A 65,205-nucleotide genomic window follows, 5' to 3' on the forward strand; every position below is an offset into this window, starting at 1 on the left:
TCTTATATGCCCTGGCATGCAATGACCCAGCACACACTACTTCCATCACTGTTCACTGAGCCATTCTTTTCTCCATGCTGTGCCCTTTACAAACTCTGCATCATTTCACCTACAACCCGCGAGGTAGGTATTCCTTTTCTCATATATAAAATGAGCAAACAGGCCAGAGAGACCAAGTGGATTCCTCAAGGTCACACAGCCAGCAAGGGTAGGGCAGGGCTGTCTAGCTGAGGGACAGACAGATCAAAGACCCTGCCCCGGTCAGGAACGACTTTGGCTGCATGTAACAGAAAACTGAACCAAGAGAGGCTTAAACCAATAAGGGTTTAATATTCTTACACAACCAGATGTTGGAAGGGGCAGCTGTGGATGATTGTCTTGGCCTTTCCTTCATGGTAGCAAGGTGGCTGCCCTAGACCCAGACATCACACCCACATTCACAGCAGGAAGATGGGGTCTGGGGCTGCAAAACCTTCCCCAGAAGCCTCTCTATTGGCTTTGCTTTATTTGCACTAACAGACAGAGCTCTGGCTCTGGCCAGAGCTGAGTCATATAGTAGCTCCTAACAGAAAGGGAAGCTGGGAAAGTGAGCAAAAGGATCATCGTGATTGGCTAGGACCCATTCTGATTCATCATCTGGGTCTGGACATGCAGATGCTCCAGACAGAATCGGGTGGGGAGCAGGGACCGGAGACTGGTCAGCAATAACAGTGTCTGCCGCAGACCCTGGATTCTGCCCTTCTTCCACCTGCGTCCCCTCGGTGGTTGGGGATCCAGCCGAGGAAGCCAGGAGTGGGTGGCCCAGCGCTTGACCCCGGGAGAGTAACTGAGGGACCAGAGGTGGGGGCTCTGACCACACCAAGGGACCCATGTAATTCTCTGGAGAGTTAGGACTCCTGAGCCCGAGCAGCTCAAGGACCCCTACCCTTGTTCAGTTCAGCCACCCAAGGCCCATGAAGTCCAGCCCCTGAGGCCTCTCTGGCCCTCACACGGTGCACCTGGTCCTGGGCTGTCCAGCCCACCTCCCAGGGGCTTGGGATGCCTTTACCGCCAGCCACCATCCAATCCTGGGCCTGCCCACCACAGAGGCCCTGCCAGGGACTGCTGCCCACACAGGAACTGCCACGGGCCCTCAAGGCTGCCTGGGAGGCTAAGGGCAACCAAAGGCTTCAGCTCAACCTTTGCCCGGAGGTTCAGGGTTCATCGGGCCACCAGCTGTGGGCACCAGGGAGTATCCGGGTAGAGTAGACAATGGAGGGAGCGAAACCTGTGGAGAGACCAGAAATGGACAAGATGGGTCACTCCCACGGGTTCCTGGGGAGCACGTCACAGAGATGCTCTGGGGCACGGGTTTTCCACCTCAGCACGATGAACATTGGGGGCCAGATAATTCTGTTGTGCGGCTGTCCCGTACATCGTAGGAAACTTAGCAGCGTCCCTGGACTCCACCCACCAGATGCCAGCAAGCATCCTCTGAGTCTTGACAATCAAAAATGCCCCCACACGCTGCCGATTGTCCCTTAGTGGGGGGCGTGGGGGGGAGTTGCAAAATGGTCCCTGGTTGAGAACGGCTGGTTTATAGAGACTTCAAAAGCCAGAGAAACCATGAAGAGGCCTCAGCTGAGGCCACACCCTCTGACCGCACATATCTGAGTCCCCAGCTGGCTCCAGCCCATTAGGTAGCAGCCTTTAGATTCTAAATCTTCAGGCTTTGAGAGAATTTAACACGAATTCTTAAACGCCTTGGCAGTATAGCCATAGCTTGCACACCTCCACTGATGGGGAGTTCACTCTATTAGAAGGCAGCTCCTTTCCTCTTAGAAATTGAGCCAAACTCTGTCTCCTTGGAATGCCCAACTTGTTCAACACAGCCCCGGTCCCGGCAGCCTTGGGATAGCTGTGAGTCCTCTGCCCCCAGCCAGACAGCTCTGCAGAATTTCAGGGGCAGGAGTGCTGGCTCCCCTAAGGATTACCCTAAAGATAAATCCGAAGTCCAGACAGAGCCCACAGGGCCTTCGGGGGCATGGGGGAGGGTGTTCCCCGCCACCTCCCCAACTGAATCTGTCTCCACTCTCCTCTCTCCTCCCACATTCCAGCCACACTGGCTTCTTTTACTTCCTTAAGCAGGTCTTGCTCCCCTGACACAGTGTGTCACTGGCTGTGCTCTGAGCTGCCCTACAGCCATCGGGGCTGGGGGTGGGACGGAGGGGGCTGGGCTGAGCAGCCCTAATCCCCCCAGGGAGTCTTTGGGGACAGAACTGGAAGGTGCCTAAGTGGCATTCTAGCCCCCATTCCAACCCTCTATCCATCAAAAAGTATCATCAAAGAAACAAAGAGCCTAAGAAAGATTTTCTTTTCATTTCCCCATGACTGCCTGGAACTCCTCCATTAGAGCATCTCCTTTGCTCAGTGAAGAGAGCTCAGTCTTTCACAGTCTCCCAGAGGATCAGGCCTGGGAGAGCCCTTCAGATCCACATAGCTCAGCCTCCTTGTGTTACAAATGGGGCAACTAAGGTCCAGAGAGGGCAAGGCACCTGCCCAAGGTCACACAGCAAGCCAGTGACACAGCGGAGACTGAAATCCACTCCCTCCACTCCCAGCTCTGCGCTGTCAGTCACTGGCCTCTCTCACTTCCCTCCCTCCTGGCTCTCCCATCTTTGGATGCCTGGACGCAGGCCCCACTCCTCCCATCCTACAGTCTCAGCCTCCAGACCCACCTGGAGGAGTCCTCCTCAGGGGAGAAGGGGCCATGGAGCTTAATGACGTTGAGTTTCCCCTCAAAGACGCCATAGCTGAGGGTGACCTGCGCAGAGAGACACAGAGAAGAGAGTGAAGGGTGCAGGGCGTCCCACTGGCGACCCCACAAGGGGGCAGCATTTGGGCAGAAACAGAGAAGGCACAGAAGGCATTTTGAGGGGCACAAAAAGCATTCCTCTGCACCTGAAATTCCACCGTCAGTAATGGGTGTTCCGCTGAGGGCCCCACCCCACTCCCCTTTGACCATAATCCCATTTGTGCCGCCAACGGTCCAGTTTACTAGGGAGGCTGGAAGGATTCCCTCATCTACAGATTGGGAAACTGAGGCCCAAGGCGGGAAAGCACCTTTCCAGAAAGTTGCATGCCTGAACGGAGGTTTCCTGAGACCCACTCTAGGGCCTGGGCAATCCGTCTCCACCCGGAGCCTAAGGTCACTCCACGAGAAATGAGGATACAGGATGATGACACCCGTCAAGAGGTAGCCAAGCACAGTGGTTAAAGACTGTGGGCTTAGGGGCCGCCCAAGCAGGGTTCAAATCCCTCTCTGTCCTCTACTAGCTGTGTGCCACAGTTAGTTCCACTCTCTGGGCCTCAGTTTCTCCATCTGTAGAATGGGAATAATGTTAGGACTCACCCCCACGTGGATGCTGTGGGGAAGCAGAGAGTTAAAGAAGTTAAGGCCCCAGTGTGCTGCCTGGCACAGCGGGGGATCTGAAAACCCCACCTTTAGGGTGCCCTGGTTTTGGCCGTCCAAAATCTGCCCCTCTTTCCTGGCTGTGATCCTAATGGGACCAATCTGCATCCCCGTTCTAGGTCTGGCCAATCAACTCTAACTCTAGGCACTGGTAGGAGACAGGTCATGAGACCCAAGTGGGCCATGTGACCAATGAGCACCAGTCCTGAGATCTGGTGGAAGGAGGAGCTCTCTTCCCATGGGTGGGGTGGAAACCAGGGGCTGCCACCTTGCCAGCATGAGGGTTGAGCCTGCCTGAGAATGAGGCCCACGTGGGGGAGGGCACATGAGAGAGGGGACAGGGTCTGAGCACCCAGACCCTGCCAGATCTAGCAAGTCAGGCCAAGCCCTCAGCTTCTCAGGTACGTGAATTAAACAGACCTTTTCTGTTTAATTAGTCTGTTGCCTCTCTGTCACTTGCAGCCAAAAGGGCTCTGACTCACTCACACCATGAGGCAGAAGATCCCAGGGCCCTCCCAGCCAGGACCCTCTACGGGGCTGGAAACCCATGAGTTGGAGGGCGTGTCTGCAAGGCAGAGCCAGTTGGACCTCAGCAGAGTCATTCCTTGCCAGGTAGTGGGACGGGTCCCTCCCCCTCCCCCAGCCTGACATTACACTTGGATGTCCCTACTGAAGACCTGGTCCTTCCCAGTGACACCTGTAAGCTCTGGTGAAGGAGGGGGCTGCCGATAGGCACGTGAAAAGGACTGGCCCCTTCAGAGGGTGCGGGGAGCATGGGAGGTTGAAGAGAGGAGAGAGGGAAGGAGGTAGCATGTGGCGAGCTGGGTGGTCTGAACCTCAAGACGAGCTTCATCTCATGTGTGCAGGTCCCTCCAGCTGGCATTTGGGAACCAGATCAAATAATTTTAGCATCATAAATGCAGACCCTTGAGGGTTAGAGGTGGAGAGAGCTGAATCACTGCATGCCCTCAAGGGGATCCTTTACCATCCTGGGCCTCAGTTTCTCCATCAGTAGGGGAGAGCCCCCACAAACACCTTCCCCAGTGCCACCTGCCCCAAGGCTGGCTCACCTGCTTTGGGAGCTGGGCAGCCCCCAGCAGCTGCAGGGTCTCCAGGTGGGAGTGGAAGAGAGGGCTGGGCTGCAGGTGGCCGCCCAGCTTGCACTCGACGATGTAGCCCACAGTGCAGTCGTCAGGCAGCCGGATGAGGGCAGATGTGTCCACGAAGCGGGGGCCACTGAGGGACACAGTCATGCTGCAGCCACTGGCCTAAGGCCCTTGACACCTAAAGCCCTCCCTGCCTCCCTGAAGACCCTGCCTCCGCCCAGGCCAGCTGGGAAAACGGAGCTTGGCTCTAGCATCTGCCTCTTGCATACTGTGTAGCCTTGTGCAAGTCATAAGCCTCGGGGAGCCTCAGTTTCCTCTTCTGTAAAATGGGCATGATAATGGCCCTGCCCTCACAAGGCTGTTGTGAGGATTAAGTGGAGGAAAGGTGAAATGCAGCCCTTTTTAAAAATGTATCCTTTCTTTCTCTCTCTTTCTTTTCATTCATTCACTCACTCATTCATTCATTCTTGAGTTTGAGCATCTACCTGCTGCCAGCCACCATGACACAGAGGCTGAGGACAAAGAGATGAGAAAGAAATGCTTCCTGCCCTCAACAGCAGCCCCGATTCTGGAGGGAGACAGATAGATGAGCAGGTCATTTCAGAGGACTGGTACTAAGTCAGAGGGAAGCACGAGGCGTGGGGACACAGGGAGGACAACGTGGATTCCCAGAGGATGTGGCAGTCTTTTGTTTTGCTCTTTACTTAATCATGGCGGTAGCAGTTTTTAAACAGAGTCTTACAGGATGAGCTGGAGTCAGCCAGGTGCCCAGCAGGGGAGGAGCGGTGTTCCAGGCAAGGGCGTCACCTGACTGCGTACCCCATGAACGCCGCGGGGGTGCCAGGCGGGGCAGCTTGCCCCGCTGTGCAGGATGCCTGACCGAGTGGGTGCAGAAACCCAGCCGTTGCCCCCCTCCCCAGGCTGCACCTGCCCAGAGTGGGTACATTTTTCTAATTCACACAAATGTACCATAGAGGTGGACAGAAGCCTAGATGGGGGCAGCCCAGGCACAGGGATGACCCCTGGTTGTGTGTACATGCCTGCTGTCGACAGATGCTAGGACAGCACTCCTGCTCCCAGCCAGGGCACAAACTGGCCCCGGAGGACCCCTCCCGTCCAGGGTAGGGCACGGCAGGCTGGTGTAGTGACAGAGCACGCAGGCCTTAGAGCCAAACCCAGCAGCTGAGCGACCTTGAACCAATTACTTTGCTTAGCCTCTCAGCACCTCAGTTTCCTCAGCCCAGTAGAAATAAGGCCAACACCCCTTCCTCCCCGGGGGCTGTAATACTCTTAGCAAAGCACAGGCCTGGCTCAGAGTCAACCCTCAATTCAAGGTAGCGACACTGATGTGGCTGTTAACAACAGCCTGCTCGGCAGACCTCAAGAGGCTAGACCTCGGCCACGTCCTCTCTAGAATATCAGCACCCCCACCAGGTACTGAGGGCTTCCACTACTCCCAGGATCCCCCTCAGTCTGAGCCCTCTAGGACCATCCCAGCTCAAATTTCACCTCTTCCAGGAAGCCTTCCCTCCTTTCCCCAAGCAGAAGGCCCTACTCCCTCCTCTGAGTGCCCCTCCAGTTGGCCTTCACCTCCCCTGTGACAGTGACCAGTCAGAAGAGGGCTGAAAACGGGACCTAAAGTTTGCCGGGCTCCTGCCAGGTGCCAGCCCAGACACTTTTTCATTTAACCCTTACAACAACCACTGGCCATTGTATTATCAGGTCCACTTTACAGATGCGGGCACTGAGGCTCCTGGAGATTACACAACTTGCCTGTGTGTGGCCGAGTGCACTAGGCGGTGTACCCCCAAGGGCATGGTGCCAGGTGGCTTGCTCACCACTAACTGTGTAACTGTGATGCAGCGGGAATGAGAGGTAGTTTCTCCTGAGCTCGCTCTCAAGCCCTTCCTGCTGCAAAGGCCCCACCCACACACCAGCCAACACCCCCTCTCTGCACCCCCCCACCTCTTCCACCAGTCTCTAGGTCTCTGCTTACCTGGCCCATGGGGCCATCTTCAAAGCCAGTTTGCGGTTGATGCAGAAGCCGGCGCCCCCGGTGGCAAACCAGAACTGTACCAGCCTCTGCGGGGAGAGATGGGGAGGGCCAAAACGTAGGGTGAGCCTGGGGTGGGGGCAACAGCCAGGGCCCCCCTTACCCCCAACAAGCATGGCTCAAAACTTTTCATTTCACATCTCACTAGAGTCTTCCTACAGCCTGACATTATTATGCCCATTTTATAGATAAGGAAACCGAGACCCAAAGTCACATAGCTATTTAAGAATGATGGGGACAACAATTAGACCCCAATCTGGCTGGATTTCAGTTAAACAGGACACATATCGTATTTTTCCACCCAGAGCACCTTATCCCTATCCTCAGAGAAACATCCCCATGTGGTTCAGGAGGGACTGCCCAACACAGCACCTGCTCCCATAGGTCACATATACAGGCAGGTGCCCCAGGAATGATGGATCACAAGACCACACCTTTGACCCAGTGACTGGCTCAGCAACAGGCTCGTGACTCAGCCAGCCAATCAGAGTCCTCGCCTGAGTTCCATATGCTGTGAGGGAGAGATGCTTTGACAGGGTCACCAGTAAAGGTAATCCTGATGCCATTTACACCGGGCCATGAACACTGGCCTCGCCACTCCCAACTCCTGGGACCAAGAAAGCTTTTCTGCAAAAGGAGAGAATGAGGTCTCATGGAGGAAAGAGAGAAGGGCAGGCAGGCCTGTGAGCCCCTAAGGCCAGCAAACCCCTTGGCATTTCAATCTCAGCAACCAATACCACCCCTTTGGGGTGTAAACCACTTTCTGCCCTCACCCAGCATCACCATGGCCCAAGGCCTCTTCTACCTCCTCTGTGAGGACCTGTGAATTCACCCATGAATTTCTTTAAGGCTTTTGAGAAACACTGAACCTCTTCAGCTGTATCATCTCTTGGTCAAACAAGTGCCCTAAAGTTACCTTCTCCCAAGTACAGAGTTGGTGCTTCACTGATGCGTGTTGCATTGGGTTGGGTCACCTCCCATGATGCAGCAGTGAGAAGAGCCGTGGGCAGGGAGCTGGAAAGTGGAGGGGCCCCCGCCTCCTCCACTGCACAGCTGTGTAACCTTGAGAAAGTTCCTGCCCCTCTCTGTACCTCAGATTTGTCACCTGTGAGTACAACATTGGCTCCAGTTCTGAAATCCGGTGGTTCTCCTGGCCCAGAGGTGTCCTCCTCCTAAAGACCTCTACGAGCTTACTTCTGGAAACTCTGCCCTCTTAGAGAGAGGTCAGGCCTCAACCAGGCAGAATGAATGGTTTCTTGAGGACCTGACACACAGGAGGTGCCCAATAAATGCTTGTTTAATGAATTGATGAGGGCAGGGCTTCCACTCCCAGAGAACTGTAGCAACGTCAGCAGCGACCATGCAAGTGCCTAACCCTGAGCACTGACTATGCAGAGCCCTGTGCTGTAGGTGAGGTGACCCAGGTGCACAGAACTGAGGTCCCAGAGCTGGGACTGACTCCAAGCCCGAGCCCTTGCCCCCTTTGCTGTCCCACCCTGGGGGATGCCAGGGTCTTAACAGACCAGGACACTTTGGAGCAGAGTCCTGGGATCCCGCTGGTGGGGTGTCTGACAAGGAGGGCATTCATGCACGTTGTGAGGTCGGGGACTGGGTGTCCCCAGGTCGGGGACTGGGTGTGTCCTGAACCAGCACGGGAAGAACACAGCTCAGAGATGAGGCTGTGCTGAGTCGGGTGCTGATTGATAACACTCTCTAGTGTCCACCACGTGGCAGATCCCGTTCCAAGCCCTTGGATAGATGACCGCATTTAATTCTTTTTTTGCTCACAACAGCCCTATGAGGTAGTGACTGTTTTCACTGATTTTACAGATAAGGAAACCAAGGCACAGAGAGGTGAGGTGACTTCATTCAAGGTCACAAAGCCAGGAGGTAGCAGGGCTGGTGTGTGAACCCTGGGAGTCAGGTTCCAGAGCGGAGCTCTCAAACCCTTAGGTCAGGGGTGAGGAGGTGTGGGAGTCTGGAAGACCCCGCGGCTCACCTGGCATCAGCTCGCTCACACACGCTCCCCCAAGGCCCAGGAAGATTTAATTAGGGCTCAGAGGCTGATTAGCTGCAGATAATTAAGGTTCTGTGCTCCCTGCTCTTGGTTTCCCTAGTGAAACAGATGGTGACCCTGGGAGGGAGAAAACCCCACAACTGGCCCAGCTCCCGCTCCAGGCACCACGTCTAGAGAGGGGGACCCATGGCCTGACTCTTCACAGGGGCCAAGGAAGCCCTAGGGGCAAAATCTGGTGACCTAAACCTGTCCATTCAGGTCTGGAGCTGAAGCCGGTGCCGGGAACCCTGTTGTACCAGGTGTCAACTCAGTTGCTGGTTAGTGAAATCTGGAAAGACGAGGGGTGTCTAGAGGAGAGGAGGGGAGGGGAGGGTTCAGGGGCTCCCGGCAGCCACAATTTACTACCCGGCCCAGCGGATTCAGCATTTTAACAATCTGTACAACTACATGGTGATGCCAGGTGGCTAGGAGCCCCGCCGTGGAGTCAGGAAGCCTCAACTCACCCCCCCCCCCATGCTCACTGTGTGACCAGGACGAACCACTGCTCCTCCGTGGCCGAGGCCCTACTAAGCGCCAGTCTCTGTGCCTTACCTGCATTATCTCAAGCTCCCCATTTCATAAAGGACGAGACTGAGGATCACAGGCGAAGCCACCAGCCCAGACACACCCGATTGCAGCCAAATCTGAAACCCAGAAAACCCACCGGACCCCTCCACAGCCCCGCCCCCGCATGGCCCCGCCCCGCATGGCCCCGCCCCCGGGGCCAGCGGCCAATGCACAAAGGAGGCAGCGAGGGAACCGACCGTGCGGTTGTTCGGCTGCGGCTCAGAAGCGTGGATAGGCCGGTTCAGGCTGGGCCGGCCGATGTAGACGTCGCGGGTCCACGGGAAGGTTTTTAGCAGCTTCAGCAGCGCCCTCGGGTTCAGATAGTTGTCGTCATCCACATGACAGAACCACCTGTGGGGATGGAACGCGGGACAGTGAACTTGGAGGGGGTTCCCAAGGGCTGCCAGCCAGCCAGACTCCGCCCTGCGCCCTCATAATAAGTCAACAGACTTATGGGGTGGGGGAGGCTAACACTGAAGGCACTGGTGTGTGCTGTGCCAGGCAGCGTCTGGTGTAAGCTCATGAGGAAGTTGTGCCCACTTCACAGGTGGGAACCAAGACTCAGGAAGGTTAAGACACTTGCCCAAGGTCACACAGCCAGTGAACAGCAGAATTGGAATCCCATCTGTCTGTCCAGAGACAGATCCCAGCAGGCCCTACATGTGATTAAATTCACAGGGCCCGGACAACCTTACTTTTTTGACAAGACACCTCATTTAGGAACTGGCCCGAGGCAAAGGTCACGCCTGCCCCCAAAGACCAAGGTGAACCCACCTCAGTCCGCTGGCCAAGAAGGCATCAAACTCAGCAGCCATCTTGCAGGACAGGGCAGGGTGGCTGTGCTCCGCAGAGCAGTTGGTGACCACGAGGTGGGGCCCTGAAGAAGGGAGGACAGGTCAGGGGCCCCTGCCCAGCTCCTCCCAACAGCCCTACACAGCGTGAGAATGCAGAGGAAGGCGGGGCCTCAGAAAGCCTGGAGCAGTGCCTCCAGTCCCATTTTACATATGGGGAAGCTGAGGTGGGGGGGGGGGCTGAGCTGCCAAGGACCCTGGAGCTAATGGACAGTAGGCCGGGCTGGGACCCAGGTGTCCAGGGTCTTGTCTCGCACAGTCCCTCCCCACACCCATACCCGTTTCCAGGGAAGGAGCCTGCTCCCGTCCTGGGCAAAAGGGGAATCCCCCTGTGACAAGGGTGGGTAGCCGTGTTTCCTGGGGAACCCCAGGCCAGGGGACAGCCACCCCAGCTTTCCCTGGCAACAGCCGAGGGGCCCCCAACCCACCCAGAGTTACCCAGTCTCTCCTGGAGGCCTTCATCCAGGCTGTCGGTGAAGATGAACGTCTAGGAAGGAGAAAGGAATCAGGACTGGGGTTGGCCAAGGAGAGTCCCCGGCAGCCCACAGCCCACCACAGCCAAGTCCAGGTGGATACACACATGGCAGACCTCTGTCCTCCTTCAGTGATGGACACACACCCCTCTCACAGTCACACGCTCCTTTAGGACAACATGACTTTCTCAACTACCCAACCCACCCCCCCATACAACACACACAACCCAGCTTTTGTACAACTTCGCGGTATACACCAGCCCATCAGGCTCACACTCAGCCCCCTTACAGACCAGCACCCACAGGGTCCCTACCAGAGTCACACACCCTTAGCAGAATCACACCTTCATCAACCACACACACACACACACACACACACACATCACACATCACACACACATCACATCACACACACATCACACACACACACATCACAACACACACACATCACATAACACACATCACATCAACACACACATCACACACACACATCACTCACACACACACATACACACATCACATAACACACACATCACACATCACACACACATCACACACACACAAACACATCACATAACACACACATCACATCACACACACATCACACACACATCACAACACACACACATCACATAACACACATCACATCAACACACACACCACACATCACATCACACACACATCACTCACACACACACATCACACATCACATCACATACACATCACACATCACATCACACACACACATCACACAAACACATCACATCACACATCACATCACACACACATCACAACACACACACATCACATAACACACATCACATCAACACACACATCACACATCACATCACACACACATCACTCACACACACACACATCACACACACATCACATCACACATCACACACAAACACATCACACATCACATCACACACATCACACATCACATCACACACACATCACATCACACACACATCACATAACACACACATCACATCGCACACACATCACATCGCACACACATCACAGTCCTGCTTGGCCCCTCCACATATACAGAACCCTAAACACTTGTTCAGTAGACAGACCCACACACTAGGACACCAAACTACTTAGAGAGACGGTCACGACTTTCACAGCCACGCAAACTCCCTGTGCAAGTGTCGGGGCCCCTACACATCTGCCAGGTAGCAGAGGTGACCCACCACAGCATTCATACACCTGGTCCCCCATGACCTCACTAAACCCCCAGACAGGTGTTATGATCTGTCCGCTTCGCAGATGGCAAAACGGAAGCTAAGTGATGGAGCAAGGCGGTGCGGTTGGCAGGAGGAGAGCTAGGATTTGAACCTAGCCTGGACCTCTCCCCGCCCTCAACTCCCACTACAGCCAGACTTTTCCCTGGGGGTCTAGCAGGCACCTCAGACTGAGGGCGACAACACGGAGCACCCAAGCACCCCCGGACCTGGGCTCCTCTCACTCTTCCCCATCTTGCTGGAACCCAACCCCTTGGGGTCACCGTGCCTCCTCTCTTTCTGTCACACCCACATCCAGTCTGTCAACAAATTCTGTCCACCCAACTTTCAAACTGCCCAGGGTGCACCCTCTCCCTCCAGCCTCCACGGCCAGCCCTCGGTCCAGCCCACCCTCGTCACCTCCTGCCCGTTTCGCTGGTCACCTTTTCCCTGCTCTCCCTGCTCCGTCCTGCCTTACCCCAAGTCTGTTTTCAACACAGCCCCCGGGGGAGCCTGACCTTTCTTGCCCTGCTCCCTGGCAAACTTTGCCACCAAACAGTCACCCAGATAGCGGAACTCTCTCAAGTCTGGAGCGTGGGCCAAATGGGCCAGGGAATGCCTGTGAATGAATCGGTGGGGGGAGGCGGAAGGGAGGGGTCCCCGCAGCAGGGCCCGGGGGCTGAGCAGGGTGCATGAGGCTGGTGTTTCGGTCCCTGGGAATCCTGAGGTTGGCACAGAGCGGCGGGCAGTTTCCTCCGAGCTGAAGGTTGCATGGGATTTGTTCAAGGAGGGACTCTGACAATGGTTAAAACCTCGCGGGAGAACAAAGGGACAGACAGCCTGCTGGGGTCAGGGGAGGGGTGGCCGGGGGCCATCTGCTGCAGAGGAGGGGAGATGTGGGGCCATTGTTCCTCCCCCATCCCCCACCCGCCCTCCTCGAGGACTGTGGGGAAGAGGAAGACCCCCCCCTGAATCACAAAACGTGCCTTCCCCGAGCCCACCCCCTTTGCCTGGGACAAAGGCCCCACACGAGCCCCAGCTCGCTGCCACAAAGGCCCACCTGCCACCCGGCTGCCTTAACCAGCTGGGGCGGGTGCCCAGCCCTGGAGTTAACCAGCTCAGGACCGCTGCTGATAGCAGAGCTGAAAGAGGTTCCGAGACCCTCCTGCCCTGTGTGGCTGGGGAAGCTGAGGCTGAACAGTGGAAGGCCTTGGCCAAGGTCACAGGAAGAGATGAGCCAAAGGGTGGAAACGAAGGGGGCCCAGATGCAGTGGGTGTCTCTGTCTCCTCTCCTCTTCCTCTGAGTATCTTTCCTTTTTTCAACCCTGCCTTAAAGGACAAGATTTCTAGACTCTGCCCCTTGTGCTAGGGGCAGGGGTGGGGGGGGTGGGAGTGTCCAACTGGGTGAATTCATCTCCTACCTCTGCTTAACCTTGCTCAGTTTCCTCACCTGTAAACTGAGAATGTCAACACCCACCACTCGGGTTATTGTGAAGGTTCCACAGAGCGATGCACCCGACATGCTGTCACTTAGATGCTGAGCAGCCGGTTAGCATCTGGGACTGAGCTCGGGGCACAGCGGGGGGCTGCTTGCCTCTCCTCTGCCGGCCTGGTCCTGCCAGGCCCAGACACCCAGGCTGGAGGCCCAAGTGACTAGGCAGCTCTGGGATCCCGGGTCTCAGCAGAGAAGGAGGGGCCCCAGCGGGAGACGGCAGCTGGCTCCTACTGGGCTCTGCCCCCTCAGGCCTTCGGGGCAAGCACTTCCTCCTCTCTGGCCTCAGTTTCCTCATCCGGAGCAAGCACACCACCATAGTGATCAAGACGAGACAGGAAAGGGCCTCTGACCACGTGAGGCCACGCTCCCGGGTACACACAGACACAGCACCATAAACAGGAAGGTCTGCGGGGAGGGCCAGGCTTGGCGACTTCCGCCAGTGGAACCAGAATCTGCCCAAGACGAGAAGCTGTGCAGAGCCCCAGGGAGGAGCCTGGGGTGCTGGGGGTACAGCAAGGAAAGGGTTAATCCAGGTGCTAGGAAATCAGGGCAGGGGTGCCCCCTCCCCAGGGGGCCCTGGCCTCTTCCAGGCACCACCTCCCCGCTCCTTGGTCTCCAGGAGCCCCCAACCCCCTCCGAAGGCTCGTCACTTCCACTGAGCCGAAGTGGGGACAGTGTGTGCGTGTGTGTGTGTGTGTGTGTGTGTGCGCGCGTGAGAATCTCCCTCCCCCAGGGATGACTCCCAGCACCCCCGAATCACTGACTTTGCTTGAGGAGGGCACTGGATGTGAGGAGGGCAAGAGCCAGAAGGGACTCGGCGTGTCACAGCCACCTCCCCAGAACGACAGCAGCCACGCAGCCCTGCGGCACACACGCCTCTTGTCACGGCACATCTAACACTGACACTGGCTCCGTGCAGGTGAGCATGCACGCGGGTGTACACACACACACACAATCCCACACGCCAGGCAGACCTCTGCCCTGACCTCTCGCCCACCACTACCTCAGCCGCCACCATCACAGCACACGCCCCACCTCCCTCGCTTGGAAAGTGCCCCACAGGAAATGGAGCACAGGAGGTGAGGTGCACCGCCCTGGGCACACCCTGGGCCGCAGAGGCGTGGGGGCAGGGACTCTCAGGAGTTCTGAGAGGATGCCCCCCTGCCGCTCTCCCCGAACAGCCCCCCCGCCCCAGGCTGTCCCCTCTTCAGCGGCTCAGTCCCTGTGCTCCACGCTCACAGCCAGGGCAGAAGGACAGCACCCAGGGCCTGGACAGGGGGCGGCCTGGCCTGGGCGCATGTCAGAGTCAGGACCTCTCGGGGGCCTCTGTCGCAGCTGCCCAACAGCCCCCATTGCCATGCCAGGCTGGGCCAGAGTGGGCAGGAACGAAACCTGTGCCAGGACAACCAGGGAATAGAGAGACCACCCCCCAGAAGGGACCCAGGAGCCCGGGGTAGGGGCCCAGCCTGGCCCCAAAAGAAACGAAGCAGTGGGCCTGAGAAGCGCCTGGCTCCGGGGCCAGCAAGGGACACAGTCAGGGCCACAGGAGCCCCCGATCCTCCCAGGAAGGAGCGAGAAGACAGCCCAGGTGGGGCAGGTGGGTGAGCAGCTTCTCCCTCGAGGCCGCCAGGGACCCCAGCTCGGTAGAAAGTCCTCTGTGAGTCCCTCAGACCAGAGGCCACTCCTGCGGCCCGCAGTCACCCGCTTGTCACCTGTTCCCTGGTCCTGGAGACCCACGTGTCGAGCAGCAGCTCCAGGCGGGAGCGGTGGAAGGCCCGGGTTGTCTTGACTGCGATGAAGACATCGTGCAGCTGCAGCTCCGGCGGCCGAGGGCTTGGCGGGCTCAGCCCGGGGGTCTCCGGCACGCCCTGCGGGGATGGGCTTGAGTAGTACCGTAGGGAGAGGAGCCCCATGCACAGAAGGGTGAGGAGGACTCCAGCCAGGCCCCGGAGGAGCCGGCACTGCATTGGCCCTGGGACCCCAGACGGCTCAGCCCCCAAATCCCAACCAGACGGGGAGGGGAGGCTGGTCAGGCGGGAGCCCCGGCAAAGGCAAAGGTCTGCCAGGCATGGGGGGCAGGCCAGGAGGGGAGAGGTGGCAGTCGGTGCTCAGGACCCGGAGGCCGAGCCATGGCAGCCCCGCTGCCGCTGCCGCCAGCCCTCCACCTGCTCCCGGGCCCGCCCTCGCACTGCCGGCTCTGGGGCGCCTGGCCCCGCCCCTGCCTCCAGGGCAGCCCAGGGGCGGGGCCGGCCCAGGAGAGCCCAGAGGTGGCTGAAAAAGTGTCCCCGGCAGAAGGGACAGCCCGGCCCTGCCCGCTGCTGCAGGAGGGGTGGGGGCAACAACAACCCTCCAGGCCGTGGACATATATACACTACCAAACGTAAGGTAGACAGCTAGTGGGAAGCAGCCGCATAGCATAGGGAGATCGGCTTGGTGCTTTGTGACCGCCTGGAGGGGTGGGATAGGGAGGGTGGGAGGGAGGGAGACGCAAGAGGGAAGAGATATGGGAACATATGTATATGTATAACTGATTCATTTTGTTGTAAAGCAGAAACCAACACACCATTGTAAGGCAATTATACTCCAATAAAGATGTTAAAATAAATAAATAAAAATTTAAAAATTTAAAAATAAAAAAAAGCAACCCCTCCATGCCAGATGGAAGGGAGGGGCCCTCCAGCCTTCCCACTCCCCAGAGACCCCCGGCTAAGCTCACTCAATACCCAGTATCTTCTGGTGTCCAGCCTCCCAGCTTTTGCTCACGCTGTCCCTCGCCCTGGATGCTCTTCGCCAGCCCCCACCATCCTCACCCACGTTCCTTCCACCAGGCTTAATTCTATTTGGACTTCAAGGCTCAGCTCAAGGGTTCCCTCCTCCAGGAAGCCTCCCAGCCTCTGGGGCTCCCACAGTAGTTAGCTCAGTTCCTCTGGTCTTCACAACAGTGTTAGAATTATTTCCAGTTCATAGCTGGGCACATAAGGCTGAGAATGATCTAAGATGATCCAGCAGCTCAGCCACAGGGCCAGGTAGAACCCAGGTCGCTGGCCCTCGTCTGGCCCACCAGAGGCCCCTGAGGGTGCCTGTCCTGCTGTGGCCCACTGCAGCCCATCTTGCTCAGCAGTCTTTATTGCTGCCTCTCTCCCAGCCAGGCCAGTGGACAGAGGACCTTCTGCAGCTACCACCTCCGTCTTGTTTTGTACAAGGTCACTCATATCTTGTCCTCCCTCCGCTAGAACCCTGATGGCTCCCATCTCCCTCAGAACAAAAGTCAAAGATCAGACACCAGCCTACAGGCCCCGTGTAAGGGGGACCCTGTTACCTCCAAACCCATATCCTACCATCTTCCCCTTGCTTCCTCACTCCAGACCCAGTGGGCTTCTGGCCAGTTCAGGGACACACCCACCTCAGGACCTTTGCACATGCTGTTCCTGCCTGGGTCTCTCCCTAGAGATCCATACACCTCACCCTCACCTCTTTCAAGTTTACACAAAAATGTCTTCTATGTGAAGCCTTCCCAGACCACTTTATTTAAGTTGGAATCCCTTCTCCCCCGTCCTTCGCAGCAGGCCCCTTTTCTGCTGTGTTTTCTCCATAGCACTTTTCATCTTCCAACATCCTGTACATTTTATTTATTGTCTGTCTTCCTCATGAGAATATCAGGGCAGGGATTTCTGTTTATTCACTGAATCCCCAGTGCCTAGAACAGTGCCCGGCACATGGTAGGAGCTCAATCAATATTTGTTAATTAAACACAAGAAAGTACCAGATGGCTGGTGAATTGCATTAGCCCCACAAAGGAAGAGGAAAGGAAAAGCAACCCTTTTGAGTCACCCTTCTATGGGCCAGCCCCGTGCCAGGCCCCTTCACAGTCTGTCTTCTCAGAATGGCATCACCAAGGGATGAGCCCCTGCTTCATGCCACACAAACCAGGGTTCAAATCCTGATTGGGGCTCTCCCTAGCTGTGTGACTCTGGGCAAGTTACTTCACCTCTCTGAACTTTACTTTCATTTGTCAGATGGGGACAAAAATAAGACTTGGTGACGATTAAAGAATTGGTGGGCTTCTCCACCCCCATAGAAAGGGCACCTAAGATGGGACCAGCTGCTGGCCTCCTGCATCTTCACCCAGACTCATATGTCCATAGACCAAGCACTAGGCCAGGCACACAGCAAGGAAGTAGAGAGGTCTGTTTACCCAAATGAGCGTGACCCAGTCTCCATGGCCAGGGAGCCCAGAGCCACCCACAGAGACCCACCACCCTGCCACAAAGCAGAGCATGGCATGGCCCAGGAGAATTCCCAAGGGCTGGGAGAATCAGGCAGGCTTTGCGGAGTTGGTGTCTGAGCCTGGCCTCCAATTTAAGCAGCCCCCGACCCCTGGACTTGGACTTCTCAGCCTCATTTCCCACCACTCCCCAGGTGGCCAATCTCAACCCATTTTCTGCCTCTGAGCCTTTGCTCTTGAGGTTCCCTCCAACTAGTACACCCACTCCCCCAAAACCTCCTAGGAGCCTGCCCAAATTCATCACTGCGACTGAGGACAGTCACAGGAGGACCAAGAACATATAGGCATAGAAGTCCAATAGGTGCTTCCTGAAGAAAGGAATCCCACAACGCAAGCACAAGCAGCACCTCCTGCAGTGAGGCCACCTAGATTTCTCCCATTGGAGGTGATCATCCTGTCCAGTGAAGCAGTTTCAGGGACCTGGTAATACACTGAGGGTTTGCCCTTAGTCAGCAGCTGGGCCCCTTAGCCTAAGACCACACCCTGCTGGCTTGGCATCCCCACTCCAGGGGACACTCCTTAGATGATCAGACACGAGCAGAGCTGAGCGCAGGGGTGGCCCATCTGTGGGGCCCTCCTTCAGTCACTCCGGGGCAGGTAAGGTGATGCCAGCACAGATGGCAGGCAGCTCCGGGATGAGTCAGGAGTGAAATCTGACCCTCCCCACGGGAGAGCGGGAACCTGAAAGGTGGTATCAACCTGAGCTCGTGGTGGCAACAAGTGCGGGGGATGGAAAGGGGGCCCCGGGCCAGGGATGCAAGCAAGCAAAACGCCACCAGCTTCTATGACAAACTGTTTAATGCTCCATGATGTGCAGCTTCTAAGTGAAAAAGGCCCGTTAAAAATCTACGAGCTGTACATTCTGGTAACGGGGCAGCCGGCCCCCTCCCCGGCCGTCCCTCCAGGAGGCAGGGCCGGGTACAGGCGCCGTGAGAACATGGTCCTGGGCGTGCTCACCAGGAACACACGCGGGTCAGTGCCCAAGGGTCACGGGGGTGGGGGCATGATATTTACACAGGGGAGAACCACAGACACACGTGTGACAGGAAGACACGAGGGGCACAGGTGACAGTGGACCCGGGAAGCCACAACGCCCCCGTGGAGGTATACGCAAGAGATGTGAGCTGGACGGGTGGGCACCACGCATGACGGGCTCAGGGCTCCTGTGAGCAGAAGAGGCTGTGGAGCCCGGAGACCTCGTGTGCCAGGGGGAGGGGCAGACGCGAGCCGGCCCCATGGGAACTTGGGTGTGCAAACCCGTGCACAGGGGTGAGAACGCAGATGCTCCAAGGTGAGCGACGAGGGAGAGGACACAGACGTGTGCGTGAGACCCATGAGATGGGTCCGTGGAGACACGGGGCCACGGGAAGGCCCAGAGCAGCAAGTACAGGGATGGGAGGGAGCTCTGTCCCGGGGGCTCCTCCGGGTGAGAGAGCCCGGAGCCCAGAGCCAAGGGCCCCACGCCGAGTGTCTCAGGGTCTAGGAAGGCTCAGGATGGGGAGGACCCAGCTCCACTGCACACACCAGGGTCCCCGCCGGGGGCCGTTTCTGAAGTGCGTGAGGAACGCACAGGCGTCGGAGGGGACTCCTCAGGCCTCGCTGCTGCTGCCGCAGCCGCCTCTGCCGCTGCCATGCTCCACCCACACGAGGCGGGCCTGCTCCTGCAGGATGCGGCCACGCACCACCTTGGCCAGCTCCTCTGAGTGGCCCCACTCGTGGGCCGCCACCTGCACCCAGGAGCAGGGCAGCCCCCAGAGCACCTGCTCCGAGCCTCGGCATTGCCGCAGCAGCTCTGAGTCCCGCCAGCCCGGCCGGCCCAGCAGACCCCTGCCGAGAGAGAGGAAGGTGGGCGGTGGTCAGAGTGGGGGATAAAGATAGACAGTGAGACAGAGAGAGAGGGACAGAGTAAGACAGGAGAGTCAGAGGGAGAGGATGGACAGCGGGAGACAGAGAGAGAGACAGAAGGCAAGCAAAGAGATGGAGAAGAGGAAGAGATGGAGAGAGAAGGACAGAGACAGAGACACAGGCACCCAAAGAGGGGGAAGCGCTGGGGTCCTTCCCATCCTCCCGGCCCATCTCACCTGACTTCCCGGACATTCTTGTCAGTCACCTCCACGTGGATGACGATGGGGTAGATCTCGTTCTGGACCAGCTCCCGCACGCCCCGCGCACCCAGCTCCAACAGGCAGTGCTTCTTCTCCGGGGGTCAAGGCTACATTTTACTCTCAGGCCAGAGACCCTAAGCTCCCTGCCCCCTGACTGGGCCCCATAACACAGCCCCCTACAGGGTCCTGCTTCTGCATCCAGGGGGACCTTGGCAACAAGGAAAGAACTGGAGGGGAAGGGCCAAGACCCAGGGAAATAAGTCACTTCCCCCCACTGGACCTCAGCCTCCCTATCTGTAGGATGGAGCTGACCCCGGCAGCCCCAGCTCCCAGGGAAGAGGCAAGTTTGAAGGCAAAGACAAACAGGTGAAATGTACCAGCCAAATTCTCCAGGGTGACCCACATGAGGTCGACTGCCCCAGGCCACCCATCTCACAGGTGAGGAAACAGGCCCACGGAAGGAAAGGGACTTGCCCAGGGTCACTCTGCACTCAGACTCTGCTCTTGGGCCCAGAGGGCACCCCCCGCCCCACCCCAAGCACCTACCTTCCCGACAGACTCCTGGATGGCACGGATCCTGCTGCCCAGCCCAGGGGTGGCAGGTCGGGCCTTGGGGGCTCCGGGCGCTGACGATGTGCACTGTTCCTCCCCAGAGAGGCTTTCTACAGGCAGGGAAAGGTAGGAACGAAGGGCCAGTGGGCCTGGCTGCCCCAGGGTGCCACCCAGCCCTCCCCTCTCCGGGCGTGCAGGCTCACCTGCTGGGCACACTTGAAAGTCCAGCCGGGAACTGGGCAGGTCTAGGAGGTTGCGGATGAGCCTGGGCGCCAGGCACTCAGGCAAGAGCACCACGGGCCGCAGGGCAGAAACCAGCAGGGGCCGTACCAGGCTATAGGGCTTGAGGCTCCGCTCTGGCTCTGGGCAGGGAAGGCAGTGTGAAGAGATGGGGGTGCAGGCAGGGCCCCAGCTCCTCTTTCCTGGGGCAGCCAGGCCCCTTGATACTCTCAAGGCCCCTGACTTCTTTCCCTTCCTAAGCCCTGCTGCTCCTCCTACACACAGCAGAGCTGCCCCCTCCCTCGCTGGGACCTGGGACCCTCGCAGGAGACTCCGCCCCATCCCCTGCCTCACCCTTGTCCCCTACAGGCCATTATCCTCTCAGCAGCTGCAGGGACGCTTTAAAACTGAGGTCAGATCCTGCAACTCCCCTGCTTTCAACGTACCAGTGACTCCCCACAGCTCTCAGGAAGAAAACCACATCCTCCTCGTGGGTGAGCCAGACCTGCCGGGGCCTGGAGAAGCCGCGAGCCAAGTGCCCCTCACAACAGACTCCATTCCTGCCTCACAGCTCAGCAGCTCTAGTCACAGGGCCTTTGCATGCCCTGGGGTGGCCCAGTTAACTCTCCTTTCAGAGCCCAGGTCATGCTTTCCCAGGTCCCCAGGTAGGCGGGGACCCCTCCCCCTCCCCCTCCCCCGGGGACCCCTCCCCCCTCCCCCTCCCCTCTCCCCTCTCTCCTCCTCACTGCCACACACATGACAGAGTTATGCACTTGCTGTACTCAGTGTCCTCCAAACACAGTACATGCAGCCATGCCTCTGAGCCTTCACACGAGCTGTGCCTTCTGCCTGGCGCAAACTCCTCTTCATCAGTGAAGGCCCCAGTTCAAACAACCTCCCTTCCAGGAAGTCTTCCCTAACCACCCTCTCCTCCTTGCCCCTCAGAATTGCTATTCCCTCATCTGGGCTCCCCCAGCCCCTCTTCCCTTCTCTGGCCCAAGGCCTCACCCTCCTGCCTCCAGAAACTCCCTCTGGGGTCGTCACGGCACCTGCCACCACACACAGGCAAGAAACACAGCTACGCATGCTTTGCAGGATAAGGAGAGGCCCGTGCTCGTGCGTGCCCTAAACTCACCCAGACCCACAGTCACACCTGGACATAGACAGCTCCCTCAACCCTGGTGGCCCATCTCCCACCAGGCCCCTGGCATGGGCCCTGCCCCCCACCGGAACCCAGGCCCTTCCAGGCCAAAGGGCCCACCAAGGCCGAGGACACCCAGATGTGCACACTCCTGGGCCCCGTGAGCAGCGCGGGCTGCATCTTCACACCTGCGCACGCACCTGAGCAGGGCTCCAGCAGCAGCTGCTCCGGGGAGTCCCCGGCAGGACTCCCCACATGCTTGGGCTTCACCAGCCGCAGCTGGTCCAGGGCCCGCTTCTTCAGCTGGGGAACGGGTAGGGAAAGAGGGGCACCTGAGAGCTCAGCTCCATCCCACCCTCAGGGAGAGAGGGCCCCGCTGCCACTACTGTCCAGGCTCATGGGGCAGCACAAGAGCCCCCTCCCCACCAGGCTTTCCCCTGCCCCCACCCGGCCCAGCACAGCCCCCGAGGCAGGGAAGGGCAACCATCACTAGGGACCAAGGGAAGCAAGACTGTCAGACCCAGTTAGAGCTAGAGGAGCCTTAGGTCTGCCCCCACTTTAGAGACTGAAAAACCGAGGTCCCGAATAAGACATAAGAGACAAACTCTGGGGTCTCTTCCAATGAATTAGCAATGTGACCTTGGGTAGATAGATTACAGAAACCAATATGGACAGCACTAATTATACCAATAGCTGACGGGTGTTGAAAGCCTACAACGTGACAGACACTAACTAGATCCCACGTGCACGAACCCAAGAGGCAGGCAGCATAATCCCCCCATTTTACAGATGAGGAAACAGAGCCTCAAGGGAGGGTCCCGTGGTTGTCCAAGGTCACAGGCTGAGAAGGAGCAGAGCAGGGATGCAAATCTGGGTGGCCTGGCTCCAGAGCTCAGGCTCTCCACCTTCTCTCTAGCACCGTGGGCTCTTGAGACCGCTTTAACCTCTCTGAGCCTCACTCAGCCCAGGCGCACGGTGGGGGCCATCACCCAGCCCAGCCCTGGTCCAGGGATTAGAGAAGGGGTGTGACTGTTGTTCCGTTAAGTGCTCACCACGTGCCACACATGCTCCTTCCTACACACGGGCACACTTCCTCACCTCCCCTTCTCAACTACCCAGACAGGAGCCCTGTTGTTCTCTTTGCTGGACACATCGGAGAGGATCAACCAGTCTGGGTGGAGAGGCAACCAGGAAGCTCACCAGGAAGACGAGCCACCAAGCATGGGGGGGGTCTCCTCCCCCAGCTCCCGGATAATGAAGCCTGTCCGCTCCCTTTTGGGGCCCCCCTCAGTACCCCTTCCCCAGGCCCTCGCCCTGCCCCCCCAGCCCTGCTTACATTACTGCGGGGCCCCCGGTGTCGGCTGGAGGGCAGGCATTTCTCCTGAACTTCTAGGAGCTGCTGGGCTCTGTGTAAGGGGGTCGTGTCACGCGTTTGTAGGGAGAAGGGGAGCCCCTCACCTTCTCTCCTCCAGCCCCCCATTCCTGTCCCAGAGGATGGCGAGGGACTGAAGGAGGGAGAAAGAGTCCCCCATCCCAGTCCCAGCTCCCAGGGCTGCTGGAAGTGTCACCTCTGATAATTGGGCACAGTGCCCCGGTCCAGGTCCCACAGCGTGAGGGGGTCAACCCGCGTGCAGAACCACTCCTGCCGCCGCTTGTACGCCGGGTCCACCAGCCGCAGGATCTCCTGGGCTTTCACGCACAGGGCATGGGGGTCGGTCCGCTCAGGCAGGGTGAGGTTGGCTCGAATGTAGAAGGGCTCAGCCCCCGGCCTCTTCACCCAGGCGTCTAGGGCCTCATGGAAGGACTGGCAGGCTGGGCATGGACAGGCAGGGGGCAGCAAGGAGGATAAGGAGAGGGGAAAGTCAGGCATCAGCCTCAGAGAGGCCACAGATGTGGCCCTCTCGAGGCCTGAGCGGCCAGGACCCCACCTTCCCCTTCTTTTTTTTTTTTTTTTTTTTAATATTTATTCATTTATTCGGCTGTGCCAGGTCTTAGTTGCAGCATGCGGGATCTTTAGTTGTGGCATGCGGGATCTTTAGTTGTGGCACGCGGATCCAGCTCCCCGAGCAGCAATCGAACCCAGGCCCGCTGCATTGGGAGCGAGGAGTCCCAGCCACTGGCCCACCAGGGAAGTCCCCACCTTCCCCTTCTTAAAGTGAAAGTCCAAGGCCCAGAGAGGGTGGGGGACTGGCCCAAAGCCACCAAGCCCACTCGGGACAGAACCAGGACCCGAACCCAGGTCTCTGGACTCCTATCCAGTGCTCCTTTCACTGTAAGCTGTTTACTGAGGACAAGACAGAGGAAGGGCACAAGGACAACCGGCAAGAAGGCAGGGGTGTGGGAGGGAAGGGAACTGCCAGGGGTCAGGAGGCGGAGCACCCCCCTCTCAGGCCTTGGCTGTCCCACCCACACTATGGACCAGATGAGCCTTCTCTTGGGCCCTCAGTTCTGACCTTCTAGGTCCCTCCCCCCAGGCCAGATTTACCCTTGAAGTCCATCAGAGGGAGTGTGGATGTCTGGTTCCAGGGCAAGGTTCTCTGCTGGGCCTCGCCTTCCAGGACTGCCCGCTCCAAGCCAGCTGCCTCTGCCCTTGGCTGGGAGAAAACCCAGGCAGGGAGGGAACTGAGTTTCCCAGGGCTTCCGGAGACAGCCCTGGGGCTGGAGGACATCGGGTGTGGGGGTGACCATGTCTCAAAATTCAGCTGCCCCCACCTCACAGGGTGGTGCCCAGTCAGACACTGCTCTTGGCAACTGCCCTCCTCACCCAGCCTGTCTCAGTCTGGTCTTTCCCACGTGTAAGGGTGGGGATGTGTCCAGGTTCAGTCAATCTGCCCCACCTCCCAGCCCCTGCCCAATCAGATTTCACTTGATGCTGGCTGAGGCGGGGCAACCAGCCGCTAGTCACTGAGCCCGCCTCAGCTTCGGCCAATCCGTAGAAACTCCGCCCAGTGACCTAGATCCACCAATCAGAGGGTATCCATCCCCAACTAAAGCACTGACCCCGCCCCCAGCTCAGAGGGGCGGGGCCTCACCTCTCTTGGTTCCACCCTGGCCGATCCTGGCCCAGAGAGCACCCTCCGAACGACAGCCCCAGACCAGCTGTCCCCGAGGAACGACAGGCCATCTAGGCCCTTGTCCTGGGGCTCAGGCCCCCCCGGGGGGCTCCAGCCAGACAGTCGGATGGCCAGAGACCTGAGAAGAGAGAAAGGAGATGGGAATTAGCGTTCAGTATTTTGATTCAGTTCAACATTCTTGGAGAACCATAGTGATTCCCCAAGGATGCCATGACTCCCACCTCGGGCCACTGCACCTGCAGGGAATGCCCACCCCCTTCTTCTCTGCCTGGCAAATTCTGCTCATCCTTCAAAGCTCAGGTCAAAAGCGACCTCTCCCTCCCCAACCCCTGCACATGGTGAGGCGGAGCTTCCTGCTGAAGCCCCGCGTTTTCGTATTTTCCCATTTGTTGCCTCGCTCAGAAAGAACGCCCTGAGAATAAGCCTGCTGTCATGTTCAGATCCCTACCACCAAACACAGTGTCTGGCACATAGCAGATGACTAATATAAGCTTGTTATGCTCATAGTCTAGGGCGGGAGGTCACCTTTAGATCACAACAGATCAGAGATGGTTACTGCTGGCAGTGGCAGCACACAGGGGAGGGGCTTCCCAGAGGAAGCAGCAGCTGGGCTACATACATCATGGTGAAAACTAGAAGCACTTCGGGACCCAACAGAGAGCACACGGCTCCAGGCTGAAGAGCTGGCATGGGCAAAGGTGTGGAGGACAGGATACAGGATACAGTGTGGAAGAACTTAATAACAACAACAATAATAGTAGCAGGAAACCCTGGGTGCTTCCCATGTGCCAGACACCGTGCTAAGCTCCTTGCCCTAATTAACTCCCAGAAAAGGCAAGCTGGAGCCAGCCTATGGAGGGCTCGGAATGAAGGTGCCTGGCCTTCCTCTCATGGGCAGTGAGTCACCAAACCCCCATCATGGCAGCGCTCTGCGTGTCCCCGGATGAGAAGTGGTGAGGCCCTGTGGCCAGACTAAGTGACAACTGACCACAAGTCTCCCCATGGGCCCCCACAGTTCTGGGGAAGAAGAGAGACCAGGGTCCATGGGTGTGCCCCAGCTGGAGAGGGGGCCCAGGAAGAACCCAGGCGTTCACTCGCCTCCCCACCCATCCTGGCAGCTGCAGCCACAGGGCCACACTGCCCCCTGCTGCCAGCCCGGGGTGGGCAAGGCTGCAAAGACCTTAACCCAATCAGCACCCATGCAGGGGGGGAACCCTGGCCCTGGGGAGTCCGACTTGGCTCCTGCCCCCTCAGTCCAAACAGAGAGCCAGGCCCCAGGGGCTGGGGCTAGACATGGGTGCTAGAGGCATCAGGGCTGCCTTTACAGGCTCCTTCAGCCCCGGGACTGTCCTGGCCACATCAGTGTGGCACAGAAAGGCCTCGGCAGAGACAGGAGGCCTGAGGCCAGGCCTGGCTATGCTGCGCAATGGCCCGATGGCTGAAGCCACACAGGCCAGCTCCAACCCCAGCATTCGCTGTGGCCTAGCTTTGGACAAGTGAGCTGGCCACTTGATTCTGTCCCCGCATCCCTAAAGCAAGAACGATGACGGCACCCGTCTCCCACTGTGGGTGTGAGGGTCCAATATAGAGATAATGCAGGTAGAGGTGGAAATCAGAGGGCTGCAGGGCCTTCCAACTAAATGGGTTGTGAAATTCACTGGGTCATGACCAGCACTATTTTTTAACGGAATGGAATAGAAAACATAAGCCTGCCTCCCTTCAAGTAAATCCAACTATCTTCCTGTAACCCTTTTGCTTCAGGTACATGTACTGGGTTTCTCACGTGGAGGGCTGTGGTCAGAAGAGTTTGAGAAAAGTGGCATGGAGGGCACCAGCAGGAACTCTGGGGCCAGGCGGCCAGGTTGCTTGCCTCGTTCTCAGCAGTCCCACCTGCATCTACCTACCTCATTGTACAACTCAGTGAGTTAAAACATGGGACATGGGACTTCCCTGGTGGCGCAGTGGTTAAGAATCCGCCCGCCAGTGCAGGGGACACAGGTTCGATCCTTGGTCTGGGAAGATCCCACATGTCGCGGAACAACTAAGCCCGCGCACCACAACTACTGAGCCTGTGCTCTAGAGCCCGTGAGCCACAACGACTGAGACCGTGAACCACAACTCCTGAGACCGTGTGCCTAGAGCCCATGTTCCGCAACAAGAGAAGCCACCACAATGAGAAGCCCGCACACCGCAACAAAGAGTAGCCCCCACTCGTCACAACTAGAGAAAGCCCGTGCACGGCAACAAAGACCCAACGCAGCCAATCAATCAATCAATCAATAAAATAAAATTACTTTTAAAAAAAAAAATGGGACGTTGTTGGAACAGTGCCCAGTGAATCTAAGTGCTCAATAATAGATATTCACTGTCATCAGGTGCGATTCAGGACTAGTCACCTCTCTGTGGCCCCATTTCCCCACCCATTTCAAACCCACAGACAACTGACCATCACAGCTTCCCCAGTCAAGGGCCCAGCGGGCAGCCCGCATCCAGGCCCTCCAGGACCGACCTGCTCGCCACCCACCCCTGCCTAAGCACGCCCCCTCCCGTCCCTGTAATTCCAGGATCAGGGCAATTTCTCAGCCACCCCAGGTTTTCAGGCTTTTCTTGCCAATTCCTGCTGCTCTGAGACCCAGCTCAGGCACTGAGACCCAGCTCAGGCATCTCCTCCTTCAGGATGCCCTTGCCCACCTCCCCAAGGGACCAAGTGACTTCTCTGAGCCTCCACAGCCCCAGGCTACTACCTGGCGGTTCATTGGGGGCAGGGTCCAGGCCAGGTCCCTCAGCCGCAGGCCTCAGCAGACAAGTGGGTTCGGAAGAGAAAAGAATGCGTAGGGGGCAGGGGCTGCCTGCTCCAGCCTCTCAGGACTCCTGGGTCTCAGGCAGCACACTCTGATTGACCCCAACCCTGCCTGTGGGGGGTGGAAAGGATGGGATCCCAGGACACTTCCCCAGTGTCAGGTCAGGAGTTGGGTCACAGGGGAATGGGGCCAAGTCCTTCACTCTGCCAGCCCTGAGCAGTGATGGGCTAAGTGGCCTGGATGAGTGTTGCCCTACCCCAGGGCACTGTGGGAAGATCCCTAGGCAGGCCAGGGACCTTTGAAGTTGACACTTAAGCATGTCACACAGATTGCCTCACTGAATCCTCCCGACAACCCTCAGGAGCCGCCTGTTATTCCCCCCACATTAGAGAAGAGGGAAATTGAGGCCCTGGGGAAGTTATAACTTGACAAAGGTTACACACGTGGTGAGTGGTGGAGTCAGGTGATGACCTATCCAAACCCTCCCTGTGCGGGGTCGGCCAGTGCTGGAGACCCAATGTCTACGTGACAAGCGCGGACAGGGGTGGCCCTGCCCGGGAGACAGCACCCCAATACTCTCCCAGTGCCCTCCCCATTCAGCACCTCACTTTCACTTTTTCTGCCTGTCCATCCATGTCTCCCATCCTGCCCTGGGAGCCAAGAGGGGCAGGTGAGAGCAGAGGGCTGAAATGCCCAGAGCACAGTGGGCACTCAACACGGGTGCGAGGTTAAAGCAGCTTCGACGGGAGGAAGGGACAACAGAATCCCCAGCTCCACCACCAAGTGGCCATGGGACACATTCCTGACTCTGAGCCTCATTTTCCTCATCTGTATAATGGGGCTTGCAGGGCTACCCTGAGGGTTAGGCCACAACAGCACCAATAATAATAGCTGAGAGCTAGCTTCCCGCTCGCCGGGAGCCAGGCACTGTACTAAGCGCTCTAGTAGGAGGAGTACCGGAACCCCCAACAATGACCCCAGGGGACAGGCACTATTGTGAACCCATTTTACAGAGCAGGAAACTGAGGCACTGAGAAATTAAATGACTTGCCCAAGGCCCCACGGTAGCGAGTGACAGAGCCTGGACTTCAGCTGGCTCCCAAGTCTGTTCTTCCCCCTGTGCTCTGAGCTGTAACCCTGCCTCCAGCCCAGGACACACGCAAACAGCACTCGCCAGCCCCTTAGGGCGCTGAAGTCCCTGACCTCCCATCGCTCCACCCCTTTCTCTCCCGGTCCACCTCAGTCTTCGTTCTTCCCCCATCTCCCTCCTCCCCAGGAACTTCGTGGGCGGCAGAGGTGGCCCCACGTGATCATGGGGCCCAGGTGGGGGCTGGGCCAGAACCTCCAGCTCCCTCTGCTGCATCCCAGCGCCCCCTGGACAGCAGCCAGGACCCCTGCTGCAGGACTGAGCGGAGGAAGGGAGGAAGGGCCGAGGCAGGCAGGAAGGGAGGCGCCTCCGCCCCTTCCCCCAGAAGCACGTCCTGCACAGTGAGAAACAATGTCGCACTGGGCCCTGTGCCGGAGGGTGAGAGTGGGGGCAGGGGCCTGGCCAAGCTGCTTCCAGGAGGCAGGAGGCCCCTGGCTCTGCTGTGACCTGCACTCTGGGATCAGTATCCCCCGCATTCCAGCTCTGACACCAGCACTTCCTATGCCCCCTCCAAAACCCAAATCTGATCAGGTCACTCTGCACCTTGGCCCTGGCACGTCCCAGCTGTGTGACCTCAGGCAAGTCAGTTAACCTCTCTGAGCCTCGGTTTCCTCTTCTACAAAACAGGGGTAATCATAATAACGCCTGCCTCCCAGGACAGAGGGAATGCTGTAAGGCAGCCAGCAGCCGGCCCTGCATTTAGTAATAGCTAAGCTCCCCCAGCCACCACCAGGTCTCCCAGGGTGCAGAAGCCAAAATCCACACTTCCCCATCCTGACTCACAAAGCCTGCCCTAGCCTTTCGCCTTTCCCCTCCCCCACCCTCACGCTCCAGTCACCACCAAACTCCAGGTCCATCCCTGAACAGATTCTGTTCTCTCTTCTTCCACGTCACCCAGCGGCACCCCCATGCCTGCTCCTGAGTTCAAAGGCCACATTCTCAGACCGGCCTCCTCCATCTCCTGCCCTCCTGAGATCACGGACAGTCTTGAGCAGGGAGACCACGCATCCACCGAGACGGACAGAGCACACGGCCTGCAGCACGCTCTGGGCCGAGGCGATGCATGACTTCAGCTGTGGGCCTGGGGCCAGCCCAGCTGCAGGGGCCCCACCCCACCCTCAGCGTGAACTGTGCTGGGAGGCTCAGTCCTGCTGGGAACCCCAAGCCGCGAGGACAGGCAAGCAGCACGAGTAACAGCTACCATCTACCCACCACGCGCCTGGCAAAGTGGGGGGCTCTGCTGCCACGAGTCCTAAACCTCCGAACGCCACCTGTGGAAGACATCACTGTGGCCCTCTAGCCAGTGAGCAAGCTGAGGCCCAGGGAGGTGAAGTGACCAGCCCAAGTCTCCCAGACGATAAGCGGCGGTGACGGCATGTGAATCCAACGTGTGACTCTGTCTAAAGACCTTAATGGTGTGACAGCCGTGAGGCGAAGGCTTCGCCCCTGCTCGCCCCTCTCTGGGAACCTGAACTAGCCCCCAGCTCCACACACCACCCCCCAGGCAGCTGCAGTACCTGTTGAGGAGATCCAGGCCACAGCCTCTGGCCAGAAGGCCCTCCGGCTTTCCCAAAGGCCACACGCTGTCGGAGGACGAGGACGAGGAGAGGCCAGGGGACCAGGGCTTAAGCGTCACACTCCCTGGAGAGGAGGAGTGAGGTTTAGGGGTGCCAGACTGAGCCATGGGGTAGGGCCCGGGGTTGAGCCCCTCATGGGATGGCCCATGGCCCAGAGGCCTGGGGATTTGGCAGGTTTGAGGCCCTTGGAACACGTTGGACTCACGGGGCTCAGGGCTGGGCCCGGGCTGGCCAGGGTGACCCTTCAGTTTCCCAGAAGAGGGTGGAGGACAGGCTGGAATTGAGGAGCCCCATAGAGCACAGCCGGGACCAGGAGAGAGGACCAGGGTGGGCTCGGGGTGAGAGGTGGGAAGCAACTCCCCCAGGGCCCCCAAGCAGAGCCTCCCTGCCTGGCCAGAGGACAGCAAAGCCTCAGGGAGGGGGACGCAGGCCAAGGGCAGAGCAGGCAGCATAGCCCTCAGGTGGGCCCCCAGATGAGCCCTCCCCACGGAGTCCCCAGGCCTTTACCTGTGATGTCCGACATGCTGCTAAAGGACCTGCGCAGAGAGAGGGCAAGAGGGGCCTGCACTGAGCACGGCGCTCCGGTGCCTGCCAAATGTCCTGCAACCCCCAAGCACGTGCAGGCTAGACCCCGGGAGGGATCTCAGGCACAGTGCACTCGTGCCACCCAGTCCCCTAAACACACAGGAGAAGCTAACATCCTGACCTCTGCCCGGCTCTTCCACCTAGAATGCCCTAGCCTGTCCTTTAATGCCACCCCCTCCCGGAAGGCTGCCCTGACTTCTCACGCCTCATCTCAGCCTCACTTTCTACCTTCATCATTCGTGACTCTGGGCTCTGCCTCCCTCCAACACTAGAACATGATCTCCCCATCACACACCTATCATGGCAAGTTCATCCATCGGACCAAGCCCATGACGGGCGACACATGCCAGGAGGCGTCTCCTGCCCTTCGTCTTGCCATCAGTGATACGGCTCAGTTTTTCTGGCCCCCATTTTCTGCTGCTGCTTGAATCTGGGGCCTGACTTTCTTGCTTGAGGTCCCTGACCCCCGGGAACTTCCTCCATGTCTCCTAGCCCTGAACCACCCAGGCTTCCCCCTGGATTAAGGATCTTTGAGGCTTGACCTCCAGTGACTTTCATGTCAAGGTGCTCAGCAGGGACTGAGCCCACTCTGCCCTTTGACCTTGTCTTAACCCCTGACCTCATTCATGCCTATGACTCCTGCAACCTGGGTTTCCAGAGCTCCAGCCATTTAAGGGCAGTAAAGGGAGGTGACAGCCTGGACCTGACTCTGGCATCAGGGATCCTGGGAGGAAGCTGTTTACCTCTTAGGGGGTGCGGGATCCTCCTCCCGCTGCCGGCGGAGGATGGAGCCCGCGCTGGGGGGGAAGGGCAGGATGGAGAGCCGGTTGATTTCCTTCTCGCTGTCCGTGGCCTCCTCCTGCAAAGCCACAGCAGGGCCTGATCACCCCCACGGGACCTGCCCACAACTCATCGTACCTAGTTTGTGCCCATTTCACAGATGGGAACTAGGGCCCAGAGCCGAGGGGTAGGCTCTGCAAGGTTATGGGCATGTGAGTGGCTCCCCAGGTCTCCCGGCGCCCAGGCCCAGGCCCAGCACTGAGCTGGCTCTGCGCGCGCTTAAACAAGGCACTTGGCCTTCGTGGGCCTCGATTTCCTCTCGTGTGAAACCGAACTGTCAGCAAACTGGAGAGTACTCTACGTGTCAGTAATTCTACGACGGCCATCCATACCCGCCATGTCCGGGCTAGGGCAGGTGTCTTACCGAGGTGTGGGGCTCAGATCCCCCTGTGACAGCCGCCTCCCCCGCTGTTTCAGGGCCTCCCAGCGGGCAGGGGAACTCGCTCAGGCTCCAGGTGCTGCTGAGGTTGGAGCACAGGGAATGGGAAGAGGCGCAGGCCTGGAAGAGGAAGGGGGTGGGGAGAGGTCAGCAGCCCTGGGCCAGGGCCAGCCCCTGCCATTTTCTCAACACCTGCTAGGAACAGGGATGTGGTGGGGAAGGAGGGCTGGATCTCTGCCCTTGTGGAGCTCACACCCTAGTGGAGGAGATAAGCTATAAACAAGCAGATAGATGAAGGAAGTAAGGCTCAGCGGCCAGGAGGGCCAGGCAGGAAGGTAGCCAGGGTGGGGAAGGCACTCAAAGGCCCCACCCAGCCGGGGGCATAAGAGCGCTTTCCAGAGAAAGTGTGTTTGGAACTGAGAACTCAAGGATAAGGAGGTGTGAAAGTTGGGGCGGATGGTCTAGGCAGATGGAACAGTATGTGCAAAGGCCCTGAGGCAGCACTGTGACACATTCCAGGAATTAAAAGGCTGAGACCGAGAGAACCAGGCTCAGGGGCGGAGGGGCACCCTGTAGGGCCTCTAGGGCACGGTAAGGGGTTTTGCCTTTACCTAAAAGCCACTGAGGATTTTTAAAAGTCAGAAATCACAGATTCACACTTCCTTTGTTCTATTTCTTCAAGCACTAAACTCAACTGATCATCTTTAAGCAAACCCAAGATAGGAAAAGGCAGAGTTCCAGGGAGAGATCTGAGAGCCAGTGTCTGGTTTATAAGGGATCTGGGGGCTCAGCTCCACCGTTGGCTGGCTGTGTGATCTCGGGCAAGCCTCTGACCCTCTCTGGGCCCTGTGCAATGAGGGAACTGGACTAGCTGGTCTCTGAGGGACTTCTAGGGCCCACATTTTGCATTCTAAGATGCTCACAGGCCCTCGGGCAGCCGGGCTTCTCCAAGTATATGCTAAGCCAGGCTTCAAACTATCCTTTGTGCCCCAGGTGCAACTCCAGAAACTCAGAGACTCCCATGCTCCTGTCTTGTTCCCTGATACACCAACCCACAACTACCCGAGCAACATTTTGTCCACCCTGGCCAACAGGGCCCTCCAAGACTGGCATGTTCTTGACCTTGGGTGAGGGCTCCAGCCAAGACCCACGTATTTCCTCCCAGAACCTGCATCTTCCCAGGCCCAGCTGAGGACTCCCAGTGGGTCCCCCCTGTCCCCACCCCCGGCTGAGTTCTCCCACCAGGTCCCGCCCTGGCCAAGAGCTCCAGCTTGGGTTCCTGACCCTGCTCACCTTGAGGTAGGGGCCACCCTGGACCCGCTGCAGCTGCACCTCCAGCAGGGCCTTGGCACCCTCCAGGCTGGTGAGCGCAGTCAGCAGCTCATCCCGCTCGGCCTCCAGGCCCCGGACCTGCTTCCGGTACTGGTCCTTCTCGATGAGGCTCTGTGAGTACTGCAGCTGGATCCGGTCTCGGCTCTGGATGGCCTGGTGAGAGAGGGCAGGGAGGGTGTTGGGCCAGCAGCTGAGGAGCCACATCGGCTCAGCTGTCCTGGCCTCTGACCTCTCAGATGTGGGGGTGGCAACAGGAACAGCAGCTAACGTTTCTTAAGGACCTCCTGGGTGCCGGGCCCTCTGTGTTAAGTATCAGCTCATTTAATCTTCACACTAACTCTCCGACTTAGAGATTCTCACTATTCTCATTTTACAGACATGGACACCAAGCCAGCAGGGACAGAGTTGCAGAGTCCAGGCGCGTACCGTTTCCCCAAAACAACTTAGAACTCTTCTGTGGGACCCACTGGGTGCAGGGGTCTTTATTCCCAGCCTTCAGGGTTCAAATCCAGCCCAGTGCACCCGAAGTGCCTTTCCCCACAGTGAAGACCAGGGTCCCTGAGAGCTGGGCCCATGGCTAGGACCTGCTACCCATTGTCTCCGAGGGAGCTGGGGCCGGAGACCCACAGGTTGGGAGCAGGCGGGTGAAGCGCACATTCCTGAGCCCAGCCCAGACCACACGAATCAGAATGTCTGGGGACGACGCCTCAAATCTGCGTTTTCACCAGGCCCTCCAGGGGATCCTGAGGCCCATTCTCACGTGTACACTTCAACTCCTCTAGTGGGATTCAAACGTGGTCCAAGGACAAAACCTCCTGCCCTTCCCGCATGGGGAGCCTCACGCAAGGAGGGCTGCGGGCCCGGAGGAACTGGCCCGAGGTCCTCAGCCTACCCTATGGCCTCAGGAGATGAGGGCTATGGTACCCAGGGCCTGGGAGCCAGAACTTTTGAGGATTTCTTCACCAGCAAGTATCTGTAAGTACCTCCCACTGTGTAGGCCTTGCCCTTGAGGCAGGGAGAACAAGGGATTCAGATGCGAAGGCCGCCAGGACCAACTTTCATACCTGTCACAAGAGCCCAGTGAGGCAGGTGTGTTGAGGGGGTGGGCTGGTACATCTCAGGCCCCCTGTCTGTTTCTCCTGGCCTACTTGTCCCCTCCTAAACTGATAAGGGTACTGCTCATCTCTGTCTACAATTCCAGTCCTGTCTGCCTCTCGTCATCTTCCCCTGGACGAAAACCAGGGCCGGGCACACTGCAGGCCGGGCTCACCTGGTCCCGCTCCTTCTCGATCTCCTCCAGCTGGGCCAGGACGGTGGCCATGCGGTGCTTATACAGGTCACAGTCTTTCTGCAGCGTACGGTGCTTCAGCCGCAGGTCCTCCATCTCCTGCAGGTACTGTGGGCAGGCGGAGCGGGGTGGGACACGCCCAGGCCGGACCCCAGGGCTGGGGACAGGGGCAGCTAACCAGCTGGTGTCCAGCAGGTCCAGGGAGAGAGGCCTGAGCCCCAGTAATGAGTGCCCACCTCCCCAGCTGGGTGGCCTGGGCCACTGACTGACATCACCTCACTGGGCCTCAGCTGCCTGATCTGTAAAATGGGGATAACAACCCCGTCCCAGCCAACCTGGGCCTCCCCATTTCAAGTGCAATCTGCCCCCTTACCCCGCTCTACTCGTTCCACAGCACTCATCGCCCTCTGTGACATGAGGTGATGGACTGCGGATTACGTGTATGGCGTCCTGTTTGTCTCCCCTGCTAGAATCTGCCCTCCCCAGGAGCAGGGACCTTTGTTCCGTTCACCCATCGATCTCAATACATATTTGAGAGCAAATGAATGCACAGTTCTTGGCACAGGACTTGGCGTACAGCGGATGCTGGGGGAAGGCTGGCTGAAGTAAACTGGTGATGCCCTCCCCAGGCGGTTAGCAAGAAGGCAGGTGGGAGGGTGGGAGGGAGGGAGACGCCAGAGGGAAGAGATATGGGGATATATGTATATGTATAACTGATCCACTTTGTTATAAAGCAGAAACTAACACACCATTGTAAAGCAGTTATAAAGATGTTAAAAAAGAAGAAGGCAGGTGGGGGCAAGGCAGGTGCGAGGGGAGGGGGGAGATGTGGACACTACCTTGTCCCGCAGCTCCTCAGCCCACTGCAGCTCCCCCTGCACGGTGTGCAGCTTCTGACACAGCTCCTGCCTGCTGTCCTGCGCCTCCCGCCAGTCATGCTCCAGGATGTCTAGGAGGATGCGCTCTGAGCCTGGGGCCCCTGGCCGGCTTGCCTCCTGTGGGGTCAGAGTTCAGGGCTGCCTCAGCCCCTGGCTCAGGGCCCACCCTGAGTGTGGGGTAAGGGGGACAAACAGCCCTCAGCCCTCATCCCCACCCTACTAGCTCTGCCACCTTGGCCAAGGGCCTTGACCTCTCTGGACCTCGGCTTCCCCCTCTGTAGAGTGTGTGTGGCGCCAACAGCCCTGCCCACCCTCCAGGGAGCATCTGGGGGTACAAATGAGGTAAGTGGATGAGGGCGTGCTCAGACAAGTTGGACCAGGACCTTATTCTTCAACAAGAACCAGGCCTGTTCTCTCTTGCTCTGGGCCCTACCTGCCACCCAGGACAGCAGACGGGTAATATTTCCGAGGCCTATTCCCCCCACCCCGACAATGGGTCTTCACAGGGTCTGAGCCTGGCCCAGGGAGGTAGACCGAAGGCTTAAGATCCAGCCCACAGACCCACATCCCAGCCGGCTCGCCCAACCCTGTGAAATACACCAGAGCCCCGGCTCCCTCCCCCACTTCCTACGAGGAGCAGTGGCCAGGTGGTAGGCCCACAGTGCCACTGACCTGCCACAGGACCCTGCGCAAGCTCCGGGGCCACCCAGGGGCCTCAAGCTTTCCAGGGTCGGACTCCTCTACAAAGCCAAGGAAAGCTGAGGCCCTCTCCCCGGAAAAATGCTCACACACAAAATCAGGTACCCAGTTTCAGGGAGTTTAGAGGCTTCCTGCCCCACCCGACCCCAACCCCCATCCCCCGCAGACCCCAGACTCAACACCCAGCGCAAGCTGAGCACTGAAGGCCCTCCACTCAGAGCTTAGACAAGGGGCCAGCCAGGATTCCCTCCAGATCTCAGATCCCCGGATCTAGAATCCTCATTCTCCAGGCCTCAGGGGGACGAGCGAGCAGCAGGAGGGTCTGGCCTCCCCCCGCCCCCCGGCACTGCCCCCACTCGCCCCCACCCCCGACCCCGTACCTGCTGCAGGCCCTCCTGCAGCTCCTGCAGCGATGCCACCAGCCGCTGGTTCTCCGCGCGCAGCTCGGAAACCAGGTCCGCGCTGTCAGGCTCTTTCTCCTTCTCCTCGGCCCCAGGGAGCGGCCCCCTGGCCCTGCGCAGCAGTGTGCACTCTTCTTCCAGCCGGCTCACCTTGAGCTTCAGCTGGTCCACCTGGGGCCCAGGACAGGGGTCAGCTCGGGGAGGGAGTACCAGCCAGGCCAGAGAGGAGAGGTCCTGTCCCACATTCCTGGGTGCCTCCCCGATTCCCAGAGAGGCCCAAGCAGGTGTCCTCCCCAGACGCGTCTAGGAAGAAGGGACAGGCTGGACAAATACAATAAGGAAGGAAGGGAGGCAGCAAGGCCAAGCCACCCTCCCAGGGGAATCTGCCTCAAGGACTTGTGGGTGGAGGGGCCGTATATAACACGCTCTTCTGTCCCACACTTCTGACACTGTGCACAGGACCAGCATAACGGAGGGGAAGGAGGAGGACCCAGGGGCTGCGCCCAGCTCGGCCTCTCACTCAGTGTGGCCTTGGGCAAGTCACAGCCCCTCTCTGTGCCTCAATCTCCTCATCTCCTTGTGGGGGGAAGAAGGAGGAGGAGGATTCTGAGTGTTTCACCCAGCCCAGGGGCCAGGATGTCCCCCTCTCACCCAGCCTCCCCACTCAACATACACTCATGGAACACATGTGGTCTCACCCTCCCTTAAAGATACTCCTACCAGAGCCTCCACTTGGGAAGATTATGAGGTTGGTTCACCCCAACATGAATTCCAAGTCCGGGATCCATATTTCAATTGTACCATTTTACCCTCTGTCATCCTGAGCAAGTCACTTACCTCCTCTGAGCCTCAGTTTCCCCATCAGGAAAATAGGCCCATTCAATGCCCCTGCTCCACCACCTGCCTCCCAAAGTCATCGCAGGAATCAAACAAGACAGCAGGTGGACGGAGGCCTTTAAACTATGGAGCTGCTGAGGGTGTGACAGCAGCTATCTTTACAGCTTTAAATAAAATCCTAGGACCCCAACTGTCACCGGTTCAGTGTGGGCAGCCAGAAACTGGCCAAGGGTGCTGGGTGGGCGGCTGGGTGGTGGCCGCCTGGCAGACGGCAGATATGCACGGCCAGTCTGCTGGATTATGAATGCACTCGGCCAGAGTGATTTTCCAAATTCATGCGGGGTCTGGAGTCCAGCAGGTCCAGGTGGCTAGACCTGTGATGGCTAGACAGTGACAAGAGGAGAAGCAGGTGGCAGGCCACAAAATGAAGTCACTGTTGGAAAAAGGGCACAATGACCTCTGGGGCTATACTCAGGCATGCTGACATCTGGTGCCCTAGGAGTGCCCTGGCCTCGCTTGGAAAGGATTTGCAGCCCCACACCCCCAGAGCCTGCATGGCAACCCCCTCCTCCCCCCGCCCACGACACACACACGCAAGGGTCTGGAGGCTGGGTCAGGCCGTTCCACGAATTAACACCCCCACTCCTCCTCCGCAGAGGACTCAGAAAGAAATTCATGACTCTCACATTCCTTTCCCCTCACAAAACACGCTTTGTGAACTGCCAGAGAAAGACAGCTAGTTACAAGGGCAAATGTGGTCACACCCTCTCCAGCAAACCGCAGCCACACACCATGGCCTCCCGCCCAACCCACGGCCAGCAGGCTCCCCCGATGAGCTCAGGGGACGGGGCACCTGGGAGTCTCCGCTGAACGCCAAGAAATACGGATGCATTTAATCCTGGTGTACAAACTCACTTAGCACAAAATTATAGCATTCGTTCCTTTAAGTTTATGTTGCTTAGGAATAACAGCTCATTACATTTGCACCTTATAAAACACAGTATTAAATCACAGCCACTACACACCCGTCCACAGGGGGAGGGAACCCAAGCTGCCGGGAAAAGCACCATCAGCTGCTCTGTTCATTTCCATCGGCAAAGCCTTTGTTAATTTGTTGCCAAAAAGCTCCAGTAAGTTAAGGCAAATGTAGGGTAGCTACATTTAAAGAAAAGCTTATCTATTAATTGAATTTCATCCCTTACCCTCCATCGCTAAACTGGGAAAAAGCAGCTATTATCTGCCTACTGGCAGATCTCCATACCCCTAGGGCCATACTGTGCGCACCTACAGCTGAACCGCAGACACACAGAGAACCTCCGACACCTCTTCTACATCCCCCTACCCAACCCCAGGAGACTCCAGGCAGCTGCACACGCACACAGGGCATCCCCCACCCCAGTCACAAAGGTGAGACCAACCGTGCAGGCCACGGCCCCTCCCAACACCCAGGGGGGCCGGTGGCCATCGTGCTGTCCTCTCTGAGCAGGCTCTCCCCACCGGCCCCCAGCCCACCCCAGCCCACCCCACTCCCAGCAGTGCCCAGAGCAAAGTCAGAAATGCTCAATCTTCGAACCTTGGGAAAGCACTCCAACCAACCTCTCTGTGCCTCAGTTTCCTCATCCATAAATGGGGATAATAACAGAGTTCCCCCCCAACCCCCATTCCAATGGAGTTGCTGGGAAATTAAAGGAGTTGATGGACGGCAAGCCCAGAGGACCATGCCTGCTGCACAGGAGGTGCTGTCTTGCTGTGATGTCATCTGCATCCATGACCTTGCGCTTCAAGGATGAGGAAGCTGAGGCTAAAGTAGGCCTGGCAGCCTGGGCCCGTCAACCTGTGGCCTCAACACCCCCAGTCAGGACTCATTTCCCCAGACATCAAACCCCCAACACGCACAGCCGCAGGCTCCAGCGCCCCAGTGCACCCGCGCTGACAGCCTCACACGTGCCACCCATCACCCACGGGCACCTGTCACCCCCTGGGGTGCTCCAGCCACAGCTGAGGCTCATGGGGTCAGGGGGCTTCAAATCCCACAGTCAGAATCCCCCCTGTGGAACCTCTCTGGGTATGACTGGGGAGAGCCTACTGTGTGCCGCGGGCATTGTCAAATCCTTGGGACAACTCTCTGCAGCAGTAAAATCCCATGCGAAGTCCCAGTAAGGAACCAGGAAAGAGAGGCTCAGTTTCTCAGCCTGTAAGAGGCATGGCCTCTCTCGTTGATGGAAAAGAGTTAGGTGAGATTTCACCTGGACAGGAGCAAACAGAACAGCATCATGGGGCGGAGGCCAGCGCTGGAGCCAGGTGGACCTGGTTCAAACCCAGGCTGTGCCATTTCCCAACCTGCAGCCTTGAGCAAATCCCTTTACAATCCTAAACCTGTATCTATTTCAAAATGAGAACCTGGCGCACGGTGCCTTAGTGAGATTACACGACAGGATGCACGTAACCTGTGTGGCATCGAGTAGCACTTAATAATGATATCAATAACAACGGCTAACGATAATCCAGGTTTTGAGCACTAGCTCTGTACCAGGCACTGTACGTGCCTTAAATCCTGTGACTTAAACTCAAGGAATCCTCGTAACCCAAGGTTGCTCCGGCTCAGCACTTGCTGACATTTTGGGCTGGACAATTCTTGGTTGTGGAGGGCCGTCCTGTGCAATTCAAATGTTTAGCAGCATCCTGGGCCTCTACCTACTAGAGGTCAACAGCACACTCCTGGTTGTGACAACCAAAAATGTTTCCAGACATGGCCAAATGTTTTTTTTTTTTTTGCGGGAGGGGGGAGGCAAAATCGCTCCCAGTTGAAACCACAGTCATAATTCAATGAAATAAATGCTCCCGTAATAAATCAACACTCCCATGTTACAGATGAGAAAACTGAGGCACAGGGCAGGGAAGGGACTTGCCCACAGTCCAATATGCAACAGATGGTGGCTTTGGGACACCGGCTGTCGACCATATGACCGTCATTTTTTGCAAAGCCGCCCCTTTCCCACAGCACCCCCCATCTCCCCAGGGCCTACCGCCAGCTGCAAGTCCCGGCTGCGCAGCACGGCCGAGTTCTTCTCCTCACTGAGCTGTGCCAGACGCATGGCAATCATGTAGTTCTCGTCCTTAAGCCGCAGCAGCTCCAGGCTCCCCGCCTCCCAGTCCTCCCGCAGCCGCTGGCAGCGCTCCTGAGCCTGCTGTTGCTCCCGAAGCCGCTGCTCCAGCCCTGCCCGCTCTTCCTCCAGCACCCGGCCCCGGGCCTGCAGCTGCTGCTCCCGCTGCAGCTGGCTCTTGCGAGCCTCCCTCAGCCGCCGCACCTCTGTCATCAGGAATTGGGTCAGGCCCTCGGGCCCTTCCTCATCTGCCAGGGGCAGGGGAGAGAAAAGACATAAAATAAAATCCAAGGGGATTTTATAAAATTGAAAAGTCAATAAATAAAATCCAAGGGGATGACAGACTGCACAGAACAACCCAAACCAGAAGAACACTAGAAGGAAAACTGGAACCAATTTTTACAATTTGGGGACAGGGAAAGCCTTCCTAAACAAGGCACAAAATCAAAGAGCTATAAGAGATTTCTAAACGATTACAGATATAAGAAACAAAGTTAAAAGACAAGTAACAGAGTGGGAGAAAATATACCAAATATAACAAATGACTCAGAGCCACAACATATAAAAAGCTCCTACAAATCAATAAGCAAACAACCAAATAAAAATGTGGGCAAAAACTATCAATAGGCAAATCCCAAAACAAAAATGGCTGGTAAACATAGGAAAATACGTCCCAACTCACTAGCAATAATAATAACAATAATAGTAGTACCACTAACAATTGACTTTATTCTTTGGCCTACATACATATATTAATTTATTTAATCTTCACAACAACACTTAAGATAGGTACTATTTATTGTACGCATTTTAAAGCCAGAAAAACCGAGGCACAGAAATGTCAAGCCATTTGCCCAAGGTTGACTAACTAGTAAGCTGTGAACATCTCTCAACAAAGTACAAACTTAAAACAACAACATTATTCTTCACATATCTGACTGCATAAAATGTTTTTAAATGATCCCCAGGATGAATGAGGGTACAGCAAAATGGGCACTCATACACTGCTGGAGGGATGTATGCTGATTTAACTTTTAAAATACACATTCTCTAAGAAATTTGACTTCTCAGAACCTCTCCTCCTGAGACACACATTTGCACAAAGATGCACCTAGAAGGATGTTCCCAGCATTGTTTGTAATGGTGCAAACTGGAAACAACCTAGATGTCCATCCACAGGGGATGGGTTAAATGACTGGCACGTCACTAATAAACACTACGCAGTCATTTAAAACAAGTGTAACAGATGTGGAAGAAACACAAACATTAGTTGTTCTGAGAAAAAGTGAAACACAGAGCAAGACATGTAAGATGATTCCCTGTGTGTGTGTCTGTGTGTATAACTGCAAAGAGAAAGGAAACTCGCCACACTGATACCGGCAGAGCAGAGCTGAAGGAAGAAGTAAAGATCTTTCCTATTTACTTTCAAGTCTCCTGGAGTGTTTGAATTTTTTACAGAAGAAACTGTAAACTGGCACATGCCTGACACATCTTTGGGGGAAAGAGCTGCATTACGTGTGGGCTCTGAACTTAGACTATAACTGCATTAGAATCGCAGTCCCACATTCAGCCTGCTGGGGGGACCTTGGGCAAACCGGTACAGGTCGCTCTGTGCCTCAGTTTCCCTATCTGTTCAACAGCGACAATGGGAGTGCCTCCCTGACAGGGACGGGGTAAGGAACCTCTGCACTGGTGTCCGAGGCGCTGGCACCCACTGCGGACCCACTCACCGAGGATCATGGAGCAGCGCTGGGCAGGTTCTTGGCCCGTGAGCAGCGTGAAGTGCTCGGGGTAGTAGAACTCCAGGGCTTCCAGGAAGGCCTCGTAGCCCCTCTTCCCGCGGCAACGCAAGATGTCCATCAGGCGCCCTGGGAAGTGGGGCGGGGGCGGTGCCCAAGGGTCAAGGTGAGGGCTTCTCCCCGTGCCTTGTTGCTTTCTCCCCCCTTCCCCACACCCCGCCATACTCCAGGGCCCACGTTCCCCAGATTTCTGAACCGGTGACACACACAGGGGCCTGACTCAACACATCAGCGGGGAGAGCCCGTCTGCCACGGCCAGGAAAGCCAGGACCCACCCCCTCCATGGCACCCCAAGCCGCTGCCTGCGGCCCCCACAGATATAGGGCCAGCAAACGCAGCCTGCCTTTTCAATGGCACAGGGAAGCCCCCTCCATCCCCAAACGCAAAGAAAAATATTTCTCTCGTTGACCAACGCCTGAAATTCCACGATTAGACCCTCATCCCTTTGCCAGCTCTGTTCAAAGGCACAACTTATGGGAGAAGGCACCCTCAGGAAGCTGAGATGGGCCTTGAGCACTTGAGGAAAACGCTCCCAGGAGTGTGTAGCGCACAGAAGTGGGGGGCGGGGGGGGGAGCAAAGAGAACAGAAGAGATCAAAGGACACAGGAAAGCTGCCGAATCCACCCGCTGTGATCGGGAGGCCCCAAGCCCAGCCCGCACCGGCAACTACAGCCAGTCCCGTGCTCTAAGGGGGGCCCAGGAAATGGGAGAAAAATCCAGACGCGGTCTAGGCACCGCGGACACGCTGGGTCACGCTGTGGTTCAGGAGGAGGGAGGATGGTGGGCACACCAACCATCCCACTCTACCGATGTGGAGACCGAAGCCCCGGGCATCGGAGCCCTTGGCCCGACGGTCCCGAAGAAGGCCCCAGGGAAGGCCGGCACCGCCCGCTCAGGCCCGACCCCGCGCCCCCCACGGCTCACCGGTGCGGTTGACGCGGCACGGGAAGCGGTAGGTGCTCAGCACCTCCTCCTCGTCCTGCTCGTCGATGACCCGGCATTGGCGCAGATACGGTGTGAGCTTGGCCGGGTTGAGGGCGCGCGTCAGCCGGTGCCGGACGCCCTCGATCCGCTCCCACAGCGCGTCCTCCTCCGCCTCGGACCCGGAGCCGGCCCCAGCCTCCTCCTCGGCCTCCCCTGCCTCGGCCCCGCCCGGCATGACCGCGTCTTCGGGGTCTGCGGGCCAGAAGCGAGCGGGGGTCAGCGCGGGCGCCGGGCGCGGGGTGCGCCGGCCGATCCCAGCACTGGGCGTCGCCCGCAGGACCAGCCGCCCGTCGCCGCCGGAACCCCCTCCTCCCGCGCCCGGTCCGCCCGGCGGGTGCCCGGCCCCCGCGTCCCCGGGACTCACCCCGCACGCCGGAGCCGTCTCGGACTCCCGGGTCAGCGCTCTGGCGGCGGCTCCGCCGGCGCAGGGGGGCGGGGTCCGCGGCGCCCCTGGCCCCGCCCCCGGCCCCGGCCCCGCCGCCGCCCGGGCTGCCCCGGCCTCCCGACATCGCCGCCCGGGCCCGGGCCGAGGAGCGTCCGGCCGGCCAACCACCCGCACGTCCGCCAGCACGCCCGGCTCCCCGCCGTCCGGCCGCCGCGCGCCTCCCCCCGCTTCCTGTTTCCCGCCGGCTCTCCCGGCCCTGGCTCGGCGGGGTCCCGATGGCCCGCCCACACCTGCCTAGCCTCGGGGCCCGGCGGCGCGGGCGGGACATGCAAGCTCTCACCCTCTCGCGTGCGCGCGGGGCACGCGGCGTCGGCTCCCACGGCGCACCGCGCGCCCCCCGCGCCCTGCCCGCGGCTCCCACCTAGCACCTGGCGCCCACCTCGACACACAGCCTGCACGGTGGCCAAACGGCGCACACATCACATCAGCAAGAGGCACACCGGTCACACCGGCACACGACGTCACACCGGCACACGACGTCACACCAGCGCAGTGTACTCAGGACTCAAAGGTCCCAGACAACCCACGTGTCACACCAACCCTGTGCAGATGCCACGCACCTGGTCACAATCTTATCTCCTCCGTCTCTCAGGAAATGACCATGCAGTGTGGGGCAGGGCTCCCATGCTTCTGAGAACTCCCCCAGATCTCTCCCCCAGAGCTGTCCCAGGGTCAGAGCACTTCTATGGCCCAGCTCAGCTGTGGGCCTACTGGGACCCGTCGTGTGAGAGCACTGCCTGGGAGCAGGAGATCCTATCCCAGCCAGGCCTCTGACCTGCTCCTGACCCGGGCGAGTGCTTGCCCTCCCAGACCTCAGTGTCCCCAGGTAGACTGCCAGCTCTCGCACCTTCCCTCAAACTAAAACGCAGCCCCTGGGTGGGCCGCAAAAGACTGAAGTATGGCTGTGTTCTCAGAGATGGGAGTCTGAACTCTCAGGGCACCACTGCCAGATCCCCTTCTACCTAAAGTCTCATGGCAGAACACGAAGACCAGGGATCCATTCCCCCAAAAGAGTGTTCCTCCAGATGCTAGACCCAGAAATGCTTGGGAGTGGTGGTTCTGTGGTCAAGTCAAGAAAGTTTGAGAAGCACTGCCTGCATCTTCCCCCTGCCACCTTGGGAAACTCGTAGTCACTTATCATGATAAAGTGTGCACCCATTTCTGCTGGCACCGCGATAGCATCTCTCCATGGCTTAGAAACTGCCAATGGGGCCTGCTGAAAGTGAAGAGCGGAAGGAAGGAGTTCTAAGCTCCCCAAACTCCTTCCATACCATCTGACTTAAATGCCACGTGCATTTGTGTTATTTATCCAAAGAAGTAAAAGTTTTCAACAAATGAAGGCCCTGAAAAGCCCTGCAATAAAGAAACTGGTTTAACTTTATAAATCCTAGTGTTCTTTCCCAAACTTAATTAACCATTTTTTGTTTTGTTTTGGAGATCACCAGTTTACATGGGGGGAAATGCTTTGGAAGTACTGGATTCTAGTGCAAATTCCTCAGTTCACAGAGGAGGAAGCAGATGCCCAGTAGGGCAAGGAACTTGCCCAAATTCACACAGCGAGGAAGAAATGGGACCAGGCCAGAGCCCAGCCCCGGCCCCTCTGTCTCCTCAGCCAGGCTCTGAGCCCAGGCACACACCAGGCCTTCCTCCCAGTGGCCCCAGGTACCCTCGGCTTCCTGTAATCCTCCTGCCAGCAGCCCTGTTCATTGTCAATATTTTTAACTTGGCCGGGATAATGGGATGAAAGTCTTTGAAAATCTTTCTGTGGTTAATTATTTCCTCATCAAGAAGCCTAAGCAGGGCCTGAAGATAAGGCACAGAAACCAAGGGGCCTGCAGGTAAGTAGACAGAGAAGTGATGGGACACTAACCTGAGCAGGGGGTCGCTGGATGCCCAGCAGTCCTGGAGAACCTGCAATTCCCATGGGCACCATGCTCACATATTCACATGCAGTTATACACACTCACAGGCACACTCACAGACACTCACCCACAGAGGGCATCCAGCCAGGTGGGAGACAAGGGGGCACACACCTGCCCTCCCCACAAGGCAGAGCTTCCTTGAGCGTCCACAGCACCGAGGGTGGAAGAGTGCAATTAAACATCACCTCCTCAGAATTTCCCTGGTGGTGCAGTGGTTAAGACTCCACGCTCCCAATGGTGGAGTGGGGGTGGGGGCCGGGTTTGACCCCTGGTCAGGGAACTAGATCCCATGTGCATGCTGCGACTAAGAAGCACACATACCACAACTAAGGAGCCAGCGAGCCACTACTAAGGAGCCCACCTGCTGCAACTAAGACCCAAAGCAACCAAATAAATAAATACATATTTTTTTAAAAAATCACCTTATGTCCTCTTGTGGATTCTGCTACATTCATCTCGCTACAGCCACACCAGGAAGGCAGGAACTGAGGCAGGGAGACAGAGGGTCTAGACCTCGCATCAGGGGCCCTGGGTCTTAACCCAGGCTGACTGCCACGAGTGCTGTTCTGGGCCTCAATTTCCTTGTCTGAAAAGGCAGGTGATGAGTAATTCCAGCCACACCTAGAGAGGAAGACTGTCTAGGAGCAGAGAAAGTGCCCTAGGGACTTTAGGGCACATTTGACCTTAGTTATGTCTCCTTGGACAAATTCCTTCCCTTCCCAATTTCTACATCTGTAAAATGGACATAATGGTCACCCTATGCAGGGACTGCCTCTGAGCTACAGTTCCTTTATTTGTGAAATGGGCACTGGGCAGTCAGTCCTCTTCCTGCTTCAGAGCAAAGCATGTCCCCATATCGCAAACCAATCCATGTCCCACCACCTCTGACCCTGCTGGTCCAAGCTACTAACCTGCCCACCCACAGGGCGCTGGACTACAGTGTGCTCTGCAGCCAGAGGGATGGCTTTAAAAACAGTTAATACCCTCCAGAGGTTTCCCGCCAAACGGGAATATAAAGCAAGTTGCCCCCCAGACCCTGCCAGCTGCCCCGCCCCAGCTCCTCCCACTGCCCCCCTCACTCACCAGCCTCATTCTGTTCCTGGAACCGGTCAGCTCTTCTCACCTCAGTGCTTTCATACAGCCTGTTCCCTCTGCCTGAAACGCTTGTCCCTCAGCTCCTGGCATGGAGGGCTCCTTCTAGCTATTCAAGTCTCAGATCAAAGGTCACCTCCCTTGGGACTTCCTCGGCAGTCTAGTGGTTAGGACTTCGCCTTCCAGTGCAGGGGCTGCGGGTTCAATCTCTGGTTGGGGAGCTGGGATCCCACATGCCTCGCGGCCAAAAATCCGAGACATGAAACAGAAGCAATATTGTAACAAATTCGATTAAAACTTTTAAATTGGTCCACATCAAAAAAAAAAATCTTAAAAAAAAAATTGGGCTTCACTGGTGGTGCAGTGGTTAAGAATCCACCTGCCAATGCAAGGGACACGGGTTGGAGCTCTGGTCCAGGAAGATCCCACATGCTGCGGAGCAACTAAGCCCGTGCGCCACCACTACTGAGCCTGTGCTCTAGAGCCCGTGAGCCACAACTACTGAAACCCTCACACTCTAGGGTCCGTGTGCCGCAACTACTGAGCCCGCGTGCTGCGACTACTGAAGCCCGCATACCTAGAGCCCGTGCTCTGCAACAAAGAGAAGCCACTGCAATGAGAAGCCCGCGCACCACAACGAAGAGTAGCCTCCGCTCACCGCAACTAGAGAAAGCCTGTGTGCAGCAACGCAGCTAAGACCCAACGCAGCTAAAAATAAATTAATTGATAAATAAAATTTAGTTTTAAAAAAAGTCACCTCCCGTGGGACAGGAGCATCCACACAGGCAGAGCTCCCCCTGCACGGTTCCCATGCACGCCCTCAAGCCACTCTGTGCTGTTTTCTCCATTATCAGACACTTCCCCATTCTTCGATTACTTTACCTGTTTGTTGCCTGCTTCTGCTCCAAGAACAGAAATGTCTTAGTCAACAGGAGTGGGCTGGAATGTTCCAAGAACAGTGAGGATGAGATGAGGAGTCGGACAGGAGAGGAGATTGGAGAAGGCAGGAGGATAGGGGAAAAGATACAGAGCAGAAGGCCATACAGGTTATTGTCAAGACTTTGGCTTTCCCTTTTATCAGTAGTAATACTGGGGGCCCTTGAACAACACAGGTTTGAACGGCACAGGTCCACTTATTTGCGGATTTTTTTCAGTAAATATGTACTACGGTATCATCCTTGGTTGGTTGAATCCAAGGATGCGAAACCTGGGATACGGAGGGCCAGCTGCAAAGTTATAAGAGGATTTTCAGCTACACGGGGGTTGGCGTCCCTAACCCCCATGTTGTTCAAGGATCAACTGTACCAGATTATTATTGTCTCCCCCAAACCAGCCTCAAGGCCCACAGAGGCGGGCATCTACTTTTTCGTTCACCCCTTCAGGGAGGCCCCCAACACTGGCACCTTCTCTGTTCCTCTTAGGCGGCCTCTGATTGCATCCCAGGAATCAGAGCCTTGATTTCTCTCTCCTCTAGATTTCTCTCGCCTCCCCGACCCCAGCCCCCAGGCTGATCTCACCTTGTCTGGCCATCTCTTCACCAAGAGCAGGGCCTGGGTCCCATAGGTGCATATGTGACAGCACCCAGCATGGGACCTGGCACACAGTAGGTGTTCAGTAAGAGACTGGTGAATGGACCTGGCACTGGGGAGAATTCCTTTTGATGGGATGCACGACACCAGAACCAGACCGCCCCAGGGTTCAAATCCCAGTATAACGCTTGCTTGTGACCCTGGGCAAGTCACAATTTAAGTTTTCTCTACCCTTCATCTGACGGGCCTAAATGCACATGGTCAATTGAATTCATCTAACAACATCTCTTTCTGTCCCACTGCCCAGTGTCCCCCTAGGGTCACTCTGTGCAGTAGGCCAGGGGGGACCTGCTTCCCTGGGACCTGTTCCACAGAGATGGGGAAGGAAGGAGGAGGCTGGGGAGTCTTCTGTGGCCAATCGCAGGAGTCTAGGCCAGAAGGGCCTTTAGGACTATCACCTTTCATTAGCTGTGAAAAGGAAGGAAATCCTACCATTTGCAACACCATGGATGGACCTGGAGGGCATCACGCTAACTGAAATAAGTCAGACAGGGAACACAAGTACTGTATGATCTCACTTACATGTGGAATCCGAAATAACCGAACTCATCGAAACAGAACAGATTGGTGGTTGCCAGGGATGGGGGCTAGAGGCATGGGAAACGGGTGAAGGGAGTCAAAATGTACGAAATTCTAGTTACAAGATAAGTGCTGGGGATGTAATATACAGCAGGGTGATTATAGTTAACAATACTGTATTGTATATTTGAAAATTGCTGAGACAGTAGATCTTTAAAGTTCTCATGGCAAGAAGAAAACAATTTGTAGCTATGTGAGGTGATGGATGTGAACTAATCATATCGTGGTAATCCTTCACAATATATACATGTATCAAATCATTGTGCTGTACACCTTCAACTAATGCAGCATTGCATATCAATTATATCCAAATGACACTGGGGAAATAAGAGTACCATTTTACAGAAATTGGGGCAACTGAGGCCCGAGGCTTTGGTGGCCTGGGTGAGTCCTGGGTTCCCCAAAGCAGGAACAGCTGGGCACCCTCCAGCATCACGTGACTGAGCTAGAGACTCCACAGGGGGCAGGAGGAGAATGGGTGGCCGTGTCCCCCCTTCTCTTTCCCCCATGACTACCCTCAGCAGCCTCGGCAGCAGCAGAGCAGAAAGGCGACTCACCCTCATTCCAGTTCAGATCAATTACGGAGAGATTTGTGCCTGTCTGACCTTGGGCTCCCAGGGGCTGGGAGCTGGGCTGGGCTCCTCCTGAGAGAAGATGGAGACCCCAAGGGGGACACACCTGAGGGACACACCCGAGGCTGCCATGGGAACATGAGCCGCCTGCCAGCTCTCCAGGGAGTGCATCCACAAGAAGGCAGCCACTCAGGAACATTGCCTGGGGGCCCTGAATTCCACAGAAAAGCCTGCGGAATTGCCTGGGCTGAGTCAGTAGGAAAGGGCGGGCCAGGGGACCTGCCAGCTCTGAGTCACTGGGGCCCCACTGGCTTGCGTGCCTTCCTCTGCCGCCTGCCAGGACCAAACGCAGGATCCTACAGACCCAGGTTCAAAGTCCAGCCCAGACACTTCAGTGAGGTCATGACCCTGGGCAGTGGAGACAATAATGGTTGTATGTCATTAAATGAATGGCTTTATGGAACGTGCTTGGCACAGAGTTGGCACTCAATAACAACAATAGCCAACAGTTTTGAGCACTTGTATATGGGACATATTATGTACAAACAGTTTCCAAAATTAGCTCCTTAAAATCTTAACAGGGACTTCCCTGATGGCGCAGTGGTTAAGAATCCGCCTGCCAGTGCAGGGGACACGGGTTCGAGCCCTGGTTCGGGAAGACCCCACATGCCACAGAGCAGCTAAGCCCGTGCGCCACAACTACTGAGCCTGAGCTCTAGAGCCCGCGAGCCACAACTACTGAGCCCACGAGCCACAACTACTGAAGCCTGCGTGCCTAGAGCCCGCGCACCGCAACGAAGAGTAGCCCCCGCTCGCTGCAACTAGAGAAAGCCCGCGAGCAGCAACAAAGACCCAACACAGCCAAAAATAAATAGAATAAAATAAATAAATTTATTTTTTAAAAAAAATCTTAACAAACAGCTAGACATGTGGAGTCACATGGGTGATGTTGTTGGTGCTGTGCTGAGCATGGAGGGGAGAAATCTGCCCCCCCGCTTCCGTGTGACCCTCCTTTCCCCCTCCCCCAGGTCCACCTACCAGCACAGTTCCCTGCACAGTCTCCCTGCACAGCCCTGTTTGGTGCGCTGGGTCAACCACTTTAGGTTAAGTTGCTCGCAGTGGTAAGAAGAGGGAGACCTCTGCCCAGGGGCATCAAAAACTAGGGCTGAGGAAGAGGCAAGAGAAGGAAGGGCAGTTCAGGCAGAAGGAATAGCCAGTACAAAGGCCCAGGGGCAGGAAATCTCACATTCTGCTCCCAAAGGGCCCCTCGTTTCCCTCACCTGCTGGGACTTGCACCTTTCTGAGCCATCGGTGCTGCTCACCGTAGGCCCCATGACTCAGACACCAGTCCAGGGCGGGGAGGTGAGCTGTGGGGCGGTCCTGCCGGCAGGCTGGTGAATAATCATCCCACTGGCGTAGAACTCAGACCCAGGCAGGGCGCTGAACTCCTCCGTCTCACACAAGCCCAGGGGGCAGGGCCCGTTGATATCCCAGGCCGGGTGAGGAAGCCAAGGCTCAGGTAAGACCACAGACAGAGTTGCCTGTCCCAACCAGGAACTTGCTGACTCCAACACGCTCTTGGGAGAATGAGCAACCTCAGTGTGGACAAGAAAACCCGGTTTGCATCCTACTCTGCCTCTCATTTGTTACCAGACTTTGGGGAGCCAGAACCTCCTTTCTTGGCCTCATTTTCTACCATCTGTGCAGTGGGGGTGGCCTGATGAAATGAACCTGCAGCCTGGCGCAGGCTCTGGAGCCAGATCGCCTGCATTTAAACCCCTCTCAGTGCCTCAGTCTCTCTATCTGTAAAATGGGGAGGAGAATAGTACCTATCGGATAGGGCAGTTCTGAGGATGAAATAAGTTAGTGTACGTCAAGTGCCCTGCACATAGTAGGCTTTCAGGATAGTGATGGCTGTTGCAATCCGTGAGGGCTCTATCTGCTGGGAAGATCCTGCCTGCCTCCCTCCTCCCCCATGTCCACACTCATCCTCTCCCAAGTCCTGGCACACTTGGACCCCACAGAAGCCTCTGCGCTGGTCCCATGTCTGGCTGGAAGGCTTTTCCCTCCCCTTTTCCTGTAACTGGCTCCTCCATGTCCTTTGATTCGGGCTCACATGACCCTTCCTCAGAGAGGTTCCTTTGTCCACTCTGTGGAAAGGAGGTCATCCGCCACCACTGTGTGCTCTCATGAAGATCTGTCAACTCTTTGATGTATCCGTCCACTTCCATCCTCCATAGAATGTAAGGCCCTGAGGACAAAGGTGGCGTCCACCTCCTTCATCACTGAATCCCTAGTGCCTAACTCTGTACCTGGCACACAGCTGGTATTCCAGAGATATGGGCAGGATGAATGAATGAATGATCTATATTAGGTTTCAATGCATCTTACACACTGAGGAAACTCCCAGAGCTCCAAGATGATAGGACCCCGAGGCACCGGACCATTCTGCATACTTTCCATAGATCAATCCCTTTAATCCTCACGACAGACCTGGGAAGTAGCCACGATTACTACCCCATTTTATAGACGAGGACACTAAGGTTCCAGTTAAGTACCTTGCCCAAGGGCATCCAGCTGGGAAGTGGGAGCTCTGAAATTTGAACCCACACCCAGTCTGGTCCTGGAGTCAGCTTGTTTTGTTTTGTTTTGTTAATAGACTTTATTTTTTTAGAGCAGTTTTAAGTTCACAGCAAAATTGAGTGGAAGGCACAGACACTTCCCATATAACCTCTGCCCCAGCACAGGCATAGCCTCCCTCATTGTCACCATCCCCCACCATCAGCTTGCTTATAAACACTTGCTTATAAACTGTCCAACATTGCAAACAGGAGGGCTTCCTGGAAGAGGCAGGGCAGAAGCTGTGTCTGGAAGCGGGGAGTGGATGCCTGCACCACAGACAGGGAGCCGGTGCGTGCAGTAGGGAACTGAGTGCACCCAGATGTGACTGGATGAGTGGCAGAGGGAGGGCCTGGAGAAAGCCCTGGGGAATAAAGTTAACGGATGTTCCACTTACCTAACGGCGGGTATCAATCCACCCCAAAACGCAGCACACAACGACAACCACCACTTATGTAGCTCCTGGATCTGCACTTGGGTGGCTCGTCTCTGCTCACATGGCGTCAGTGGGGATCAAAGAGCATCTAGAGGCTGAGAGCCGGGGCTCCTCAGGCACCTCACTCTATCTTTTAGCGGTCTCACTGAATGGTCTCTAAGCATCACGGCCTCAGGGCAGCCGGCTTCCAACATGGCATGTACAAAGAGAGCCAGAGGACTCCATCGCCCTTTATGACCTGGCCTTGGAAGTCAGCCAGTGTCACTTCTGTCACATGCTATTGGTCAAAACAGTCACAGGCTCGCCCAGGTTGGGGGTGGCCACGGGAGCATGGGCTGTACCTCTTGATGGAGGAGGGGCAAAGTTCTGCAAGAGCATGTGTGGGGTGATAAATACTGTGCTAGATATTTTTGAAAATGCATTCTGTCACAGCAGGTGACTGGGGCTGGATCAACGTGTCAGCCAAGGAGCCTGCTCTGTGCATGGCAGACTCAGCTCTAAGTCCTGGGTCAAGTGACCGTATGCCTCAGACCTTTTTTTAAAGCTTTTAAAAAAGGTTTACTTAGGTATAAAACACAATGAAGTGCACAGATCTTTTTTTTTCTAATTTTATTTATTTTTGGCTGCATTGGGTCTTCTTTTTTATTTTTGCGGTACGCGGGCCTCTCACTGCTGTGGCCTCTCCCGTTGCGGAGCACAGGCTCCGGACGCGCAGGCTCAGCGGCCATGGCTCACAGGCCCAGCCACTCCGCGGCACGTGGGATCCTCCCGGACCGGGGCACGAACCCACGTCCCCTGCATCGGCAGGCGGACTCTCAACCACTGCGCCACCAGGGAAGCCTCTGCATTGGGTCTTCATTGCTGCGTGCGGGCTTTCTCCAGTTGCGGTGAGTAGGGGCTACTCTTCATTGCGGTGCGCGGGCTTCTCATTGTGGTGGCTTCTCTTGTTGCGGAGCACGGGCTCTAGGCGCACGGGCTTCAGTAGTTGCAGCACTTGGGCTCAGTAGTTGTGGCTCACGGGCTTCGCGGCATGTGGGATCTTCCCGGACCAGGGCTTGAACCCGTGTCTCCTGCGTTGGCAGGCAGATCCTTAACCGCTGCGCCACCTGGGAAGTCCAAGTGTACAGATCTTAAGTGGGAGCTCAGTGGATTTTGACCAATGTCTGCACCCAGGTGACCACCACCCAGATCAAGACACTGACCATTTCCAGCACCCAGTCAAGACCTCCTCCAGAGGCAACTACTCTTCTGTCCTCTGTCGCCATGGATTAGTTTCACCTATTTTTGTTCTTCATAGAAATGGAATCATCCAGCATGTGCTCCTTGGTCTCTGGAGTCTTTCATTCACCACGTCAGTGAGGTTCTTCCACGTAGGTATGTATATCTGTAGACTGTTGTGTATTTGTAGATTATCCAGTCTTGTTACTGAATAGCATTCTGTTTTGTGGATATACTGTTTAATGGGCATCTGGGTAGTTCCTGTTTAGGGGCTATTACAAATACTGCTGCTATGGGAATTCCCTGGTGGCCCAGTGGTTAGGACTCCATGCTTCCACTGCAGGAGGCACAGGTTCGATCCCTAGTCCGGGAACTAAGATCCCGCATGCTATGCAGCGTGGCCAAAAAAAAAATACTGCTGCTCTGAATATTCATGTGCACGTCCCCTAGTAAACAGGTTTGTGCATCTCTGTTGGATTCACACCCCAGAGTCGGCTTGCTTGGTCATGGGGTCAGCATATGGTCAGCCTCAGTATATCCACCAAGCAGTCTTGCCACGCGCTTGACCATTTTCCACTCCCACCGGCGGTGTGTGAGCAATCCAGACGCTCACCAACACTCAATGTGGGTGGTTTCATTTTACTCAATCTATTGAAGGTAAAGTGGAAACCAGTGTTCTGAATGAAATCTCACTACGAGCCACCGTTTCTAAGACAGATCAAAGGCGAGATGAAGTGAAAGCAATTACTATGTACAAGGGGGAGCCTACAGAAGCCCCTTGCTATGGTTTTAGTTGGTTTTGATTTATTTTCTATTGTTAAATTAAAACATAAAGCATATAGGAGCCCTTCTTGGAAAAACTGTGAAGCCCTTCCTGCTGGACGGCAAGCAGCTAAGACGTGACTATAAATAAAGGAACTCAAAAATGGAGGAGCTGAGGTGAGCATGGAATCCACTTCGGTAGAGAATTAAAACTAAACAAGCAAAGAAGTTATGGCGAAAAGGCAGAATTTAAATGCTATAAACTCCAACAAAGCAAAAAGAATATGAACAATAATAACTGGGTAGTGGGTAGGAGGGGAAGTGGAAGAAAATGGAAAGGAGTGAATTTATCTTTTATTTCAAAGAGGTGATACAGGATGACTAAATTCAAACACGTAGTTTTTAAAAAATGACTCCAAATATTTCAAGTGAAAGTGAAGATTGTCAGACTAGATAAAAATAACAAACCCAACTCTACGCTACTTACAAGAGATATGATTTAAATATAAGAACACAGGGACCTCCCTGGTGGCAGAGTGGTTAAGAATCCGCCTCCCAATGCAAGGGACAAGGGTTCAAGCCCTAGTCCGGGAAGATCCCACATGCCGCAGAGCAACTAAGCCCGTGCGTCACAACTACTGAGCCCACATGCTGCAACTACTGAAGCCCATGCGCCTTGAGCCCGTGCTCTGCAACAAGAGAAACCACCGCAAATGAGAAGCCCTCACACTGCAACGAAGAGTAGCCCCCCTCGCCACAACTAGAGAAAGCTGGCGTGCAGCAACAAAGATCCAACACAGCCAAAAATGAATAAATAAATAAATACATATAAGAACACAGAATGCATGAAAACAAAAGTGTAGAAAGAGATATACCACACAAACAATAACCAAAACAATTTGCTGTAGCTGTCCCAGTGTTACAGAGTAGACTTGAAGATAAGAAGCAGTACTAGAAATAAAGGGGACATTTCAATCAGGAAGATATCATAATCTCAAATTTGTATGTACCCAATAGCAGTGGTTCAAAATACAAGCAAAACTTAATGGAACTAATAGGAGGAAGAAACACATCTGTAGTCATGGTAGGAGACTAACAAACATCTCTCAACAATGTATGTGAGTTTAGCAAAGTCACTAGAAATGGGGTCAGTATACAAAATCAACTATATTTCTCTCCTTTGGCCACAAATATAAAACAACATTTTAAAACAGAAACTATTAAACTCCTGGAAGATAATATAAGAGAAAATTTAGATGACTTTGAGCTTGGTGATGACTTTTTCAATACAATGCCAAAGGCGTGAGCCACGAAACAAATCATTGATAAGCTGGACTTCATTAAAATTGAAAACTTGTAAAAGACACTGTCAAAAGAATCAGAAGGGCTTCCCTGGTGGCGCAGTGGTTGAGAGTCCGCCTGCCGATGCAGGGGACGCGGGTTCGTGCCCCGGTCCGGGAAGATCCCGCATGCCGCGGAGCGGCTGCGCCCGTGAGCCATGGCCGCTGAGCCTGCGCGTCCGGAGCCTGTGCTCCGCTAACGGGAGAGGCCACGACAGTGAGAGGCCCCACCTACCGCAAAAAAAAAAAAAAAAAAAATCAACTTCCTAGGAAGAAATCAAACAAGAGATGTGCAAGACCTCTACACTGAAAATTACAAAATAATTACATGTGTTAATAATTAGGAGAATGAAATAAGGACCACAGTGAGGTCCCATTTCACACCCAGGAGGATGGCTATAATCAAAATTACAAACAACAAGTGATGGCCAGGATGCGGAGAAATTAGAACCCTCTCACACTGCTGGTAGGAATGTAAAATGGTGCCGCTCCTTTGGATAACGGTTTAGCAGCTTCTCAAAAAGTTAAATATTGTGGTACCCTATGACCCAACAATTTCACTCCTAGCTATAAAATACCCAAGAGAATTGAAAATATATGCCCACACAAAAATGTACACATGATGTTCACAGCAGCATTATTCATAATAGCCCCAAGGCGGAAACAACCCAAATGTCCATCAACCGATGGGCTGATGAACAAATGATGTATAGCCTGACAATGGAATAGTATTCAGCCATAAAAAGGAAGAAAGTGCTGATACGTGCTCCAACGTGGAGGAAACTTGAAAATACGATGCTAAATAAAAGAAGCTAAACACAAAAGGTCACATGTTTTATGATTCCATTTACATTAAAAGTCCAGAATAAGCATGTCCATAGAGACAGAAAGTAGCTAGTGGTTGCCAAGGGCTGGGGGGAAGGGCACAAAGGGAATGACTGCCAATGATATGGAGTTTCTTTGGGGAGTGATAAAAAATATTCTGGAATTAGATAGTGGTGATGATTGTACTACTTTGTAAATATACTAAAAAAAAAAAACCACTAAATTGTACACCTTATTTATTTATTTATATTTTCTTTTGCCATGCCCCACGGCTTGTGGGATCCTAGTTCCCCAACCAGGGATTAAACCCAGGCCCTCAGCAGTGACAGTGCAGAGTCCCAACCACTGGACCACCAGGGAATTCTCTGTACACTTCAAATGAGTGAATTTTATGGTATGTGAACTATATCTCAATTTTTAAATTCTTAAATAACATAATGTGAAATTAAATAAGATCTAAATAAACTGAGGGCTATATCATTTTCATGGACTAGAAGCCTCAATATTATAAACAAATCAATTCTTCTCAAATTACTCTACAGATGCAATGCAATCCCAATTCAAAATCCCAGAAGTGGGACTTCCCTGGCGGTCCAGTGGTCAAGACCCCGCACTCCCAGTGGAGGGGGCACGGGTTTGATCCCTGGTTGGGGAACTAGGATCCTGCATGCCACACTGAGCGGCCAAAAAAAAAAAAAAAAAAAAAATCCCAGAAGTTTTTCCCCTGAAATTAACAAGCTGATTCTAAAGTGTATATGGATATGCAAAGGAAAAGCCATTTATATAAAATACATAAATAAAGAACAAAACCAGAGAACTTACTGCACCAGACATCAAGAACTATTGTAAGAACAGAAATTTGAACAGTGTGGTGTTGGTATAACAATAGACAAACAGACTAACGGTCCAGAAACAAACCCACACATATGACACATGTGACACTGCAGTGCAGTGGGAGAAGGATGATCTTTTCAGTAAATGGTTCTTGGTCAACTGGATAGAATTGTGGGGAAAATGCATCTTGACCCCTATAATAACTTCCTGTGGCTGCTATAAAAAATTACCACAAACAAACTTGTGGCCATAGAACTGTATCCCCCCACAGTTCTGGAGGTCAGAAGTCCAGAATCAGTAGCACTGGGTCAAAATCAAGGTGTTAGCAGAGCCAACCTCCCTCTGGAGGCTCCAGGGGAGAATCTGTTGCTGCCTCTTCCAGTCTCTGGAGCTGCCGGCATTCCTTGGTTTATGGCTGCATCAGTCCAATCACAAGGCCAGCAACTTCAAACCTCTCTGTCTCTGCTCCATCTTCATAAGGGCTTCCGTGTGTGTGGTGTGTGTGTGTGTATGAAATCTCCCTCTGCCTTCCTCTTACAAGGATGCATGTGATTGTATTTAGGACCCAACTAGATAACCCAGGATAATCTTCCTATTTCAAGACCTTTAACTTAATCACTCTGCAAACACTGTGTCATATAAGGTAACAGTTCCAGGAATTAGGAGGTGCGCATCTTGGGGAGCCCAGCCTAACATAACCCCTACCTCACACCATAAACAGAAATAAATTCCAGACCTAAATGTGAAAGAGTAAAATAATAAAGACTCAGAAGAAAGCATAAGAGAACATCTTCACAACCTTGAAACATGCAAAGTTTTCTTAAACAATAAACAAAGGAGCTAATCATTTTTAATGGGTTGTATTAAAATTAAGAACTCTCTTCAACAAAAAAATGCATTTCAAAGAGTTAAAAGGCAACCCACAAAGTGGGAGAGGGTATTTGTAATGTATATATACAGCAAAAAACTTCTGTTTGAAATATACATAGAACTCCTACAAATCAATATGTAAAACACCCAATATAAAAAGACACCAGAGGCGCAGTGGTTGAGAGTCCACCTGCCGATGCGGGGGATGCGGGTTCTTGCCTCGGTCTGGGAGGATCCCACGTGCTGCGGAGCGGCTGGACCCGTGAGCCGCGGCCGCTGAGCCTGCGCCTCCGGAGCCTGTGCTCCGCAACGGGAGAGGCCACAACAGTGAGAGGCCCGCGTACCGCCATAAAAAAAATAATAAAGACACCAGAATAGAAAAATAAGCAAAAGACTTGAACAGATCAAAGAGGATACCCAAATGGCAAATAAATACATGAAAAGGTGTTCAACTTCATTAGTAATCACAGAAATGCAAATTAAAACCACAGTGCAATAGCACTATACACCTACCAGAATGGCTAAAATGAAAAAGAAGATATCAAGGGTGAGTGAGGATATGGAGTAATCAGAACTGGTGGGAACGTCAATTGTTACCATCACTTTAGAAAACTTTTTGGTAGCTTCTACTGAAACAGAACATACATAGACCTTTGACCCAGCAATTCTGCCTCTAGGTATAGATCCAACATGTTCACGGAAAGACACATACCACTCTAGAATATTCATAGCAACACTATTTGTAATGGGCAAAACTGGAAACTATCCAAATGTCCATTCATAGTAGAACGCATAAAATAAAGTGTGGTATAGTCACACATTTGACCATTACACAGCCACGTGGTTAAATAACATACAACCACAGGCAGCAACATGGCTGGATCCCACAAACAGAATGTTGAGTGAAAGGAGCTGCAGACAAACAAGGACATGATGCCGTTTACACAGAGAACAAAAACTTCAAAATCTGAGCGGTCAGGATAGTGGTTCCTTTTGCAGGGAGTTGGAAGTGGGCACAGAGTGGGCTCATGGGGAGCTAGTTGTGTTCATGTCTTTTGTGTGTGTGTGTCCATATCTTTATCTGGGTGCTGGCTACATGTTGTGTTCACCTTGCATACATTTATGATGTAGATGTAGATATAGAAATAGATATATAGATATATGTTGTATTTCAATAGAAAATTGTACTCCCCAAAGTAAATTTTATATATATAGAGAGAGTAATCATATGGATTAAATGCAAAAATGTCATTAAGTGACAAAAGCAAATGCAGAATGTATATTGCATGTCACTTTTTTTTTTTAATGGGGGTGTGTGAATATACATGCATTGGTGTGTGTATATACTTATGTGTGTGTGTGTGTATATATATATATATATATATATATATATATATGCATATGCAGAGATCATTCCTGGAAGAATGTGGAAGAAACTGCCCTAGCTTATCGCCTTTCAGAGGGGAACTGGAAGTAAGTATATATTTTAAATTATTAAATAGTTCACACTTATGAAAATGTTTAGAGAAAAACAATAAACACCTAATTTTTTTTTTAAAGACCAACGTTTGAAAAGGATAGAGAAGCAGCGAGGTCCACAGACTACCTCAGCGAAAAGCTGAGTTCTGTGTTCCTCGGGTTTCCCTGCAAGGGGCCACCTAGGGGACTCATGTGCGCGTCCCCGCCCCGCTTACAGCTGGGGAAACGTAGATCCGGAAAAGCCCCGCAGCAGCCGGGGTCGACAGGTCCCGCCCCGCGCCCGGTGCACGTGTCTAGTTTTTACGGTGCGGCTTCGGAGTCAGATGGGAGTGGAAGTTGTGTGACCCTGGCCAGTCATAGCCTCTCTGAGCCGGCGTCTCCTGGTCTGGAGAATGGGGGTGATACCCCCCACTTCACACTGAGGCCAGCAGAACCGATGTGTGTGGAGCGGCTGGCAGACAGCTGGAGCACTGTAAGTGGCCGCGTGCGCCACTTGTTTCAGGGCAGGGACCCGGCTGGAGCCTACGACCGCACTGCTCCCAAACGGACACAAGGTGGCGCTCACCCCCCACAGGTCCAGCCAGGTCCCCGCCTCTGAGGGCGTTGGCTACTGGAAGGAGGGAGACGGGGAGGCTGCTACTTCTGCACACGTGTCCAAACGCTTCTGGGCCCTGGGGGTGGAAGAGTGAACAGCGGGGCGCCCTCCCTGCTCCAGGGGGCGGGACTGGAGGGACTGGGAGTCCCGAAGGAGGAGAAAGGGGAAAGACTCTGCACCTGGGATGGAGCACAGGGATTAGAGTTTAGGATTTTGTAGTGTGTTGAGTGGTAACCTCCCCCACCCCGTCCCCCAAAAGATAGGTCCACCTGGAACCTGTGGGGGTGACTTGATTTGGAAAAAGAGTGGTTGCACATGTAACTAAGATAAGGGTCTTGTGGGACTTCCCAGGCGATCTAGTGGTTAGGACTCCGCGCTTCCTCTGCAGTGGGCACGGGTTCCATCCCTGGTTCCGGAACTAAGATCCTGCAAGCCGCATGGCCTGGCCAAAAAAAAGAAAAAAGATAAGGATCTTGAGACGAGATGGTCCTGGATTTTATCCAGGTGGGCCCTGAATCCAATGAGAAGCATCCTTATAAGAAAAGACACTGTCACAGAGAAGGCCATGTGGAAACAGAGGCAGAGACTGGAGTTTTGCAGCCGCAAGTAAGGAACACCTGGAGCCACCAGAAGCTGGAAACAGCAAGGAAGGATTCTCCCCTAGAGCCTTGTGAGGGAGCACAGCCTTGCCGGCACTACGGTGAGAGAATAAATCTCTATTGCTTTAAAGCAGAGTGCCTTAAGGAACGCAGTGGTCATGTGTTTCAGCAGCCACAGGAAACTAAGAGATGTTTATATTCTCTTATATTTATATTTATATTCTCTTATATTCTCTTCCTGTTGCTCAGCCTGCTGACCTGCCCCCAACCCCCAATAACCTACAGATGGCACCCAAGGCCCCCCAACTCCTGACCCCATTATTTCCTCCCCAAACCCACTGCTTTCACACTTCTGCTTTTGGTGCCCTCTGTCTGGACAGCCCTTCCCTCATGGGTCGCCTGGACAACTCCTATACACCCTTCAAGGCCCTCCTTAAACACCCTCTCCCAAGTATATTAGTATGTTCCAAATCAGTGGCTCCCAGCACACCTGGACTCCTCCTTTCTCCTCAGCACACTGTGTCTATTCCCTCATCGTATCATCACTGTCAGTTCAGCTAGGTGTCCCCCTACTGGTCCTCATCTCCAGGTTTCTCCATCCCCACAGCTACTGTGTGAGTTCAGGCCTCCCCATGTCTCACCAAGACCCTGTGCCACCTCCTCACAGGTCTCCCTGCCCCAGTCTGGCCCTCCAGCCCATCACGACTCTGTAGCCTTGGTGCTCAGATCTGCCATGTCACTCCTCTGTTCAAAAGCCTTCCATAGCTCCCCACTGCCCTAAGGAGAGTGTCCACAGGGAATGACAATACTTCAAATGCCCCTTCCCACCTCTCACCCCCCCACACTGATGTCCATCATACCCATGTGCGGCACACCCCTGGGCCTTTGCACAGACAGTGTCCTTTACCTGAAAGCCCTCTCCCCGTCTGCCAGGCACGCTCTGACCCGTGTGATGACCACACACCAGGGGCTGTTCTAAGTGTTTTACATGAGTTAACCTTTTGAATTCTCATAACAACCCTAGGAGAAAGGCTCCATCGCTGTGCCCAGTTCACAGGTGGGAAAACTGAGGCCCAGATGGGAGAGGAACCATTCAGAAGTGGCAGAAGGATGTGATCCCCACCCACACTGTCATTCCCCCTGGTAGGGGCCTCAGAACTGCTGAAACTTCCCCGATCCGTGCCACAACCACCCAACCCCAAATTAATCATTCTCTCGTCTGTGGGTTCTGAATTTTGTAAACCTGCTCCCCATTGCGCTGTGCAGGAATTAGCCAATCACACAGTAATCTCCCCACCAGGAAGCTTCTGGATAACTTCACTTTACTTCTCTAGGTCCATAGTAACTGGCACAGTGTAAGGGGTTCAATAAACTAGAATGAATGAGTGAACGGTTTCCAGGGATGTCAGGTACTGGGCATTTCTCACCCTCCTCAAAGAAAAGAACACTTTATGCAAATTCTCTGGGGCCAGACCTTTTCCCTTCTCCCTCCCAGGCTCCCTCCTCCTAGCCCCACCCCCCACCCCACCCCCAGTTTCTGGGAGGGCACTGGGCTCTCCAGAAAATGCCCTGGGCTCTCTAGTGGTGCGCTTCCTGATTACTGATGAAACCAGGGCTTAAAGCTGGTGAATCATGGGCCGCTGCCAGCCAGGGCATGTTGGGGTGCCAGGCGGGAAGGGAGAAGCCGGGCTCCCCATCAACCTCTCTTGCCATCGCTATATGGCCTCCCCAGCCTCTGGAGTCCTGGTAACACTAGCTGGAAAAGGACTAGCCCTGGATGCAGGTGACGGGAGCAACTCCTAGACTGTCCCCAGGCCTCCTACACCCCCCATCTCGGCCACTCCCAGGTCCCAAAGAACACACAGCCCCAACAGTTCACAAACCCCTTCCCATCCTTGGTCTGGTGACTCACTGACAACACCCAGGGAGGTGGTGCCTCCCCATTTAGAGGTAGGGAAACCAGCTCAGGGAGACCAAACTCCTGGAGACCACCCGGAGGAAGTAAGCAGGGCACAGCAACTTGGATCCCAGTTTTCTGCCTCCCAAGGGGGTTCAAAGCAGCACCCTTGATTCGAGGGTCACACCCTTAGAGGACAAAGGAGTGAAAAGTATGGATTCCCAGCTCCGGCCCCGAGACACCGGGAGGAATCTTATCAAACATTGCAGGGACTTGAGGCAGGTGGGGAAACTACAACCCAGTGGGTAAGGGCTCATGTCCAGGTCCAAGTCCCAAGTTGACTCCTAACAAGTCACAGAGTTCCTGCGACCTTGGACAAGTCTTTTAGCTTCCTCAGTTTCCCCATCAGTAAGATGGGAGCAGCTCTGAGTACCTACACGTCACAGGATTACTGTGAGGGTTGTATAAGTTAACACAGAAAGGCCTAGAACAGGCAAGGCATACTCAATAAACGGCAATTTTTTTTTTTTTTTGCAGTACGCGGGCCTCTCACTGTTGTGGCCTCTCCCGTTGCGGGGCACAGGCTCCGGACGCGCAGGCTCAGCGGCCATGGCTCACGGGCGCAGCCGCTCCACGGGCATGTGGGATCTTCCCGGACCGGGGCACGAACCCGCGTCCCCTGCATCGGCAGGCGGACTCTCAACCACTGCGCCACCAGGGAAGCCCAACAGCACATATTTTTAAAGGGAATTTTAAAGGAATTGTTTCCCCAAGGAGGAAGCATTTGGAGTGAATCCTTGTTGTCATAAGAGAGGAACGTTCCCCATACCTGCCTGGTAGAAGGTTCAGGCCTGAGACCTCCTTACAAATCCCGAGTCCTGTCGCACCCCAGACCTACCAGGTCAGAGACTGGGGGTGGGAAGCTGGTATTTTTAACAAGAACCCCAGGGGGTTGCTTGGATCAGGCAAGCCTGGGAATCCCAGGGGCTGAGTATCATGCCTTTTTGTGTGGTCTTTTTTGGTAAAACACCTTCCACCCACCTGTCGGCATGTCCTTGGAGGGAAAACCAACTTTCTCTTTTTCCCAATTAGTAATATTTAGCTGGTATTAAAGGCTCACTAGTGCCAGGTGCTTTGCTAAATTAATTCTAACTACCAACAGCCCTCTGAGGCAGGTCCTCGCCTTAGCCTTTAGCTCCATTTTATAGAGGTGGAAACTGAGGCCAAGGAAGTTAATAACTTGCCCAAGATCACAGAGCTGGAACGGCAGAGCCAGGACTGTCTTCACCACATGGTATGGCCTGTACAAGCAGCCCCAGTGCCCTGGGGAAGTGCCTAGATTCTCCGGCCCAGGGCAGGTCTCTCAGGAACTGGACAGCCTGCAGGCTTTTCCAGGCAGCTTCACAGAGCTAGAGGCCAGGGTTCCAGTCCCAGGCCCCAGGCCCTTGCCCTCATCAGGGCCACACAGCCACATTGAATCTCAATCTCAGTGGTTCCTTTACCCGACTCCCCTCCGCCACCTGGCCTGGGGCAAAAGAGGGCGCTCCAGAGCCAGGGAGAGTGCAGGCTTTGAGGCCCTGAGGAATGATCTCATCCCCCACCCCACCCATAATCTCCCGTTGCTCCCTCATCTGCACCTTTTTCCAGGCCCATCATGTCACTAGCATTTCTCTGGAAATGCCGTGTCTTTGATCAAGCTCTTTCCCAGGCCAGGCACATCCTTTCCCAATTTTAGGCTTCCATGTTGAGAGGGTGGCCTCCTCCGGGAAGCCCTCTCTGACTGCCTCCTCTGGGTTAGCGGACTCCTTGGTGCCCCCATCGCCCTCCAGGGGATGACTGCCTTAAACACTAATGAGGTTGTGTCCTAAAGGTCTGTCTCCAGGTACTCTGAGCTAGGGGGCGGGATGTTAGGGGAGGGGAGACAGAGGACCTCCTTCTGGGTTAGGTGGGGGAAGAGGAAAAGGGCAGGTCTCCCTCTGCCCGGCCTCTTCCACTGACCATGACCCTCAGGCCCTCAATCAGTATCTCCCGTTGGGCAACCACGGGCAGGATTGGCTGGGGCTGTCTGGAGGTGAGGAGGGCAGGGCTGTTTGCTTTCCCCTGGGCACCTTTGGCCAGCCCCGCCCTCTGTCTGTCCCACCCCGACCCCCACCCCAGCTCTTAGGACCTGGGGCTTAGAACAGGGAGGGATACTTCTTGAAGGTGTGAAGTAACATCTTGG

At 55.4% G+C, this 65,205-nt stretch overlaps 2 protein-coding genes across 10 annotated transcripts; both read right to left on the reverse strand.

The window, feature by feature from the left end:
- Nucleotides 1-310: 310 nt before the first annotated feature.
- MFNG (MFNG O-fucosylpeptide 3-beta-N-acetylglucosaminyltransferase) lies at nucleotides 311-15,462 on the reverse strand. Of its 6 annotated transcripts, none has more exons than XM_004279449.4 (8): nucleotides 14,997-15,460; nucleotides 10,523-10,571; nucleotides 10,008-10,110; nucleotides 9,431-9,584; nucleotides 6,554-6,639; nucleotides 4,522-4,687; nucleotides 2,718-2,803; nucleotides 311-1,267 (listed from the first exon to the last, which is right to left on the reverse strand). In XM_004279449.4, exons 1-8 carry the CDS (start codon nucleotides 15,249-15,251, stop codon nucleotides 1,201-1,203), a joined length of 966 nt encoding a protein of 321 aa, XP_004279497.1. In that variant the 5' UTR covers nucleotides 15,252-15,460; the 3' UTR covers nucleotides 311-1,200. The 6 variants fall into 6 exon arrangements, with proteins under 6 accessions (XP_004279497.1, XP_049550650.1, XP_049550651.1 ...); XM_049694693.1 differs by having other exon boundaries at nucleotides 10,513-10,571; nucleotides 14,997-15,227; XM_049694694.1 differs by lacking the exon at nucleotides 14,997-15,460 and adding an exon at nucleotides 13,267-14,311.
- A 2,887-nt stretch (nucleotides 15,463-18,349) lies between these two features.
- Nucleotides 18,350-44,172, reverse strand: CARD10 (caspase recruitment domain family member 10). Of its 4 annotated transcripts, none has more exons than XM_033405011.2 (21): nucleotides 44,037-44,172; nucleotides 43,252-43,503; nucleotides 42,259-42,396; nucleotides 40,451-40,776; nucleotides 36,567-36,758; nucleotides 35,449-35,604; nucleotides 34,592-34,717; nucleotides 33,283-33,474; nucleotides 31,975-32,109; nucleotides 31,514-31,629; nucleotides 30,693-30,721; nucleotides 30,126-30,249; nucleotides 24,619-24,778; nucleotides 24,072-24,180; nucleotides 23,155-23,398; nucleotides 22,923-22,992; nucleotides 21,787-21,889; nucleotides 20,430-20,588; nucleotides 20,221-20,336; nucleotides 19,651-19,766; nucleotides 18,350-19,396 (listed from the first exon to the last, which is right to left on the reverse strand). In XM_033405011.2, the coding sequence occupies exons 2-21, from the start codon at nucleotides 43,484-43,486 to the stop codon at nucleotides 19,159-19,161; spliced, it is 3,084 nt and encodes a 1,027-aa protein (XP_033260902.1). In that variant the 5' UTR covers nucleotides 43,487-43,503; nucleotides 44,037-44,172; the 3' UTR covers nucleotides 18,350-19,158. The 4 variants fall into 4 exon arrangements, with proteins under 4 accessions (XP_033260902.1, XP_033260900.1, XP_004279499.2 ...); XM_033405009.2 differs by lacking the exon at nucleotides 44,037-44,172 and adding an exon at nucleotides 43,676-43,931; XM_004279451.3 differs by lacking the exon at nucleotides 44,037-44,172 and adding an exon at nucleotides 43,676-43,930 and having other exon boundaries at nucleotides 19,651-19,763.
- Between the last annotated feature and the right edge of the window lie 21,033 nt (nucleotides 44,173-65,205).

The sequence above is a fragment of the Orcinus orca genome, chromosome 11, assembly GCF_937001465.1.
Source record: "Orcinus orca chromosome 11, mOrcOrc1.1, whole genome shotgun sequence".
NCBI classification, from domain to species: domain Eukaryota; kingdom Metazoa; phylum Chordata; class Mammalia; order Artiodactyla; family Delphinidae; genus Orcinus; species Orcinus orca.

What these genes read in the sequence shown, in the direction of transcription:
- MFNG (XM_004279449.4), bottom strand. Translation starts at nt 15,251, where the DNA reads ATGCAGTGCCGGCTCCTCCGGGGCCTGGCTGGAGTCCTCCTCACCCTT. An exon ending in TTCTTGGCCAGCGGACTGAG is followed by an intron (nt 9,585 to 10,007) that starts GTGGGTTCACCT and finishes CCATCCCCACAG; the next exon opens with GTGGTTCTGTCATGTGGATG. An exon ending in CTGCCCAGCTCCCAAAGCAG is followed by an intron (nt 2,804 to 4,521) that starts GTGAGCCAGCCT and finishes CTCTCTGCGCAG; the next exon opens with GTCACCCTCAGCTATGGCGT.
- CARD10 (XM_033405009.2), bottom strand. Translation starts at nt 43,820, where the DNA reads ATGTCGGGAGGCCGGGGCAGCCCGGGCGGCGGCGGGGCCGGGGCCGGG. An exon ending in ACTGTGCCCAATTATCAGAG is followed by an intron (nt 22,993 to 23,154) that starts GTGACACTTCCA and finishes CCCCTTACACAG; the next exon opens with AGCCCAGCAGCTCCTAGAAG. An exon ending in AAGAATGTCCGGGAAGTCAG is followed by an intron (nt 19,397 to 19,650) that starts GTGAGATGGGCC and finishes CTCTCTCGGCAG; the next exon opens with GGGTCTGCTGGGCCGGCCGG.